Consider the following 69984-nt stretch of genomic DNA (forward strand, 5'->3'; position numbering starts at 1 on the left):
GTGCGACAGAGGTTTAAACTTAAAGATAAAGATAAGCTAAGAGTTAACCTAAAGCACCTAGTACACTATACGCTATTATAGATTGCATGCGTGGATAATATATACGAAATATATAAGAATCTAAAGGAAAAGAACCGGAAATACCCTATAAGGATATACTGGATAATAGATAAATAATAGTATAGGAATGCTAAGTATATATACGGCTAGTATCCAGCAGAAGTCCAAGAGAAAGAAGATTTAATACTTTAACCAGGAAGATTTCTTATAAAAGAATACTTAGATAGATAACAATGGTGGGAATGTCTAGAGAATACCTATTTATAGTATATTAAAGATAAGAAGCAAACTAGGCATTGGCTAAAGAGTAAGCTAAGTATAATAGGATTAAACAGCTAATAGTTAGGAAAAGTAGAGGCCTATAGGACCAGAGGGAACTAGTAGTAGAATCTTAGACCCTTAAAGGAATTTAAGGACGACACTTAAATTTACAAGTTAAATGGTAAGATTAATAGTTTAAGGCATTAATAGATAGTAGAGCAATAAGGAACTATATCTCGCTAGTAGCAGTTAAAAGAATAGGGTTACTATATAAATAAAAGGAGCGTCCTTACCTATTAGTAATAATTTTAGGAGATCTAATAGCCTATGGAGGACGTATTATTAATCTCGAAACAGGACCTATTTAGATAACTATTAAAGGAAGACAAATCGAGATGTCTTTTAATATCCTACTATTGGGAAGAGATAAGGCAGTACTAAGGATGCCTTAGTTACAGGAATATAATCTAAGGATCAATTGGATTACTAGTTAAGTTAATATTAGAGATACTTGACGCCGCAAAATGCGATAATAAGCCAAGATAGTATAGTACTAGGTTGGAGCAATATACGAAGAGACTAAGCGAGGCTTAAGTTATATACCAAAGAGATACTACAAGTATGGCAAGAAACTATGGTCACTAGAAAGTAAAAAGCTGTCAGAATATATAGCGTAGGACTATAAAATAGAATTAGAACTAGGAATAAGTCTAAGGTTCTTTTTAATCTATAAGCTTACTAAAAAAGAGGGTAGAGTATTAAAAGAGTTTATCTAAGAAAACCTATAAAAAGGATACATTAGACCATCGCAGTTATTAGTAGGATATCCAGTACTATTTATACTAAAAAAGAATGGCAGACTAAGGCTATATATTAACTACAGACAGTTAAACAGCATCACTTAGAAGGATAGGTATCCTTTACCCTTAATTAGCGAAATCTAAGATAGGATTAGTAACGCGTAAATCTTTACAAAGATAGATCTAAGATAGGCGTACTATTAGATTAGGATTAAGGAAGGCAACAAATAAAAGGCAGCCTTTAGGTTAAAGGAAAGACTATATAAACCACTAGTTATGTAATTTAGGCTTATAAACGCACTAGCAACGTTCTAAAAGCATATTAATAATATATTAAGAGAACACTTAGATAAATTTGTTATAGTATACCTTAACGATATTATTATCTACTTAATAAGTAAGGAAGAATATAGAGAACACGTTAAATGGGTTTTAAAGAGACTATAAGAAGAACAAATGCTAGTAGCAATTAAGAAATGCGAGTTCTTCACTAAGAAGACAGATTTTATTAGATTTATTATTAAACTAGGCCAACTCAGCATAGATCTAAAGAAGATTAAGGCTATAGTGAATTAGCAAGAACTAAAGAACGTCACGCAATTAAGATCATTCCTAGGGTTTTACAATTACTGTAGAAGGTTTATAGCGCAATAGTTAAAGAACATTAAACCATTCACGCAATTAACGAAGAAAGAAGAACTATAAATATAGGGAAAGGAACAACAGGAGCTATTTAAAAAGGTTAAAGAATTATTTACTTAGGAGCTAGTTCTTAAGATCTACTAACTAGAACTAAAAACGGTTATAAAAACGGTTATATTAGACTATATACTAGGGGCGTGCTTTATATAAAGGCATTAGGATAGATGGCACCTAGTAGCATATTATAGTTAAAAGATAACACCACTAGAACTAAACTATAACATCTATAATAAGGAGTTATTAGGTATAATTACAGCACTAAAGGAATGGAGAGTATTCTTATAAGGCATAGAAAAACCATTTATAGTTAAGACGGATTATAAGAACCTAATAGGGTTCTTAATAATAAAAGAACTCAATTAAAAATAGGTTAGATGGGCAGAGATGCTTACGGAATACCATTTTAAGATTTAGTATACTAAGGGTATAGAGAATGCATAAGCAGACGCTCTAAGTAGAAAGGCTAAACTATAAAATAATAAAAAGCCATTAGGGGCTTTGTTGCGAAAGGATATAGATAGATTAATTAGGTATAATTATCTAAAGATCGCAGCAATATAAGAAGAAAAGATCCACAAATTACTAGAGAGTAATTAGATATAAAAGATCCTAAACACATAAATAGAGGATCTAGACTTAGAGTAGTACAAAAATTGAGAAGTAATGTACGTACTAAGATCTATTGCAAAGGAGTTTATTAAGTTATTTTATAAAGGACCAACTTTAGGACACAACGGAGCTATAAGCTTAGTGTTAAGACTTTAAGAGGAGTACATTATTAATAGAATCTGGGGACTAGCCAGGCAAGTTATAAAAAAATATTTAGATTACTAAAGAAATAAACTAATAAGGTATAAGCCATATAGAGAGCTACAACCTATTAAAATACTAGAGAGACTATAGGAGGTTATATTATAAGACTTTATTATTAAGTTACTAAAGTTAAGAGATCCTATTACTAGATAAGATTATAACGCGATCTTAGTAATAATAGATAAGCTTATAAAGTAGGGATACTTTATAGTATACGCAGAAGAAATATTAGCGGAAGATATTACTAGAATCTATATTAAAGAAGTGTTTATAAGATATAGAGCACTAAGTAAGATTATATTGGATAGAGATCTAAGATTTATAGCAGTATTCTAGGAAGTGTTCTTAGTAGAGTAAGAAGTTTAAGCAGTAACTTTTACCGCATATTATCTATAGACAGACGGTTAAACGGAAAGATTAAATTAGATACTAGAACAGTATCTAAGGCATTATATTAATTATATACAGAATAATTAGGTATTACTATTACTAGTTATACAGTTTATATATAATATAACACCATAAGAAAAAATAGGCACGTTATTATTTAAGGCAAATTACGGATATAAGCTAAGGACCTTATTATCGCCACGTTAAGTAAAGAAGATAAGTAGTATAGCTAAGTAAAGAATAAAGAGTTTAATAAATCTTTATACAGACCTTACGGAAATAGCTAAAGTGGTATAACAAAGAATAAAAAAGTACTACGACGCTAAGAGATCTAAGGGACTAGATCTTAAGGAGGGAGATAAAGTATAGCTACTATATAAAATTTTCAAGAGTTAATAACTAAGTAAGAAGTTAGACCACGTCAGACTAGGACCTTTTAAAATTATATAGAAATTTTTATTAGTTATATTTAAGTTAAATCTATTAGCCAGAATAAAGATCTACCCTATATAGTATATCGCAATACTAGAGCCAGTATACGGGAATATTAAGCTATTAGTCTATAAGGCAGACACGTATAGAGGGCAAGAGGAAGACAAATAATAAGTTTTAAAGATCGTTAGTTATAAGGACATAGACGATAAAATATAGTATAAAGTAAAGTAGATAGGCTATGACGAGACTACCTAGGAGCTACTAGAGAACCTAAGGAACGCTATAGGAAAGGTACAGGAGTATTAAAAGAGAAAAGGTTAGGCAATATTAATAAAGGGGAATCGCTAAAGAATAAGTTACCTAAGGGGGACCTAGGAAGAGCGACTGCTAAACTACTTAAAGTTATTTCCTTCTCTGTTAGAAGAGAATCTGTTCTTTTATTACTAAGTTCCTATAGACCTTATTTTATAAGTTTCTACTCCTTAAAATAAACCTTCTCGCAAACTTTCTTAAGATAAATTAACTAAGCAGATACAGCAAGACGAGAATTAAGAGCCCGTTATTAAGTATTAGCAGCCTCTTTCTTAGTATTACGCGAATAATAAAGTTCCGCTAAGGCGACGGACAGCTTATTATTAAGCTTTATAGTAGTAAACTAAATATAAGACCCTATAATAAATTACCTAGGGAACTTAGAGACTATTAAGAATTATAGGACGCGTACACTTAGCGTTAGAAATTAAGCAGATATCGTAAGATAATTAAATATTTGCTTCAGTGCACTCTAAATAAAAAAAGGGTTGCTGAGATAAAGGACTCGCTAATATAATATAGACTAACCCCTCTTTCGCGTAACAAGAATACGGAGATAGTATTACTTTACTAAGCGACAGTATAGAGGAGACTATACGCGTACGATGAAGGGTTAAAGAAGAAGAAGGTGCTTTAGGTATTATAAGTAATAATATTAACTAAGTTAATTAGACGGATATTATACCTCTAGTAAACAATCTAAAGATACTAGGTATCTTTAAGGATAAAGATAAAGAGGAGGGAAATAGTATTATGGACGCCTTAAGTATAATATTACGACTACTTAAAGAAGAGTTAAAAGAGGCTAGTTGGTTAATATAGGCACGGTCTAGAATGGAACCCGTAGAACTATATAATGAGAAATGGTAAGCAAAGTCACGTGATATGATCTGTGTAATCTATGTAATCTATAAGATCTGTAATAGAGCGAATAGAGTAGATAGAGCAGATAGAGCAACGACTTTCTTAGGAGTACGGTTGTGTATTTAAGGACCCTTAGTCCCTACCTAGATAGTTCCTTCTTTATAGTAATTCTTAGAATACAATTAGAGTTAATCTATTAGGCAACTACTCTACTAGTTATTATTACGTTATTGACTTACTTATAATACCTATATACCTAGCCCATTAATAAGTCTACCGTAGTTCCTACTATAAGGCTCTATTATAAGTAATGGTTAATAGCTTTGGCTAAATATTTACTATTTTAGCAGTAATATTTAAGGTAAAACGTAGCGGTAGCCACTAGGCCGTTCGCAATAATTTTAGCAGTATTAGAATTGCCTTATAAAGCTTTAGAATATAACATTAGCCAATTATCTATAAAGGCGTTAGTTTGTTATTAATTAATAGTAGTAGAGTTTTAAGTAGAGCTTTAAAGGGGAGACCTGCTTATTTAAGGTAAAATATAGTAGTAACCACTAGGCCGTTTGCAATAGTTTTAGTAGCGTTAAAATCGCCCTATAAAGTTCTAGAATATAACATTAGCTAATTGTTTATAAAGGTATTAGTTCGTTATTAATTAATAGCTAAAAATTTAGTATAGCGCGTAAGTTTATATAAGAATTATATATAAATTAGCGCGAGGGACTAATAAATTTCCAAACCGTATACCAGACGACAACAACATAAGATGATTAATCTATTATGTAAGCAGCTCACAATTAGCTGATCGTCTGGGACCGAGATAATGATTCCGGTGGTTTCGCACAAATGTAGTTAGTCAGATTGCGGACCGATTAAAAATCCGCACCAACGGAATCACGTCTGAGCTTGCTGAGGTAATGGTCTGGTTACCTCAGTAAGCTTAGACCATAGAATTAATTAGCGGACATACGTATACCCGCAAGCGGATATCGCTAACCTTTTTTGTTAAAAAGTTGATTCTATAGTATAAGATATAGTGTTGTAATAGAAGAGTTGTCGCCTAATAAGAAACTTTAAGTTTATATATAAAGGACGCCTATAAGCTCTTAGACTCTCGGGGAGAAATGCCTCTCGGTGTAATATGATTAGTTCAAGACTTTACAAGACTAGGGTATAGTGATTTGATTGGCTCAGATCCTTGGCGTCACGCCGTGGCGGGATTTCTCCCTGGGGGTCTAATTTATGAGATAATATCTATCGCCATATCTGTCATTTCTTCCTGAAATAAAGCCTACATATTTAAGATCACATAACAATTCAATGCAGAGATACGACTGTGTATGGGTATATTCTGCGCATATGTAGGCATACTAAGTGTTGTCTTTATTACTAGTGCATCTCGAACACAAGTTCCCTCTTTAGGAGGTTAGGTATAAGACCTTAGCTAATTCGTAATCTATCTATCGCAGTCACGTAAGGGGATATTTTAATTTTTGTATAATTAGGAGGCGTAGGGCTATAAGGTCGCTCTAAGGCTAGTTCTTAATAATTTTGCTAGTTCCTAGCACTCAAATCTGCTAAGGATTTGCCCTAAAGCGGCCAGATGTCCTTAACCGCAAGCCTATAGCTATAAGACTATCTAACTATAGTAGTCGCATTAAGGCTGGCTTTTAGTGGTTTTACTAGTTCCTAGCACCTACTAAAGAATTGCCTTAAAGCGCTATCTATATATAATGCATACTAAGTATAAGGGATAGTAGGTAGGGAAAGCAAATTAGCTACGTAGTAACTGCGTTTAATATTCGCGAATATTATAGGAGGTCTTAGCATTATGCGTTACTAAAGTAGATGCTACTAAGCAATATATAGACGCTAGTATCTATCTATCGCAGTTACGTAAGGGGATATTTTAATTTTTGTATAATTAGGAGGTATAGGGCTATAAGGTTGCTCTAGGGCTAGTTTTTAGCAGTTTTACTAGTTCCTAGCACTTAAATCTACTAAGGATTTGCCCTAAAGCGGCTAAATATCCCTAAGTAAAGCTCCTACGCCTAATAAAACATTACCGCATTCTGCTATATTCTGCTAAATTCTATTACCTTATTACATTTTACTAAATTCTGCCATATTGTTGTATTCTGCTAAATTCTGCTATATTATTACATTTTACCAAATTCTGCTATATTGTCGCATTTTACTAAGTTCTGCTATATTATTGTATTCTGCTATATTCTATTAACCCTAAGTTATAAGCTAACTAATTAGGATTTTCTATGCCCGGTATAAAAAATTACTATTAGCTTGCTTACCACTAGTGCCTTAGCGGCCCTCTTAATATCTTAACCTACTATATAGTAATTCTTACGCTAAGAGTGGTATACTACGCTAAAAGTAAGAGTTAAGGTAATAGAGGTTAGTGGTTTTAGTCCTAATATATAGGCGAAAGGCTTCTAATAATTACTAACCTAGCTACTAAATTTACTAATATAAATACCCTAAATCTTTAGCGAACTAGGTAGCGCCTTAGTAGAAGAAATAGTTTAAGTAACTACTTAGGTTAATCCTAGCAGCTACTAAATAGGAGGAAAGGATCTTGCGAACCCCTAGAGAGGTAAAGGGTTTACTATTAAGACTAAATAAAGGAGAGTTAAGGGGTTAAGGGTCCCTATTAAATAGCTTTATTATAGTAGCAACTAGGTATAATAGGCCACCTACCGCCGTAATAGCGACGTTAACGCCCTAGTATTACTTATCGGCTTTGCTTTATTTAAGGCGGAATATTATCCTACTAGGCGTAAAGGTAATATCGTATTAAGTAGCCTTTTTTGCTAGGAAGGTTGTTTGGTTTTTAAGCTCTACTATAGTATATATAATCTTACCTATCTGTAGAAATTTAGCAAATGCGAGGGTAAATGCGGCATTAGTATTAATATCTGGTAGTAATAGGCCGTATATTACTACCTAGGCTAGAATATCCCTAGTAATAGGTTACTTATCCTTTTTTACTAAGGGAGAGATAGCAGCTACTTTAGCGAGTAATTGGTATACTATAGGATCCTTAAATACTATAATTAAGATACCGTAATTTACGTAGTATAAGTAAATTACGGAGATATAAGCTTATAAGGTTTCGGCCTTAAGCCTACCTATTTATAGCTAGGAGGTACTAAATACGTGGTAGGTAATCTATTCGCCTAGTTTACGCGGCTTAGCTAGGTAGGGGAAGACTCCTTTAAGTGCGTAGTATAACTCCTAGCTATTAACTACTAAGGAATAGTTCCTATAGGTTACTAATATAAGGCCGTTTTAGAGAAGGAGCGCGTAAAGGTTAGATAGCGCGTTAATATTATCTTTAAAGTTTATAGGCGGTTATAAGTAATCCGTTAGGTTTACAGCACCTATTAAAAACTTATTAGCTTTAGTAGTAATAAATTAAGGGCTTAGTATGGGTAGAATTAATAGATAGCCGCGGCCTAGAATTAAAATAGTATATTAGCTAAGCTATTTAAATTACCTAAGATTTACTTTGTGGATATTATAATATTATAAGCTATAGCAGCTAGCATAATCTTATAAAGTAATTCGTTTACTATACTATAGATAATAGTCTTTTTAATACTCTAGTAAACTATTATACTATTAATATAAATAGATAGCGCGCTATACTGCTAGTTAGTAGACTATAGATTAAATACGTAAGTAATAGTATATATCTCTTTTGGATTAATATAGTCTACTTATTAATTGGGCTTAGGTAATATACTAAACGCCTAAGATTAAGGGAGGTTAGCTATATACCACTACTAGTTATTCTTATATTTAAGTTCCTTAAAAAAATAAAAGCCGCTAAACCTAAACTAGGTAGAGGCGTTAGTAAAGAAATAAATATAGATACGCTTAATGTTGTTAAAGAATAATACCCTATTACTTATAATAAGTAGGTTAAGCTAAATATATAAGTTACTTTACAACTTAGTGCTAAATTGCTTAGGTTTATACTTATTTGCTAAAGTCTTTAGCTAAATAGTAATAAAGATTTAAAGGGATTTAGAGTAAGATTAACTAAGTTTAATTATATGGGCGTACTATATAAGGTAGCCCGTAAGCTACTAGGCTTAAAGGAACAATAATAAGCTATATTAGAGTATAGTAGTGACTTTTTTAATAGTATATAATTATTTCTATGGTAATAATCGCGTTTATATTTATATGGTATTAATAGTATATTCTAAAACTTTAATAATAGTTTCTATTATATCTTTAGAGCTATTTTAAGGGATACCTAGGGAGTTAGTAATAGAGATATAAGTCTAGGTAATAGCCGCTAAGTTATTTAGGTTAATAAGAATAAAGATAAAGTTATTTAGGTAGTATTTTACCTTATAAGGTAGTTATAAATAGAGTATCTAGTATAGGCTTTTCGCGAAGAGGTTAAATATAAGCGGCGTAGTTTAAAGACTAAAGGATAGGTAGTATTTTTAGTAGGTAACACCTTCCTAGGAGAAGCCTATTAATATTCTTACCCTATAAGATAGGGGGACTATATAAAACGCGTCTTTAATATCTCTTTTAAGTAATAAATATCTATAACCTATAGAAATAATATAAGCTTAAATAGCGGTAACTATAGTGTATACTAGTGCTCTATATTCTTTTAAGATTGCATTATTAACTAAAGATACTAGTAAAAAGGAAAGATTATAAATTTAGCGGTATCCTCTATCTAATTTTGGCACTAGGCTAAAAGGTAAAACTATAATAGGCCCTATTATAATTCTAATATATCCTTTTTTAAGGTTTAATATTATCTTTTTAGAGATAAAGTCGGCGTTATCTTAAGAAGAGTTATAGTTTCTATAAGATCTTAGGGTAAAAATAAACTTAGCTCCTATCTTATAGCTATAGGTTAAGATACCTATTAAGGTAGCTAGTAGATTGCCCAGGTAGTTAGATAAAAGGAAGTGCTATATTAAGATCCTTAGGGGTAATAGAGAGTAGTAGAGAGCCTTTACCTTTATAAAGGTAAAGAATAATAGTAATATATTAGGCCTAGGTCCTAGGCGTATAATTAAAGTTAGTATTATTATTAGGCTAGACCCTACTTTATAAGGTTTGCCTTACTATTCCTAGGCGTAAGCTTTAGATAATATAGTATAATCTTTATTATACTTTAAGTACTTATACGGGTATTTATAAGCTATATTATTATAGCCTTTACTATTAAACTTATAGTAGGTATTAGAGGTATAGGAGGTATTTAACCTAGGTTTCTTTAAGGCGGTAAAGCTAATAGCACTAGATATTATAAGGTATAGCGCTATATACTAGGCTAGTATTTACTAATTAGCGGGCTTTAGTTAGCTATTAGTTATTATAAAGGTATAATAGTTAAGTACTAAGTTAAGTATATAATCTACCTAGATATACTAAATTAATAAGGTATAAATTATATTTATTTAAAGAAGTATACTAGTAATAAGGTCCAGCGGGTATATATAGAGAGTGCTAGTAATAACTATATAGTTAGTAAAACCTTTAAACTAGACGCCTTTATTTATAAATAGCTTCCTATTTACCTTTACTTTCCTTATAACTAAAGTACTATTTTTAATTTATATTTTATTAGCAATCTTAATTTAAGTAGTATAAACTTAAAAATAGGCAAGGTTTACTAAATTAAAGGTACCCTTAAAAATATTTAGGTAATCCCTTTTTATAACACTAAGAAGGTAGAGTTTAAGCAACTTTATGCTAGGAGGGAGAGGCTTACTAAGGATATTAGCTATAGTAGCTGTTATAGTAACCTATAAGGCCGAAGTAGCTAAGCCTAACTATAATTAAGCTATTTAAGCTAGGTGGTATTTATACTAGCAAGCCTTCTCTACTAGGTAGGCTTTACGCTCTTCCTTATACTTTTAAATCTCCCTTTTATTTTAGGCTTATTCCCTTTACTCTTTAGTAATTTCGCATTTTTTTATAGCAGTAGCATATATATTAGCCTTAGACGGCATTATAGAACTAGTAGAGGAGGGTATAGCGGTTATAGATAATAGTATAGTTAAAGTAGGTTATCTAGATAGGTTTACTTATTAGAATTATATACGCGTATAAGTCTCCTAGTTAGTTATAAGCGGTAATAATATTATAAAATAATTCTTAAATAAATGGATAATAAATATATAATAAATATTAATAAGTTTAGCGATATTAAAAGCGAATTAGCTACGTAGTGACTGCGTTTGATATTCGCGAATATTGCGGGAGGTCTCAGCATTGTGCGTTACTAAGGTAGATGCTGCCAAGCAATATATAGACGCTAGTATCTAATCGCGAGGTGGCACCCCAAATGGCAAGCTCTTTGAAACAGCTTCGACCCGTTATTCAGCAGTGCCGGGAAGTTATCGAAGGATTTGTATCAGCCACCTCAGCCGCACGAAGCCATGATCCATTCAATTTAACAATCTAAAGTCGGGACACTTACTCCGCACCCCATACTTACAGAAGGGATATCCACCCCTCACATATGTTTCCATACTGTGCAAACAGTTGAATTAGGATTTTCAGAGCAAATTGAGTATTACGCTAACCAAAGTATCTACTTGTGGCTTGACTCATTCCATTCTTTGATCGTCTACTCCCAAGTGAGTCACACACCGAGGCCTGTCGCTGCCTGCAGATGCTGATGACGCATAGATAGGCATAAAAGCTGAGCTTCAACTGAACTCAGTCAGTAAAGATATCCAAAGAATTGGACTCTTCCTGCCCCACACTGCCAGCCAAGGCCTAACTGACCAGTCATTATCACGAGTCGATAAACTACAAGTCCACTATACCCTTGCCTCGTGTTTCAAAATGGAGTCCCCAGAGATATACGACCTTCTAATCCTCGTCGACGCTACCTATTCCATGAGCGATTACCTTGAGTCTTTACAGGGCTCATTGCCGAAGATTATCGCTTTATCGGAGCTCACTGATTGCTTCTCTCGAATCGGGTTACTAGCTTACCGAGACTATTGTGATAGCAAGCTACTTGAATGGTCAGGTTGGTTAAGCCATTCGACCTCAGGCGATGGCGAAAATCCACCTGATCTCATCTCAATCGCCAAATCGCTTGATCCTATCGGTGGCGGTGACTATCCAGAGGCTGTAAAGACCGGTTTGGCGAAAGCCTACCAAGAAATGAGACCGGAAGCAACTACGATTATCTTGCTCTATACTGACGCTCCTCCACATTCCCCTGCTAACGGTTCCATGACCGAGGAATGGTCCAACCTTGGGAAGGAGGAGAAAGCGCTTTCTGATGCGAGTTCCTATGGTGGATTCGGGCCTGAGTTTGCGGATTGGGTGTCCGCAAGTAAGATGCTGCATTCTGGAGATAAAAAGGCCCAAGTATTCTGCATCCTTGAGCCCTCCATGGCATGGCAGTATGTTGGACATTACAACTATCTCTCTACAATGACTCATGGGGCCTGTCTCTACCTGAAGGACTCGAAGCCACTCAGCATTTCAGAGGTCACTATGGAGGTTTTACTCGCCTGGATGGGAGCGGAGAAGCCAGGAGCATTAGGGTCGAATGCACTCGCTGCGGCACTATCTCGATATATCTCGGTTAAAAACATCAGGAGTGCCAAGAACGAAACAGATCCTGTTGCAGATCCATATTTTGCTGCCACTGGTACGGAAAAAGACGCAAAGCATCGTATTCAGACAAACATTACGGAAATCCAACTCAACCCGGAGATTCTGAAGAAGCATTTGCCCAAGAAGAAGACTCCAGTACAGGACTTTGCGAAGCGCTATGCTGCGGAAGATGCGTATAAGGCCACAGCCGTGAAACACCTCAAGAAGATAATCAATGACGACGTGTCCGCTGTGTCTCTGAATCCCGTTTTTGGGAGTTTATGGCGTGCGGCTTGCAATGACCGTACAAATGAAGCTCGTGATGGCCTTATTCAAGAGTTTGGCCTGCAAGTTGACCGCATCAAGAACGCCGATGAGAAAGCCCGGATGAAATCCTGGCTTGAAGAGTCCTACGACTACACTGCAGAAGTCATTGAGGCAATCGAATCTGTCCCTGAAGCCCTCCGTTTTCCTTGCGTACTCCTCGATCCGACCTTGGCGTTTGTTCAAGCCTTAGACAGTCAAGATCCGGAATTTGAGGAAGAAGATTCCCGCCCTATCACCGAATTTAGACGTGATGAGCTTCTCGAGATTGGTCGGTCCTGCGACTACAGAATTCTCCGACGCTTGGGACGAGTTCTGACGCGGCTTACATTTGTTAACTCAGCAAATGAGCTCCCAGCGCATATTGCAAACACTGCCGATGCTGACATTCCCAAGATTCCTATGGCGCTCGCCTCGAAGGAGTACGGACGGAAGTTCTGGAGAATGCTGCTGCACATTGTCGTTCCAGGAACAATGCTTGCTGCACGTCCTGCAGCTCTACTTGCAGCTCTCAGCATCCGGCTTGGGGTCCAGCCTCTTGAGAAAGCGGCAGATACCGAAATGCTCGGATGGAGAAATAGGTGGAATGATCTCGAGATTCCAGAAACTTGGAACATCAGCTGTTTGTCTCTCTTATTGGATGCTGATCAGGCCTACCGCAAGAGAGTCAAGGACGGGCAGGATATCAAGCCCTCTACTGCGGGTCTTCTGAAGGACGATGACAGGGCGCTCTTCGAGCGGCTTGTTGAGTATAAGATGCTGGAGCTCAACCTAAATACGACACTTACAGCTAAAGTTGGATGGACCCCTAACCAGACTGTCATCCCCATTGGCCCAGTTGTCACCTGTCGTTCCTGTAACTATCCTCGCTCCGTAACGATCATGGGCAAAAATGGCAAATGTGGGCACTGCATATTCGATACCTACGCATCCGCAAAACATCGCGAGGACTGCATCACCAGCAACGTATCGAAGGAAGACAACGAAACTACCAATGCCACCTGGGTCGAGTGTTTCGTCCGAACATGCCGCGCACAATACGTCGTCTACAACACCAATGCTCTCAATGTCCGCCCCAAATGTCATTACTGCCGCGTAGGCAATGTAGGTCCTGCCCCGACGCTCGAATGTACACAATGCCTCAACCGCATCATCTGGCCAAAAGAGTACCGCTCATCCTCGATGTCCGCTAGCTCCTTCAAATGCGCCGCCTGCAACGCAGGCCGCACCACCAACATCGAAGTCGAAACCACTGCACACAATCTCTCCGACGAAAACACAACAGCCTGGCTCCTCCGCAACACGGACCCCAAGCTCAAAGACGCCTTCACCGGCCGCTCCCTCTTCCACACCATCTCCAACAGCAGTGACCCAGTCACCTTCACCAGGCACATCACGCTCTTCCCGCTCCCCAACCCCTCCCTCACCCTCCACGGCAAGCCGATCCGCAACCCAACCGACCTCCTCGCGGCTCTCCAAACCTTCATCTCCCGCCGCCGCACCGAGTCGCTCCCCTGCTCCCTCTGCTTCTCCAGCTTCCGCAACACCGCCCTCCTCCCCGCCTGCCGCCGCACAGGCTGCGACCAGCGCATCTGCTCCGGCTGCCTGCGGAGCTGGTACGGCATCAACGGCGCCGGGCGCATCCTCAACACCGCCGCGCTGTACTGCCCGTTCTGCCGGCGCGCCCCCGCCGCCAAGACGCTCGCGAACTACGGCATGGGGGTCCACGCGCTGGGCGGCTTGCGGCAGGCGGTCGAGGAGCGCGGCGAGTGGGTGCATGCGTGGTGTGCGGAGTGCGGGCACGCGCGGCGGTATGTGGAGCGTGTTTGTGCGAGGGGCGCGCCGGCGGAGGTCAGGGCGTGGGTGTGCGAGGAGTGCACGGAGGCGAACGAGGCGGCTATTGCTGCTGTGCAGGGTGAGGAGGAGGAGTCTGAGGATGAGACCCCTGAGGCCGAAGCTGAAGCTGGGGTTCGAATCGGCGGGAATCGCGCGGGACGTGCGGCGCGGGCTGGATACTTTCGGCGCGTGCCGAAGCCACGGGAGCTGAAGATGAAGAAGTGTCCTGGGTGTGGGACGCCGACGCAGAAGACGGGCGGCTGCAATCATATTAGTTGTCCGGTGAGGGGTTGTGGGAAGCATTGGTGCTGGGAGTGTGAGGGTGTGTTTGGCCCGTTTAGGATCTATGACCATATGGAGAGCGCACATGGGGGTTTTTATGGAGCAGGTGATGGGCTTGAGTTCGAGGAAGAGGAGTGAGAGATGGATATAGGTATAAGAAGGCGATTGGTATAAAAAGGGAGCTAGTGTTGAACCAGAAGGTAATAGTGTGGCTTTTTTTTTGGTTGGCTTTGTGAGGTTTTGGGTAGGTTCCTTAAGTTGGAGCGTTTGAAGTATTTTAATACTACGTTGGACCTTGGCGCGTCTGAAAGGGGGGAGAGATGTTTTTATAGCTCGCATGTAACCTTCTATTGAAAAGGCTTATATTGGACTATTTTTTATTTTGTTTCTCGGAATCGCGATAAACAGATATAAGTTTTATATTTCGAACTTTAAAACACCTTAACCTCCTTCAGGACCAAGTTCAGTACCCTGCAATCCGCACTTTTCCTCCTTTTTCCCTAATACAATAATCGCATCAGTCACCAGTATAGATTCCGTTTGAAACAACTCTGGAACAGTAAGAGATGGCTCGAATCTTAATGCACTGTAACTGTCTCAATGCATCAATTTGAGTACTATATAATCAACACTTTTGTCCTTTCTTTCCTAATCCATATTTTCCCTTCCTCTCTCCTAAGTGCAACTGCACTTAATTGACAGCGTAATTTTAGCCTGTCCTAAAATATCCTCTGGCAAACTCGACTATGCGACTCACACATTTCCTTTTTCTTTCTTTAGGCGGTAGTGGAGCTGGATTGCTAGTGTGGGCTAGCCTATACCAACAAATATATCGTGGCGAGCAATAGGCTAATTTGGCTATGAAAATCAACACTCTTGCGTTCCAATTTCAGATTGCGGTAATGCTGTCAAATCACACCTGCGGTTTTGGTCCGATATGGTTCCGGATTATGAGAGACAGCGAGAGTCTTGAGGTACTGGCGCTATGAATGGTCGACCTTAGGAGTGGCGAGCACCATGCAACCAACACTTTTGGTCTCAATTTCTCAAATATGCAGTGGTATCGGGCTACCAGCGTGCTTTTGGCCTGCCCCAAAGACTCTGGAGTACCGAGGCATGGCTGGAATCTTAATGCGCTGTAGCTCTCTTCAAGGCGTCACCTTGATGACTACCCATTTCCAGTTCTCAGTGTATTCTGATCTCGCCCCATTTAAACCCTTCGAAATCTAATGCCTCGCCGTCCATAATACCGTGGACGTAGGCGCTTCCTACAAGAGTGTAGTCTCCCTCGGGACGCTCGCGGACGACAAAGGGACAGGTGGCTCCGGCAAAGATACAAATATAATCGCCAGAATGCGCCTGGGGAGGTATCCAGGCAAGATAACCGTTCGCAGTCCGACAAAGGTTACTGCACGCGGAGGTGCTAAATGCAGTGTCGCGATAAGCGTGTTGTGCGCCTCGTATGGTGTCGCCTCCTTCTAATCTGGTCGGGTTGGTCATAAAATCGCTGAGCTTTGGATCTAAGTAATGAGACTTGAAACCTTCCGCTGCTCTCATTCCCCCGGGTGTAGTAGAGAATAAATCGCATACGAGGAGTCTCCACCAACATGAAAATATATCCTCTCTAGTGGGATAACAGTCTGTTTGCAGAACGTATTGTTGACATTCCTGGTACCACCAAACTGATTCTTCAAAGATTTGATATTTCCAAGAAAGGCAATGGGACACTTTGTCGAAGATATGTCCGCCGAGGCACAGAATCTTCTGATTTAATCCAGTGAATGAAATTTGAGACCTAGCCTGGCCGCTTGCCCTATAGGTCTTGATGGAGGAAAACATTTGCACATATGCTGCCTTAAGACCCGAATAGTCTGGCACCCAGGATGGACTGGAGGTTGAAATGGGAGCAGATGGAAATGAAGACACTAGACCCAACAATTCGAATGGATCCGTATTGCGAGATAGCAAATCTCTGGTCGCTAGCTCGAACACTTCACTCGCTTCTAGTGCATAGTCAACTTTAAGACTAGAGGCTTCGTCCTCGTTCAGTAAGCCACGAAGTGCGTAGATTTTGTCTATTGGTTCGCTCGACGCCAGCCGATAGGTTACGCAGAGAAGTTCGTAGAGAGTAGGTTGTCTGTTTTCGAAGTGACGACCTCGGGAAACTTGCATATTACCTAATATGGGGCACCGAGCCCTCACGATGGGGTTATGACTACTCATGCTTACAACCTTCCCTTTAGAGTCTGTAATCGTGTTCCTGAGGACTGCTTGTGCAGTAGCAGGTAATGTGACCCAAGTAGTCTCGTATTCCCCACAGATGACGAGAGGATCGTGAGCAACAACAAGCTCTTGAAGGACCCAGATTCGTTCAAACCAGGTACATTTGAAGATGTCACCCACTGCGATCCACACATTCCGTTGGAACCTGTGCGAATGTATTACCCTACCAATTCTTTTAACTTCGCCTTCAGTAATCTGAACTCTGGACCTAACGATTCCCTGGGCAATCTTGAACACGTCAAAGGCGAGCCGATCGGACTCCACGCTCTCTCTAAGCCAGATGAGAACTGATCTTGCTTGAGCGAAGACAAACTTCATGCTCTGAACCTGCTGATTCCGCTCAGGGATATCAGCCTGGTTGATGCAAAGCGCGTCTGCCCATAGTCTTCGTTGAAGGTTACGGTCAGAGGCCTCTTGGGAGTCATTTCTTTCGGGACTGCGTCGAAAGCGTAGCAATGCACTATGCAGGTTCGTCCTTATCATGACCTTTTGTCCATCGATGAAGATTTCTTGGCTAGGTTCGTCGGTGCCCCAGACGTATGAGATAGCATCATATTCGGGTTTTTCGCTCAGCTTCACAGGTACGAGGCTGCACTGTATCGGCTCCTGGCGCTCGCCAGGTTCCAGGATAAGGATCCTGATGCTATCGTCGTAGGCGAGAGGCTGGTAGGTGTATTGCGACATGTCTGGTAATGAAATAGAGGCGATAAAGAGGTAATTTGAACATTCATCAACGATTGAAGGCGACTTGGTTTTGGAGTCCGAGCCTGAATGGATTTGAAAAGGCAACTGAGGCCGTGCCCAGAGAGGGCTAGCGTGCACGAGTCTCTCCCCTTCAGAAATAGTTTATTTTATACAGATTCTTTCTACATCATATGGTGAGCGTCAATTAATACGCAGCCGGAGCAGGGTAAAGTACTGCTGCGAAGCTTCATTTAATTGGATAAAAGATTGTAGCATCATAAACAGGGTGTTTGTTGTACGGAGAAGCCTCCAACATACTAACCGTATGATGTGTGAAGGATCTGTAGCTTTAGAACTCTTACCTGATTAGCAGCGGCTCCCCAACCGTGTTTTGCCCTTTTTTCGCAATATAATGGCTGACGCTAACCATGTAATATGGAAGACCCTGTACGTCGTCCTCTCAGCTCCAGACCAGCGACCCGCCCCAACAAGGGATGCCGGGCACCAGACACGACATCAACTCGCAAACCCATCGTCTGGCGAGTCTAACACCGACATCCGTATCTGATGCTGTGCTTTGGAAGTAGTGGAAGTAGCGGAAGTGGCTTGGTGGCGTCGAGCCGGGCTCAGTTACGGCCACATCCCGAAGCATTTCGCTAAGCTTAATCGCACTCTCCTCGCAGCCCGCCTCACCAGTTAAAAAAAGGCACAAAAGAGCAGGAACCAAGGATCAAAAGAGAAAAATGGGCATTCCATTCATGGGTATTATCTAAGCAGGCCTCAGCCGCTCTACTCCCCCAACCCCATCCCCTTTTCCCCTTTTCCCCAAAAACCAATCGAAAAAGGAAAATCTACACCCAGCCGCTCAGATCTTCTCCTCCTTCGCCGACACAACGCTAATCCTCCCTTCCACATCCTCGAGCTGCGCCCGCGTGCCTATATGCCCCGTCGGCAGCATATTCAGCTTATCCTCATCGCGATCGAGGCTCCGATACTGGAACCAGAAGATGCAGCCGGCGACGAAGGCAATCACGGCCATGGAGCCGTAGTTCCAGACGAGCAGCGGATCCGTGGACAGCGGGACGAAGGCCTCGCCGATGGCGGCGGAGATGGCGGTCATGAAGAGCGCGAAGGCCGCGACGAGGGAGCGCATGTTCTTGGGCGCTTTCGAGAAGCCGTATTCGAGTGAGGTGATGGAGGCGAAGATTTCCGAGAGCGCGATTAGCACGTAGGCGCCGGTTTGCGACCAGACGTTGATAGGGGAGGAGCAGTCGGAGCCGCCAGCGTACATGCCGCAGGTGGAGGTTTTGTAGCTGTGGAGGGGGTTGTTAGTTTGGGGGGTTGTCTGGAGGAAGCGAGGGAAAAAGGGGGGTTAGGAACGTACATATAGTGTTGGACGACGGCGGCCCAGATCATGGCTGCGCTGCCGGTGAAGAAACCGGCGGCGATCCTCTTGATGGGGGTGAAGCGGATTCCCTTCCTGCGCAGAGCGGGGTAGATGAGGAGATCGCAGATGGGGATGAGGATGATCAGCGCGAAGGGATCCAAGTTGGCGAGAACGTCGTTGGGAATGCCGTGCAGCGACATGGTGGCGGCTTGCGAGGTCAGGTTGTTATTGATCTGGTTGTAGGTGATCCAGTAGAGTGGGTACCAGAGGAACACGCTGCAGGCGTGCCAGCCACGGCGGACTTCGTCAACCCAGGCGTCGTCGAAGGTCATCCATGATGGCTTGCTCGGGCCGACCCTGGAGGGTTTGACGGCATCCCAGAAGGTGCCGTCGTTCATGTGCTTGTAAGTAGCAACTGGGTTCAAGTGCCAGCGGCCCTTGGTAGCTTTGAGGAGAAGCTTGACGGCAGGTCCGAGAACGCTGCCCTCGGGAGCGCGGCGAGCGTAGTATTTGCGGCAGAAGAAGAGGACTGGGAATGTGGTGCAGAAGCAGACGGTGGGGATGAGGTAAGAGAGGTAGAAACCGACGTAACGCTCCGCATACGACATTCCGAGCTGTCCAGTCAAGGCACCGACGTTAATGAAAAGGTAGAACCAGTTGTAGACTCTGGCTGTGGTGACAGCAGGGTCGACAATGACGCGTTCTCCACTCTTCAAAGTCCTGATCTGCATGCTCTCGCGGGGGATCTGCTCAGCCACAAGAGGAGAGATGTTGGGCTTGAAACCTCCGGTTCCGACGCCCATGATGATCAGACCGACGATGAAAGCGGCCAGAGAGTTGTGAGGATGAGCAATGAGCGAAGGAGCGGCAGAAGCAGTGAGGATGACATGGCCGACGACAGCAATGATGACTGAGTAAACGATGGTCTTGTACCGACCAAGGTAGGTGTCGGCAACGTAGGCACCGAAGAGTGGTATAACGTAGACCCAGAACTGGTTGAAGGTAGTGAGACCAGTCGAAGCCTGCTGGCCTAGGCCTAGAGCACCAGGCTGAGCATCGGCTGCGCCTGGGTCAACGGCTTTACCAGTGGCGGTACCGGGGTTTGGCTGCTGGATGAAATTGACGAATACCTGGTCTTATTAGCGGATATTCTTCGCATTTGCGAATAGTCGGATTCACTCACCTGAGTGGTGCCGTAGTAGGACATACGCTCGACGAGCTCGACGAAGGCGATGGTGTATGCCCTCCACGGAATGTGGTCAGCAACACGTCGAAGAGTCTTCAGCTCGTCCTCGGTGGGGAGGCTGTCGTCGACATAATCGGCCTGGTGAGTAGCAGCGCCCTCGTAAATTGGCGGAGGCTCTATAACGTGAGCAGAAGCATCGAGCTTGCGTTCAGGGTCCCCAGAGCCAACAGCGAGAGCGGGGTCGTGTTTCGCACCCGTGTACTGATAAGATGGTGGTTAGCCATGTTTTGTTTGGCCGTGCACGATGGCTTGACAGGGAGTACTCACAGCGTCGGTGATGTCGCCAGGCATGACGGGCAGACAATTGAATCAACTCTTAAGCGGGTGAGGTTGTGGCGAAAGAGGGGCGGCTTGGCCTGGAGGGTAAAGCATGGTTATGGGGCTCCAGTGAATTAATATAGACCTGGCAGGACCTGGCATAGTGAAGTCGATACAAGCCTCGGTCGCCCTGTCACAACGCGAAAAGGTCTTATCAGAGGCAAAGCGACTAAATTGGAAGGTAACAGAAGATCTCTTGGTCTGCTCTCAGCATTCAGCCATAGACCCGGTGGCTGGATCTTTGCAACCAGACGGCGGCGACGAAACAATTTCAAGCAGTTCAAGCATCGCTCGGCGACTCCCTCCCGGTCCATATACTTGATAGGGGAAGGTGGGCTGAAGCGAGGATGGCCCTGGTCTTAGCCAAGCAATGCCACCTTGTCAGCCAGGAGAGTTTCTGCAACTCCACCGGCTGCGCTTGCAATGGTTGCCCAAAGATTCGACCTACTGAAGACGGTAAAGCTGATCGTCGGCGCCAGCCGCTCGGATGGCCCGACCATAGCACCCACTTTGGGGAGGAACGCGCTTTGAGACGGCTGTGATGTTTTTGGGGCTTATGGGGGCTGAGGGCGATGCTCACACAATCAGTGCCTAAGCTCTCGGCGTGGAAGAGAAGGAAAAAAATTTGCGATATGGGGATAGGCGTATGGGTGTGTCGGCGTGTTGCAGTCGTGGTAGGACAATACCATGGGACGGCAAATCAAGATATTCGATCACGTCAGGACCTGAACCGCGGGGTGACAGCGCACTAATTTGCTGCCACTGTGAGTCCGACCTATCGGAATCCGCACTCTACAGGGTTCTCCAACCTCTCGACGCATTCCGAAGACCCCGTCAGCGCATCATCTACGCACCATCTCGATGATTAGCCCAATTGCACCACCATCACATCATGGCCTGCATTGATTCATCCTCCAGGACCGTCATCAAATAATGCGATCGCCGCAATCAGCTGTAATCTTCTAGCCAATACAATTAATACAATCCGTGATATCTCAACTCTGCCTTAGCCGACATGTCCATGCGAAGCCGTTGTGGCAGTATATGTTTGATCTCGGTTTTGGCGCTTTTAGTCTTCTTCGATTTCCGTCCCATGTCCATTAGCCCCCCTCCCCCTTCGACGCTTCGAAACTTCTTCTCCACAATCGCTTACTATCGCCACCATGGCCAATCCCTCGTCAGATAAGGCAGGTGCTCCCTGTCACACTTTTCTCCCGTGCCTGTCCTGCCTCGCTGGCAGCCTTGGACAGTTGATAGCCTGAAATAGCCGCTGCAATACACTTCCACACAATCCTACGCCTTCTTCGTGTGTTCTTCGCGCCTTCGAGAACCTATCCCCTGAATGGACGAGCCGAGGCGACTGCACCTAGCCGATCTACTCTCATTCGCCCTAGTTTCAATTTTCACCGCCTTCACCAATAGGAACCTCTTTGCCTCTAACGGCATCCGCGACTGACTTCCGCTATCTTTCGTCTTTGAAATAACGAAAACGGCGACGGAGGAAACGGGCAATGCCTCAGACTAGGAAAGTCGTTTAACCGTCCTGTACGTAACCTCAACCTCCGGAACGGCTGCACGGAGTAAAATATTCTAAAGGCTTTTCTTAGTACTCTTCTGCTATCATTTTGAATACTAATCACCACGATCGCGTCCGTAGAAGATTTGATAACTAGGCGCCCATGCTGGCGCCTCGGCCACCTATCTTACTAGTGCAACCTCCTCCGCACACTAGACGTCCAGTCCGAGCTCCCAAAACAGTATGTTGACCGAAACCATCGGTTAACGCCATTCCAGCAACTAGGGTTTATCCTTTTGGCTAGAATTCCTGAGGATGCTATCTATCGCGATGCCATATTTACGCACTAATCAACACAGGTCTTCACAGCACCTTCCTAGAGGGTCTACCATATCTTTGGTATTGTCTGTTCTCGCTCTCCCCGTAGTCCGCTCACTCTTATCCCGGTAGAGGACGCAAAACACTAGCGTGGGGCCACTTTCAGGGGAGGCTACAGCTCATACTGAAGATTCCATCAGAGGTAAATGCTGGAGAAACCTACTGTACAGAGGAATGAACGGCGGAGTCGTCTGAGTTAAACCTTTTTTTTTTCCTATATACCGGATTGAGGATCGATTCTTGACCCCGCATCTGCTTGAGACTCGCATTCCCTGACTATTACAGCTTCGGCCCTCGCCCGCTCTCCTCGATGATTTGACTATTAAGGAAGATATGAATATGACTTGCAAAAAGCTCAGCGTACTGATATAAGAACCCATGTCCAGCCAGTCCCTTAATCCTATCCATCAGAATCCAGCTATGATAGGTAGACACCAACAGATCGTTGTCACTGTTCGTGACCAGCACCGGCATCTTCAACTCACCCAGCCGATTGTACGAGTTATTTGGATTCCCATACACCAATCTTTCAGCGCCACACTCTGCCGCTTACCCTTCCAAGTTAAGAAACGGCGAGCGATCATGAGCACGTTCGTGAATCCTCTCCCATGAGGCTTGGGCGGCCGCCCGTCCCCCGTTGGTCTGGTAGCAGAAACTTTCCGCAATAGACTTCTCGATATCCTCCGGTGCGTTAGATGAGGACAGGAAAGCAAGCGGCCCAGGATGCGTGGAGTTTGTATCCATCGTTGGCCCTTGGCTTGCTCTCGTCCCGGCGAGGATCAACTTCCGAACCAGCCATGGTGCTGTAAGAGCTACCACTTGCACGCAGCACCCACCCATTGAGAAACCGAGCAGATCGATCTGCTTGATCCCGAGCGCCTCTACAAACGTAATTACACTGTCCGCCCAGCCCTGGTATGTCGGAGGTATCTCGCCGCTACTCTTCACGACGCCGGCATTGTCGAAAATAATAACTGGCCTTCGAGCAGCGAGTGCGTTAATGAGCGCTGGGTCCCAGAAGTCCATTGAGGCTCGGAAATGGATGTGCATAACGAGAGGTGTGCCGGACGAAGGACCGAGAGTTCGATAAGCATAGCGGACGCCGCTGGCGTCAATAGACTGGGTCGCCGCCGTCTGCTGAGTTGCCATTCTGATGGACTAACGTACTAAATACTGTCTGAAAAGAAAATAGTATGTTATGACCTCTAAGGTCTGTTGAACGGGAGAAGATAGTCGAAATTGTTGGCAGTAGGGGGACTTACTTACAGGACATAGTATTATATATGCAGATACTTATAACGACTTATGAATTTATACTTTTAAGACTAAAACTAAGCTTTACTAACTGTTGGTATGCTTTAACAACGTGCAGAATATATATATTACAATGATATGTACTATGCGGTGTTGTTAGTGGATTGTTGTTTTCCTACTTGCGACGCGCGTTATATACTAGCGTCTATATATTGCTTGGCAGCATCTACCTCAGCAACGCACAATGCTGAGACCTCCCGCAATATTCGCGAATATCAAACGCAGTCACTACGTGGCTAATTCGCTTTTAATATCGCTAAACTTATTAATATTTATTATATATTTATTATCCATTTATTTAAGAATTATTTTATAACGCTATTACCGCTTATAACTAACTAGGAGACTTATACGTATATATAATTTTAATAAGTAAATCTACCTAGACGACCTACCTTAACTATACCATCGTTTATAACCGCTATACCCTCCTTTACTAGTTCTATAATGCCATCTAAGGCTAATATACGTGCTGCTGCCGTAAAAGAGCGCGAAATTACTAAAGAGTAAAGGGAATAAGCCTAAGATAAAAGGGAGATTTAGAAGTATAAAGAAGAGCGTAAAGCCCGCCTAGTAAAGGAGGCTTACTAGTATAAATACTACCTGGCTTAAATAGCTTAATTATAGTTAGGCTTAGCCGCTTTAGCCTTATAGGCTACTATAACAGCTACTATAGCTAATATTCTTAGTAAGCCTCTCCCTCTTAGTATAAAGTTGCTTAAATTCTGCCTTCCTAGCGTTATAAAAAGGGATTACCTAAACATTTTTAAGGGTACCTTTAATTTAGTAAACCTCGCCTATCTTTAAGTCTATACTATTTAAATTAAAATTACTAATAAAATATAGATTAAGAATAGTACTTTAGTTATAAGGAAGGTAAAGGTAAATAGGAAGCTATTTATAGATAAAGGTGTTTAGTTTAAAGGTTTTACTAACTATATAGTTATTACTAGCACCCTCTATATATGCCCGCTAGACCTTATTACTAGCATACTTCTTTAGATAAATATAATTTATACCTTATTAACCTAGTATATCTAGGTAGGTTATATACTTAACTTAGCACTTAACTATTATACCTTTATAATAACTAATAGCTAACTAAAGCCTACTAATTAGTAAATGCTAGCCTAGTATATAGCGCCATACCTTATAATATCTAGTGCTATTAGCTTTACCGCCTTAAAGAGACCTAGGTTAAATATCTCCTATACCTCTAATACTTACTATAGGTTTAATAGTAGAGGCTATAATAATATAGCTTGTAAATACCTATATAAGTGCTTAAAGTATAGTAAAGATTATACTATATTATCTAAAGCTTATACCTAAGAATAGTAAGGCAAACCTTATAAAATAGGGTTTAGCCTAATAATAATACTAACTTTAATTATACGCCTAGGACCTAGGCCTAATATATTACTATTATTTTCTACCTTTATAAAGGTAAAGGCTCTCTACTACTCTTTATTACCCCTAAGGATCTTAATATAGCACTCCCTTCTATCTAACTACTTAGGTAATCTACTAGCCACCTTAGTAGGTATCTTAACCTATAGCTATAAAATAGGAGCTAAATTTATCTCTACCCTAAGATTTTATAGGAACTATAACTTCTTTTAGGATAACGCCGACCTTATTTCTAAGAAGATAATATTAGACCTTAAAAAAGGATATATTAGAATTATAATAGGGCCTATTATAGTCTTACCTCTTAGCCTAATACTAAAATCGGATAGAGGATACTGCTAAATTTATAATCTCTCCTTTTTACTAGCATTTTTAGTTAATAATATAATCCTAAAAGAATATAAAGCACTAGTATACACTATAATTACTACTATTTAAGCCTATATTATTTCTATAGGTTATAGATATCTACTACTTAAAAGAGATATTAAAGACGCGTTCTATATAGTCCCCCTATCTTATAGGGTAAGAATATTAATAGGCTTCTCCTAGGAAGGTATTACCTACTAAAAATACTACCTATCCTTTAGTCTTTAAACTACGCCGCTTATATTTAACCTCTTCGCGAAAGGCCTATATTAAATACTCTATTTATAACTGCCTTATAAAGTAAAATACTACCTAGATAACTTTATCTTTATCCTTACTAACTTAAATAACTTAGCGGCTGTTACCTAGACTTATATCTCTATTACTAACTCCTTAGGTATCCCTTAAAATAGCTCCAAAGATATAGTAGGAACTATTATTAAAGTTTTAGGATATACTATTAACACTATATAAATATAAACGTGATTATTACTATAGAAATAATTACGTACTATTAAGAAAGTCACTACTATACTCTAATACGGCTTATTATTGTTTCTTTAAGCCTAGTAGCTTATAGGCTACCTTATATAGTATACCTACGTAATTAAACTTAGTTAATTTTACTTTAGATCCCTTTAGATTTTTATTACTACTTAGCTAGAGACTTTAGTAAATAAGTATAAACCTAGGTAATTTAGTACTAAGTTATAAAGTAACTTATATATCTAGCTTAACCTACTTACTATAAGTAATAGGGTATTATTCTTTAACAACGTTAAGCGTACTTATATTTATCTTTTTACTAACGCCTCTACCTAGTTTAGGTTTAGCAGCTTTTACTTTTTTAAGGAACTTAAATATAAGGATAACTAGTAGTGGTATATAGCTAACCTCCCTTAATTTTAGGCGTTTAGTATATTGCCTAAGCCTAGTTAATAAGTAGACTATATTAATCTAAAAGAGATATATACTATTACTTATATATTTAATCTATAGTCTACTAACTAGCAGTATAATGCGCTATCTATTTACACTAATAGTATAGTAGTTTACTAGGGTATTAAGAAGACTATTATCCGTAATATAGCAAATAAATTACTCTATAAGATTATGCTAGCTACTATAGCTTATAATATTATAATATCCGCAAAGTAGATTCTAGGTAATTTAAATAGCTTAGCTAATACACTATCTTAATTTTAGGCCGCGGCTATTTATTAGTTCTGCCCATACTAGGCCCTTAATTTATTACTATTAAAGCTAATAAGTTTTTAATAGGTGCCGTAAACCTAATGGACTACTTATAACCGCCTATAAACTTTAAAGATAATATTAACGCGCTATCTAACCTCTATGCGCTCCTTCTCTAAAATAGCCTTACGCTAGTAACCCGTAGGAACTATTTCTTAGTAGTTAATAGCTAGGAGTTATACTGCGCACTTAAAAAAGTCTCTCCCTACCTAGCTAAGCTGCGTAAATTAGGCGAATAGATTGCCCGCTATGCGTTTAGTACCTCCTAGCCATAAATAGGTAGGCTTAAGGCCGAAACCTTATAAGCCTACGTCTCTATAATTTACTTATACCACGTAGATTATAGCATCTTAATTATAGTATTTAAGGATCCTATAGTATACCGATTACTTACTAAAGCAGCCACTATCTTTCCCTTAATAAAAAAGGATAAGCAACCCATTACTAGGGATATTTTAGCTTAGGTAGTAATATACGGCCTATCGCTACTAGATATTAACACTAATACCGCATTTACCCTTATATTTACTAGATTTCTATAAATAGGCGAGATTATATATATTATGGCGGAGCTTAAAAACCAAACAACCTTCCTAGCAAAAAAGGCTACTTAATATAATATTACCTTTACGCCTGGTGGGATAATATTCTGCCTTAAATAGAGTAAAGCTAATAAGTAATACTAGAGTGTTAACGTCGCTATTGCGGTGGTAGGCGGCCTATTATACCTAGTTACTACTATAATAAAGCTGTTTAATAGGGACCCTTAACCCCTTAACTCTCCCTTATTTAGTCTTAATAGTAAACCCTTTGCCTCTTTAGGGGTTTATAAAATCCTTTTCTCCTATCTAGTAGCTGCTAGAATTAACCTAAGTAGTTACTTAAACTATTTCTTCCGCTAGGGCGCTACCCAGTTCGCTAAAGATTTAGGGTATTTATATTAGTAAATTTAGTAGCTAGGTTAATAGTTATTAGAAGCCTTTCGCCTATATATTAAAACTAAAACCACTAACCTCCATTGCCTTAACTCTTACTTTTAGCGTAGTATACCACTTTTAGCGTAAGGATTACTATATAGTAGGTTAAGATATTAAGAGGGCCGCTAAGGCGCTAGTAGTAAGCAAGCTAATAGCAATTTTCTATACTAGGTATAGAAAATCCTAATTAGTTAGCTTATAACTTAGGGTTAGTAAAATATGGTAGAATATAATAATATAGCAGAACTTAGCAGAATGCAATAATATGGCAGAATTTGGCAGAATGCGATAATATAGCAGAATTTAGCAGAATGCAATAATATAGTAGAATTTGGCAGAATGCGATAAGGTGGTAGAATTTAGCAGAATATAGCAGAATACGGTAATGTCTTATTAGGCGCAAGAGCTTCGCTTAGGGACATCTAGCCGCTTTAGGGCAAATCCTTAGCAGATTTAAGTGCTAGGAACTAGTAAAACTGCTAAAAACTAGCCCTAGAGCGACCTTATAGCCCTACGCCTCCTAATTATATAAAAATTAAAATATCCCCTTATATAACTGCGATAGATAGATACTAGCGTCTATATATTGCTTAGTAGCATCTACCTTAGTAACGTATAATACTAAAACCTCCCGTAATATTCGCGAATATTAAACATAGTTACTATATAGCTAATTCGCTTTCCCTACCCGCTATCCCTTATACTTAGTATATATTATATATAGATAGCGCTTTAAGGTAATTCTTTAGTAGGTGCTAGGAACTAGCAAAACCACTAAGAGCCAGCCTTAATGCGACCACTATAGTTAGATAGTCTTATAGCTATAGGCTTACAGTTAGGGACATCTGGCCGCTTTAGGGCAAATCCTTAGCAGATTTAAGTGCTAGGAACTAGCAAAACTATTAAGAACTAGCCCTAGAGCGACCTTATAGCCCTACGCCTCCCAATTATATAAAAATTAAAATATCCCCTTACGTGACTGCGATAGATAGATATATATATTGGGCGCGTCCTACTATATTCTGCCATGTTCTGCCACCTCGCTATTAGCTCGCTTACCACTAGCGTATTAGCCGTATCCTGCTATATTCTACCATATTCTGCTATTACACTATTAGTTCGCTTACCACTAGCGCGTTAGCCGTCCTCGCGATATGTCTAACGCTTCTAGCTATACTAGGAGTACCTTAGAAAATACAAAGAACTAGTAGGCTACAACTATATAGTCCGAGAAATCTATATACGCACTTCTCCTCCCTTCCTTCCCTACCCTATGCCTTTAAATTAACGCTATTATCGGTAGAATATTTTACCTATTCTACCGTCTCTAACTTAATTTAGTTTGTATTAATAAGTCGCTTAAGGGCTAATAATGGTTTGCTTTTAGTTATAGCGTCCATAGGGTTACTGTCTCCGTTAATCCACTTAACTTTAGCTATTTTATATCTTTCGTATAACTGGCGTAGGCATATAATATCAATTATAAGTCTCTTCTCCTATATTGTTCCTAGCTTAATAAGGTATTTATAAATTAACTTAGAATTAGTGTAAAAGATAAGCGGTAGGCTAATGTTAAGTTATAGTTTAACTATGGCCTTAATTGCAGCGCTAATATTAAAACTATAGGCTATAGCGTATAATTTGGAGGCTAGTACGCTTTTAGTAACTCTCTTACACTTAATTAAGGACCAGTAGATGATGTTTGCCTTATTTAATAAGTCTACTAGTACTAGGATATATCTAATTTGTAATAAGAGGTCCTTATTATTTATAAATAAGGAATTAGTGAATATAAGCAGTTAAAGTGTCTCTATATTAAGTTTAACAAAGCTTAAACCTCTTATTAAGTTTTTAATTTGCTACTAAATTCTCTTATTAAGTAGTTTTGTGTTTTTCTTATTAGGGTTAATTACCTAGGTAGTATAGGATAAATTAAAAGAAGCTTTAGGCTGGTATATGGACGCAATATAAGCTCCTCTTACTTATTAGGCGACGTATTAGTCCTTAGGTATAAGTGCTGTATAAATAGTACCTCTAGAGCTAGTTATTATAATAGCTTCCTTAATATTAATAAGGGTTAGGTTTTAGCATTGGCGCTCCTATATAAGTATAATTATATAGTCCTATTGTTAAATAATGCCTCCATTAAACTTAATTGGGTACTCTAGTGTAAGGTACTCGCGTTCCTTAGTTGGAAACTTTATTTTCTTAATTTTTTCTTATTCTAAAGCTGTAAAAACCGAATTAGTTAAGAAGAGGGTATTATTAGTCTAAAGGCCAACTATTCCAAAGCTTGTAGAATTATTAAGGTGGAGTAAGCAGGGGTTATAAGTAAATTGGTTTATATTCAACTCCTTGGTATAGTAGTTATAATAGGTCTTAAACCAATAATTACCTACTTTTAGGATGCCGTATAAAGGTCTAACGACCTTAAGGATTATACCTTATAAGACTCTAAGTGCTATACTAAGTTTAAGAGGTGCTCGGATATAGAAGTTTTAATTTAGTTTTATAATTAACTAAATGTAGGCTTATAAGATGTCTCGTAAGTAAAGGTGTATATTATTAGTCTAAGTTATAGCTATAATATAGAGAATAAGGCGTTGGCTGACTTGTTAAATTATAGGTAATTAGGTTAGTATAAGGTCTTTTTCTAGGTCGTTATAGACCTATATAACTAGTCTTAATTTCTTAAAGGCCTTATTAATACCGGGATTCTTAATTTTATTAACAAATCTAGAGTTAAATACTCTGTTGCCTTAAGGTACGTCCTTAATATTAACTAATTTAAAGACTCCTTTCTTAAGTAGTCCTTTAACCTCTTTCTATCGTAAGGCTATAAACTAACTATTAGTCTTATTCTTATCTTGTAAGTATATAGATATATTTACAGTATTAACTATAATAGGATACTTACGTGGTCTGCCTTATTCTTACTTAACTGGTTAAGGTTCCTAAGGTAGTTCCACAATTAACTAAGGTAGTTCGTTCTTGTTATTAGGTTATACATCCTCTATATCTCTAGGTTCTTATAAGTATAGTTTTACAACTATACTACAAAAGTTGACAGGGCCGTAGGGGAGTTGTATAGTATAGGTCTTATTGTTAATACTAAGTAGATTATAGGGACCTAACTAGAAACTAGGCTAGCCTATAGGTCCTTCTCTCTATACTAGTATAAGTGAGTTAAGTAGTAGGTCGTGAATTGCGGTTATTTTAGGGCTATTATATATATTAAGAGCATCTGCTACTTAACATTTGGCTCTAATCTTCTTAACTTCTTCTATGGCTTTCCTAAGGGCTATAGCTTGTTATGCAACTATAGGGTTAGGTATATTGGATTCCACTATGCGCGGGTAAGCTTTAAATACTAGTAAGGTAGGTATAAGGTCGTTAGGGCCTACTAAATTATTAATCGCCTTAAAAGCCATTTATAGAGCTATATCTTTATTAATGTCTAGTAGTTTTATAGTAATAATATAGTATATACGGCGAAGGGGACCGTAATAGCGTTCTACTATTTTAATTAAGTTATAGGCTTTAACGGGTACGCTTTTTATAATTGTTCCAAATGTTATAGCGTACTGCTTAAATTCCTTACTTATAAAGTTCTTACCTGTATTATATGTAATTATATTAGGAGGTCCCAAATATATATTAATCCAGCACATTCGTAGTATATCCTATATGTGTTTGGCGCTAATGCTTTATAGCCATCTACTAGCTTAAAATCGTGTTCCTTTATTAACGATGTATAGAAGGGGTGCGCCGTTAATATACATAATATTAACCACGATTAAGTAGTTAAAATTAATATTATTATGTATTATAAATCTGAATCTGCTAGGTAATTTTCCGTATTTTTAATAATAATAGTAGTAGCGTGTAAGATAGTCTAAGGTCTTACTGTTAACGTTATATCCTAAGCGCTTAAGTACTCGCGTAAGGCGCTCAACTAAAGGGTGGCTAAAACGGCGATGTAGTCGTTTTAGTTCTATATTGGTTAAGTAGTAAGGGTTTTACTTAAATAACTTAGTTAAATAAGTGTTGGAATGTATATTGCGCGGTCGCGTGTATCTGATTAGTCACCCTTATGGTGACTCATCAGCCCCCTACTTAAGCACTGCGATCCTTACGATCCTCTGCTTTTGATACCTATTTGCAACACCATCAGAACAAGAGTATACTCTTAATAGGTCACCCCCCTGTGAAACCGACAATAAGTATATAGGGATATATTCTAAAGTAGGAAAGGGTGGCCAAAACGACATACGACTAGTACTGTACTGTGAGATATAACTAGCAAGTTCTTTAAGTTGTTAAAATATACTTATAGGTAGTCTATATCTGCTAAGTAAAGTAAAAATGGGGTATTAACCTTAATAATATAAAACTCGATTGTGCTAATGGGGGTAGTTACTTTAGCTAATTTAATTAATAAGGTTAATCTAATACCAAATTATACATTAACTATGCCTTGCGTAGTTATATCGAGTTATATATTGGTATTAAGTCTTTAAAATACTAAGAACTAACTATATCCTGCTGTAGAGCGTTTAGAGGCTCCTGTATTAATTATAATACCTAGAAAGCGGTCTATAGTATAGTAGGATGTAGTTATATTATAAGTAAATAGGTCTTCGTTAGTTATAAGAGGTGTTTATATAAAAGAAGTTACGCTATCTATAGTTATAACTAAATAACTAAAGGCCTTGTTTACTAGGTCAGCAGCTATAAGAATTGCTTCCTATTGCTTAACTTAACTAAAGAATATATAGAAGTGATTAATGTGTAACTGATTATTCTGGTTAACTGTCTTAGTACTTATATTAATAGTTAGTGTATAAAAGACTTTTTTAAGCTCTTCTTCTAAGTTAATACTATTATTGTCCTTATAGTCGGCGATGTATTAATTAAGGCGTTAAGTAAAGCAATTATTAAACTTGTTAAACTTGTCCTTATTAATACTTCTAAACTAAGCCTTCGCCTCTTCTTATTCTTTTTTACTATACTTCCATAAGCAATAGTCCTCCTTATTATATATAAAGTAATGTGGTTTGTGTTAAGAAGGGAATTAAAGTTAATTATAATTACGATTTTAGTTATAGTTGTCTCTCCTTCTAAGGTATTGGCGGTCTGTATAATAGGCTTAAACTTATTCTAAGTTCTGCTTTTTATAAGCCGTAATTAAGGATTATAGTTTATTAATAAGGGGGCCTAGTTTATCTAGTAGATCTAATACAGCAATTTAATATACGGGAATCCCCTAATAAGATATAATAAGCTTATTATAGAGAAATGGGACTCCTTATAGTTCTAAATTTAGTCTATACTATAGTTAAGAGAGTTTAGTAACTAGTATCTAAAGACATTAACTAGTTAATTTATCCGCATTCTTTTATATAACTATCTATAGTAATATTAAATTCCATTTATTAAGGCTTTTGCGTTTAGAACTAGGTCCTCTAAAAAAGCTATAAAGTAACTTATAAGCGTCCTTAAACGTAAGTGTAGTAAGTCTAGTATTATAATAGTAATCTAGAGCTAGGCCTTATAGCATAAGTAGGAGAGCCTTAAGGTAGGTATTGGGTGGAACGTTTGCTCTGTTATAGATATTGTAGAAGATTGTTAACTTAAAGTTAAAGTTTCTACTAGTACCACTGTATTTCTAGTTATCCGTGTATAACTTAGCTGCATTCGCTAGTTCCTTTTTATACCCTAGTATAGAAGTAGGTGCTATAGCAACGGGTATAGTGGTAGTAGGTATCGTGGCCTACAGAGGTAGAAGTAGTAGACTTAGAGGCGGAGTTGTTTAAGATATTAGTGGAGTCGTTATAGGTATACTTTTAGGTATTAATTAAGGTATAAGGGTTTGTGTAGTCTTATATTTTAAGCCGCGTATAAATACGTTAGTAAGTATATTGGACTTAAAGGTGCTATTAAATTGCTCCTTATAGGCTTTATTAAATTCTTCTTAGCTTTATTTATATTAAGTTTCTTTAAGTAATATATTAGCTAAAACTTGTGCAAGCTTAGTACGTTTATCATTCTTATATATATACACCCCTCCTTTATAAAGAAGGAGGAAAAGATTCTTAAGGGTTTTAGTGCTAGCTTAAGAGAATATATCCATAATAAACTCTTTAAAGTCTTCTTAAAAGTAGTCCCATAAAGCGCTGTTAATAGAGTTATTATTATTATATTCCTATGTCTTAAACTAAATATAGTCTGTAATATTATCGTTAGTTATAGTTTATATATTAATTCTATTCTTCTATTGCTCTACCTTTACCTTCTAGTTTATAGGTATAGCCATCTTATCTAGTTATAAAGAGGTTATTAATAGAGGGTGTTAGTATTTGTAGAGAGAGAGTGTTTATAGTATTCGTAAGGAGGGAGAAAGGGTAGTTAACACAAGTTATTAAAAACTTAACTTTTAATAAGGTAGGAAGTAATATCCTTCCAAATCTAAAGTATATTATTTAATTCTTAGCAGTAATAAGGGTCTATAGGCGACGGCAAGCTATTAAGCTTCCAGATTATTTTTAGTACTCTCTTTAACTAAAATAAGGCCGTTATAAGGTGGAGCGTTAGACGTCTTCTAAACTAATATATATTTCCTAATCTATACGCGCTCACTAATTAGTGTTAGTATGCTTTAATAATATATAGAATATATATATTACAATAATATATACTATGCGGTGTTGTTAGTAAATTATTATTTTCCTACTTGTGACGCGCGTTACATATATATATTAGGCGCGTCCTGCCATATTCTGCCATGTTCTACCACCTCGCCATTAGCTCGCTTACCACTAGCGTATTAGCCGTGTCCTGCCATATTCTACCATATTCTGCTATTGCACTATTGGTTCGCTTACCACTAGCGCGTTGGCCGTCCTCGCGATATGTCCAACGCTTCTAGCTACACTAACATTTACCTTCTTCTTAAGACTATGAAATAGGAAGGAAAAGTAATGTCTTGTATCGGCCAATAGTTAAACCGCAACCCTATCCCTTAACCCGCTGAAATTCGTCCATGCGTTATCGATAAGAATCAGCCAATTAAATCAACGCAATCAACTTTTCGCGTAGTTTGGATTCGACGTTCTGCACGGACCACTTACTCCGTGGACGCCAGCGGGTTAAGGGATAAAGGCTACTAAGTGTAATAAGCCTCCGCTATAAAATGATTTACTACTAGCTTTACAAGAGAAGTGTTACGGACCTGATAACCGGAATGTTAGAACTAATAAGAGAGCTAGTGGAAGCACGGATCTTGATGGATCCTGTGGAACCATGTGATCGTAATTGTAGATTCACATTTGATTATTGTGCCCCGCTGCTTGGCCCTGGCCCTGCCGGGCCGCCTTACCAAAGTTAGTTAAGCGCAAACAAGGGCCTAAGCGCTGGAGAGGCGGGAACTTTTCAGCTGGTCGGAATGTCACGTGTGTCGCTTTTCCACTACGTGTGGACGAGAAATAAAGCTGTTAGGCTGTACAACCATCATTTGGCTGTAAAACAACAATAGAGAGGCTAAGTGCTGGCTCATGTCTAGAAGGTCCCCTTCATGTAGCGCACTCTCCATCTATGGGCAATACTCTCTCACAGCGCGTAGCTCGCGTGTCTCTGTAGGTTGCTCTCAGCCTTCCCCTTAGAGCAGCTCATGCGCAAGACGGATCTAACGGCTAACTTATGGTGTTTCCATGTTCGAAGTCGCCGGTGTCGACGATACGCACTCTAGCGTACCCTATTCCGCTCCCAACTATCAGCCTGCCTTAGCTCTATAGTTGCGTTCCCGATTACCTACCAACATGTCGGCCGAAGATCTTCTAGACCATTTTAAGCTAGAGGCGGAAGTCTTCCCAGAACACACGTTGCATTTCACATATAAGAAGAATCGAGCCCGCGGTGGGCAAGAGAAGATTAAGAAACAATGGAACCGAATGGAAAGCATCGGCGAAGGAACTTTTGGCAAGGTCTGGCGGGAACTGCATTACCAACTAGGTGGAAATCAAGAGGTTAGAGCTGTGAAGGTCATTGAAAAACAGCGGATAAAAGCATACAAAGTTGATTTTAAGAAAGAGCTGTTGGCCTTAGCAAAGTTCTCTAAGAATGAGGTGCTCGAAGTCCCTGCCAAGGATCTATGCACTTTGCTACTAGGCTGATGCTGACTCGAACTAGTATCAACAGGCGGAGGTATTTGTCTCGTTCTTCGGCTGGTTCGAGAACGATCGCAGTATATTCCTTGCGATGGAGTATTTCAGAAACGGCGACTTGGCTCGGCACATCCCGACTATCTCTACTGAGGATGAAGTGAGACAGATTGCGACAGATTTGCTCGATGGATTAAGGATAATGCATGCTGAGGGGTTTGCTCATCGCGACCTCAAACCTCAGGTATGTCCTAATAATCCTTACTAAAGTTTAGTTACTTCCGTTATAAAGTAAATGGCACGATATATAATACTGAAATACTAACGGCGTTTTATTCTATAAAGAACATCTTTGTTGTCCAAAAGCCGCCACAGTCAGAGAGATGGTGGGTTAAGATCGGTGACTTTGGAATCTCAAAGAGAGTTCAGAACGAAGACACCGCTTTACGCACCCAAACTGGCACTCCACACTTTCAAGCTCCAGAAATCCGAGGTTTTATCGACGAGGACGACGAAAGCTCTGGCTATAGTAATGCGGTGGATATGTGGTCGCTAGGTTGTGTTGTCTACTATATATCTGCTCGAAAAGTACCGTTCTTAAGGCTTTCTGCTATTCGCAAATTTTGCCAGGGGGCTTTACCATTTCCCAAAGAGTCACTTTATCCCAGAATAAGCGAAACCGGCATCGAGTTTATAAAGCGCTTGCTAGTCCCTCAACCAACCCAACGTGTGTCTGCTAAAAACGCGCTGAAAGATCCTTGGATTATGAACAATTATGTGACAGATCCGCGTAACCCCGAACCGACTACCTCGCGAGAACCGCTAGCTGTTAGATCCAATGAGGCGACCGCCATCCCTAGGTCTATTAGGTACAGTGGTTCTAACCGGAACTACAATCGATATAATGGGAGCAGATCTGATCAAGGTTTCACCCCACAACACCAGCATCCTTATTATCCACGAGATCCATCTGGTGCACTGAGTGGGTCCCCACAACGTGTGCCTCCAAAGACGCTGCAGGCTTTAGACGCACCGTCAACTTCGTCATTCCATTTAGATCCCGAGCCCTCAGCTAGCTGGAGCACCCAAGACCAAGTTTCAGCCAACAGGTCGCTTAGCTCTACGGACCGGCTTACTGGAAGGGCAACCCCTGCATCTAAGGCAGTAATCCGGTTATCAACACCTGAACCGGGGATTCCGATGTACCGGAAGACGGCAAGGAAGCTTAAGGGCCATAGCGGTCGGGTCTGGGGTGTGGCATTTTCGCCCGACGGCAAACTGGTCGCGTCCGCATCGGCTGACAAGACGGTCAGGCTCTGGGACTCGGCCACAGGGGCGGCCCGCGGCACGCTCGAGGGCCATAGCGGTTGGGTCAGAGTCGTGGCATTCTCGCCCGACGGCACGCTGGTTGCGTCCGCATCGGATGACGAGACGGTCAGGCTCTGGGACTCGGCCACGGGGGCGTCCCGCAGCATGCTCAAGGGCCATAGCAGTTGGGTCCAGGGCGTGGCATTCTCACCCGACGGCAAGCTGGTCGCGTCCGCATCGGGAGACAGGACGGTCAGGCTCTGGGACTCGGCCACGGGGGCGTCCCGCAGCACGCTCAAGGGCCATAGCAGTTGGGTCAGGGGCGTGGCATTCTCGCCCAACGGCAAGCTGGTCGCGTCCGCATCGGATGACAAGACGGTCAGGCTCTGGGACTCGGCCACGGGGGCGTCCCGCGGCACGCTCGAGGGCCATAGCGATACGGTCTGGGCGTAGCATTCTCGCCCAACGGCAAGCTGGTCGCGTCCGCATCGGATGACAAGACGGTCAGGCTCTGGGACTCGGCCACGGGGGCGGCTCCCGCAGGCACGCTCGAGGGCCATAGCGATACGGTCTGGGGCGTAGCATTCTCGCCCAACGGCAAGCTGGTCGCGTCCGCATCGGATGACAGGACGGTTAGGCTCTGGGCATCGGCCACGGGGGCGGCCCGCGGCACGCTCGAGGGCCATAGCAGTGGGGTCGGGGGCGTGGCATTCTCGCCCGACGGCAAGCTGGTCGCGTCCGCATCGAGAGACAAAACGGTCAGGCTCTGGGACTTGACCACGGAGTTGCCTCTCGCGAAGGGGAAGGCTGTTCGAAAGTATATTAGAAAACTCTTTGAGTAAAAAAATAACTGTATCCTCCTTCCCCACCTACCTCCTTTATCGTCCACGTTCTTATATATGCTAATGTTACTATTAGTTTTTATAATCCATGCTTTGAAATCGACTTTGCTTTGAAGTCAACTTCGCTTTGAAGTCGTGTTAGGCCTAGGTATGAAAACGCTGCTGTCTTGGATCTAGTCAAGACCATGAGTTCTTATTGAGATTCTAGATGTCATTAATCTGTATGCTGGAAGATCTCTAGCACTAGCGCCACCCAGGTACGCTAGCTGCCGACCCGCTCAGGCCACACTCTTATGCTCCCTTTTGTGCCCGCTCTTGACCTTTGTAGGTCAGCGTAAATAATATAGTGCAGTAAGCGCTTGATGGGCGTGTTGTATGCTTTAAGCACCCAACCTATATGATATACAGGGCCTGGCCTCGACAAAAGAAGAATCGCCCCGTCGCTGGCCAACCCAAGGCTATATCGATACATACAGAAGCGCCGAAGCCGGTATCCCAGAATCTACCAACTACCCCAGCTTTACCAAATCAGGCAACAATTCATCCAAAGAGACAAAGCGCCCAAGAAGAGCCTGCCGGCAAAAGCAAACTCGCTTTGTTAATTCGACCTGCCTGGCGCAGAATCTGTTCTGTGCTGCTTCGTCACATTACTGATGTCGCAAGCGCTTTTTACCCAATGGAATTTCTCTTCACATTTAACCCCTTTCGGCGTATCTAGTTTTATTACCACACGACGGGCCAAATGATGTTCCACGCCGGCTTGTACATGTCTTCGACGCATCTTGGACTCCTTCAGAGTGTTACGGAAAGCGAAGAAGCAGCAGCGCAGATGGTGCTGACCATCAGGATGACTAGTGAGAGGCTGAATTGAGAGGTTCAGGTTGATGATAATCTGATCAGCGCTGCGAACCGTCTAGCCATGGGAGAGGTGAGTCGTCTTCGGTCTAATTTATCATAATCTTACTGGACCCTTTATGGTGTCATGAATATTCACTTGGAACTAATGAGCCTTACGGAAAGGGCACTGCTGGGCCATTCTGATAAGTGGCAAATGCACATGAAAGGCGTGCAGCGAATGCTAGAAATGAAGGGGAGAATCGACGGAGTCAGCATGGGCCTATGAATGAAGCTCTTCCGGCAAGCAGTCGAGACCGTCCATGCCATTTCTTCTACCTCCCCATAAGCCTCCATACCTAAACCCCCCCCCCCCGTGTTCCCAGCTGCGACACCGTCGGCGCCGTAGCCTTCCTGCAACCGCCCAACCTCTAAATCCCCACCTACCCGCTCCTCTCCTTCGAATCCCTGACCCCGGTCCTCCCGCCCACGGTTTTCAACCCCTCAACCTTCGACCCCTTACCCACCTCACCACCAACTCCATCCACCCCGCCATCGCCGCCACCCTCTCCGACCTCTCCCTCTTCTCCCGCACCGCCGCCCACGCCCTAACAACCCCCACCACAACTTCCGACCCCCTCGCCTTCATCACTGCCTCAAGCGGGATCCAGCAGTCGCTCCTCCGGACCCCGGCCTCCCCCACCCCGACTTCATCACCAGCCCCCCCCCCCCCCCCCCCCCCCCCCCCCCCCCCCCCCCCCCCCCCCCCCCCCCCCCCCCCCCCCCCCCCCCCCCCCCCCCCCCCCCCCCCCCCGGCCCCTTAGCCCCCAAACCCGCCCCCCTGGACCCCCCCCCCCCCCCCAGCTCCGCCTCGCCGCCCTGCTGTACATGAAACTCCTCCGCGAATTCCCGCTCACCCCGACGATTCCGAGCACCTTGCTCGCCGCCCCTCCTCGCTGAGCTGGCCGGAAGCGGGAAGGGCCATTTCCGGTGCCATTTGCAGCTTCGCCTCTGGAGTCGGGCTCATCGGCGGCGACGGCAACAGCAGCTTCAGTGCCGGTGTCAGGTTCAATGCCAGTATCAGCGGCTATGCCAAGTTCAGGCTCGGGCCCAGAAGCAGCAGCAGTAGTAGCGGCGGCGACGGTAGTGAATTCAGCACTACCAGCCCCGCCAGCCCCGCCGGCCCCGCTCCTCGCATCTCCCGATCCGCCTGCCCCCGCGGCCGCTGCCGTGCTGGGTGGAGAGACGCAGACGCAGACGGAGATGCAGGCGCAGACGCGCCGCGCGTTCTTCGTCCGCAGCTGGTGCGTGTGGCGTGTGGGCTTGGGGTGCGCAGCTTGGCGGATGTCGAGGCGGCGATGCGGGAGGGGGTGTGCCGTGGGTGGAGGGCGTGCATAAGGAGGGGGGAGGAGGGTGTGGAGGGAGGTGGAGGTCGCGAGGGGGTGCTTGAGGGGTGAGGCGTCTTGGTTGGCTGCGAGGTTAGGACGGGAGGGATGGCTGGGTTGGGGGAGGGGATGGGTTTAGCTGGTTCGTCCTGGGTCAGGGCTTAGAGATAGATATGGAGAGAGTGGTGGCCGGACGGTTGTTATAGGTTACATAGCAATATCTACACCAGAATCGAAATCCGGACCATCAGACGCGTAAGTCCCCCCCTAGTCCCAGTCTTCGCCACAGTTCAAGGCATAGCTCCCGCAAGGCCCTGACTCTGCGCCTAGAAACCGCTCTGCAAAAGCGACCCGCCATTCTACAACTTTTTCTCGGAATCGTAGCAGTAAATGCTGAGCAGGAGCGTCCACACGCCTCTTGAGCAGCAGAATAAGAGCATGAAAACCCAGCTTGAGAGTCTAGCCGTGGCCTTTAGCAAAGGATCCCAGAGAACTGCACTGCGCTGTATATGCGCGCCTGTCAGCGCATCAATCATAAATCTCATGCTGGATAATGCTCACACCGCGCGCAGCAAGCAAGCTACCGCCAGGCCCTGCTCTCAGCATATCATCCCATCCATCCCATACCATCCCGCCCCTAAGCGCCATCAGAAACGCCTTTCTCACCAATCATAAATCATAATCCGCGCTCCCTAACCCCCCGCCACATCAATGATTCCACACGCTCCCACCCCCACCAAACCCTCCTCCTCCCACAGCCAAGCCCAACCCGCCACCACCCCTAAGCCCACCAAGCCCACCAAATTCCCTCCCCATCCCCACCCCCAATCCCATTCGCATACCAAGCCCTAGCCCCGCAAACCCGCCCCCAAACCCGCCGCGCAACCCCAGCTCCCCCGCGACGCCGGCAAACTGGTACCGCGGATCCCGCCCGAAGCGCGGGGGCGGGGCGCCGCAGTCGTCGCCGAAGAAAGTCTCGTTGCCGCACAGAGCTCTGTCGATGGCGTACGGGGGCGGGGGCGCGAAGTGACGGGAGTAGAAGTTGCGGGGGCGGGCGCTGCCGCCGCTCTCGTCGGCATAGAGGCGCAGGTTCTCGTAGAGGGGGACAAGCAGGCGGTTGGTGATCGAGTTGGAGTTAGTGCCGGAGTTAGAGCCAGAGGTGGTGTTGGCGTTGCCGCCGCCGCCGCGGATGCGCGCGTTCGCGGCTGCGGTGCTCATGATGCTGTGGTAGAAGGCTTCTTGCCGCGCTGGCTGCTGTCCATTGGTCCACCACATCTCAAGCTTCTCCGGCTCGGCGAGGCGTGGGGCGAGGGGCGTGGTTGGGGCATGGGCAGTTGGTATCGTATCGGCGAAGAAAGGGCCGGTGAAATTTTGGGGCGTGGGCGCTTGCTGTGCGAGTCCTGGAGCGATTTCGGGGACGTGGGACGGCCGGATGGTGTCCGGCTCGCTAAATTTTAGGTTTGTCGTCGTGGCGGTGGCATTAGTGAGGGTGGGAGAGTCTGAGGATGTATGGGGAGGATGGGGGTTGAGAAAATTTGTGTGGTTGTAAGGCGGTGCATTAGCGTTCAGTGTAGATGTCTGACTGGCCTGGGCCGGGAGAGGGGGAGGTTCAAACCCTGGTGGGAAGGCTGGAGCAAAATTGTAGGTTGGAACAATCCTTGCTGTCAAGTCTGGGATGGCTACACGGTTTGCTGTTGTAATTCCAGCGCGGCTTCCCGCTAAGTTACCAAATTCATATAGTCTCTCTTTCAACCTCTCACGCTTAAATATGTGTTCTGGTGACAATTCCTGTTCTTGACCGAATGTTTTACAATTCTGAGATGATCCCTCTAGACTGCCTGCTGCATCTTCACCGACACAAATCTCCTGCAGAGCAGCTTGACGTTCTTGTGGCCAGAGATCTTGACGGATACGCTCTTGTTCTTGTCGAGCAAAGAACTCCTTACGCGCTTCATCACCAGCAGGCGTTTGTGGGGAATCGGGCCTCCATTGATTGGTAGTTCTCGAAGGGAACTCAAAATTGAAATCCATTCTAGCTAAGCGTGACGGCACAGCTGAGCCTCGGTTTGGAGGAGTCGTCATAGCTGCACTAGCGGGCATACTCGATTGAAACTGATTTGATGTAATGAATGGATCATCAGCAAGAATATCCATGTTACTGAGCAAAGATGGTGCAGTCGGTGGCCATTGACTGAGTCGAGCTTCCCGGGCTACAGCTAGATTTCCGAGGGTTGGAAAGCGACCACCAGGCGCAGGCCCCGAGGCGCTTGACAGTGAGCCAAAGTTGTCGGACTCGGCGAGAGTAGGACGGCGCGATGAATCGATCGGCGCTCTCACACGAGGCATCATAAACCCTACCTCACTGAACCGTTCACTGGGTTGTTGCTTCTCAAGACTAGATTTCATCATGATCATTCCACGCTGTTCGGCAATAGCCTTGAAGTAGGCTAGAGTGTTTTGTGGTATGCTCATACCAATAGCCTGTCCTCTTAGTCTATCCGAAGCCAACTGTCCCTCGACTTTGCGACGGATATGCGAGAATTGACCTATGTTGCTCCACTGGAAAGACGCGGCAGACCACTGATGTGCCGACACGTCTCTGTTGGGATGCCCAATGAATGTTACCTCACCGTCTATTGTCCCCATGACTTGCTGTAGGTAAATAGGATCAGGCAGTCGTCTACCAAAAAATTGAATCGTTTCATCGTCGGTGCCAGTTCGCGTGTTCTTGGGGCTGATGTCATCTCCGTGATCTTGCTGAAACATGGTTAAAGGAGGAAGAGCTTGGGCGATACTGAAGCCATGGTTAAAGGAGGAAGAGCTTGGGCGATACTGAAGCCATGGTTAAAGGAGGAAGAGCTTGGGCGATACTGAAGCGGTCGGAGGCAACTATTTGATGATGCTGAATTGGGTGGTTGTGGATGTCAGTCTGCAGCTTCGGCAGACTGAAGACGGAAGACCTGTCAGTCGATGAACCTGCTCCAGGTTGCGGAAGGACATTTTGGGCATAGTGGTCTGAGGTTAAAGGCTGAACGGTATCCTGCTCAGCCTGCGGCAAATCTTCCTCGCTCTGCTTGTCATCGTCAAAATCACTCAAATGCAATGGCCTCCACGCCTTATTTCCCTTATTGCGGTTGGCTTTGAATTTGATCAGGCCAGCCAAAGGAACTGGACCAGAAGTAGGAGGTTCCTGCCCATCGTAAAGCTCACGACTGTTAGCCCTACGCGCCATGTCCGCAAAAGTTTGGCCGGAAGATGTGGGGGCTGCAGGTCTCTGTGCCTTGTTATAAGTGGGCGGCCGATGGCTTGTCTCGTCGAAGGGTGCTAGATATTGAAGGGAGGTAGATCGGTAAGTGGGGGTGTCGTCTTTGTAGTCAGCATTGTCTGTGAATTCGGTTTCCTCTGGGACGATCTGAATGTGTGAATAGGGCGTGATGGGTTTCGCTTGGCCTGGGGCGCCAACAGGAAGGCGGCCTTTTGCTGTAGAGGCAGCAGCACGGCGCGCTAGGGTTGCGTCAGAGAACAGTTCTGATACAACACAGTGCCTGGCTGAGGTGTCTCCGGTAGGTTTGAGGTGAAGGAAAACGAGAGAATGAACTCACTGCGCCTGCTGCGTGTTCTAGGTCTAGAAGCCAGTTTGAATGGCTCTGCTGAATCAAAAAGACAAAGGCAGAAAGATATCCGAGCCGCACCTAACCTATTGTTCCATCTCCACAAAGCGCAATTGAGACAGAGTGCATTGAGTCTAAATAGAGAGTGGTCGTCGTTGGAGTGTGAAGTGTGAAGCGAAGGAAGCGAACGATGACGGATTTGGCAAAGAAACGACGGACGAAGCAGCAATTCACTTGACATGCTTCAACGGCAAAAAGCACGACTGCGCCCACTGAATTCAAAGAAGTCCAAAACTTTGCGCCTGCCATGCAGCGATCCCAACCTCTTTATCTGCTAATCGTCCCCATCGGCACCGTGCAGATGTAGTGTACATGCGATGCAGACGGGAAGATGCAGCACATAAAACCCCTGTGGATTGGCTCCGTCGATGAGCTTAGCATGCATGCAAACGCCTTTCAGGCACTGCAAGGCTGCTTATACAGGCCATCAACAACATCCGACTCTCGCCCACCGATGCCTCGTTCCTGAAGGATAGATCTCCCATCACAACTAAGGTTAGTCGAATACTTACGCCAGCCCCCTAAGTTCGACCAAGACAGTCATAGAAAGCCATTGAACCGCGAACACGCAGGAGCGGTATAAGACACTCCCTAATGCTAGCGCCTGGAATCAAGGCCTTAGAATATCCCACCCTTATCCATCCAGTACGGTGTTTTAGACCATCTCTTGAAGCGCTCCAGAAGCACTCGCGACACCACAAAGTTCGCATGCGTCCGCCCATCTAGAAGCAGATTGCCATGCTTGCCGTTCTCCTCTCAGCAAAGCAGTGTGGGGCGCCTTAGCACATTTCGCAGGCTCTAATTTGAATCGCCCGCACCTCTCAGAATGGAGTTACGATGGCCTGAACATCCCACAACTGTCCCTTACCGCTTTCGTTCGAAAAGGCAGCAGTTTCCCCGTCGTCACCACAACACACCAAAGGCTACGAGGCGCGGTAAAAGTATAGCATGCGTTGCCAGAGTTGCTAGACTAGGCACTACTACTAGTTGGCATTTTTGGTCAGCCCGGTTCCGATGTCAAGAGGTGAAGGTCTAAAGGACTGGATAGATGCTGTTGCTAATCCACTACGCTACGGTAAGGCTCCCAGAGACATCGTAACTACGCCTTTTTTTTGGCGATTTATCTCTTTGAGATGTTGAGATGGAACGTTGTATGCTTTCATCACGATTTGTGATCTGTCATTTTTTTGTGAAAACACTTTTGAGGCTGGTTTATTGTCCGAATAAAGGCTTTTGAGATGTGGTGGGAGGGGAGGGGAAGAGAGCCAGTCACTCAAGGCGTGTACCTGGAAAATGCAAGCAAAGGTCTGGAAGGCATGGTGAAGATGATGAGCAACGGGAGTTGTTGAGCCGGAAGGTCGGAACTTTTCGTTGGCCGCCAAGAACTTCAATACAGGGATGTATCATGCTCCTCCGCCCACCACCTTCACCTGCAAGCTGCATCGTGAGCATGCGTGGCATGTTCGATATGGTTCGACTGCAGCCTCTTTTTAATATGGCGCGATTGCCCGAGGAAAACGATAAATATGCTCACTCTGCTGCATTCCAAGCTTCAATGCGATATAATTCCCCTCTAACGGCTACTCTACCTTCTCCCGCGTCTGCTATATCCTCCCCCCTATGAATATCGCCCCACCAGCCATTACACATACCCAATGGAACGAGAGGAAAGCCCCAATGATGCATCTCCTCCCCGCACCCCACGCCCGCCGCGTAACACGAAAGCGGAATGTTCCATATGCAGTAATCTGGATATCCGGATCTTAAGAAAGTCGCGTTGGCGACATCATAGACTTACCCTAGGCGAGAGAAAATGGAGTTTTAATGTCTTAGCATCCGACATAGAATCCCAAGTAGCCACCTGCAAATACTGTGCTCTTCTCTTTAAGGGCCTGACCAAATTTCAAGATGATAGCGACCTAGAGGAGTGGAAGATGCTGGATGAAGATCAACGTTGGATCTTGATTGCAGGAAAAGATAACGGCATCTTAGAATTTAGTTGCGATAAACTTAATTTACAATTCTATACCAGAGGTAAGTCCGTCTCAATTATGATTGGTCTATAGCCCAAGCCCATCGATGTCGCTCCGTGACAATCGGGGTCCTGCTTTATGACAGTTTGCTTGTTCTTGATATGCCGATAGAGTATTCCATAATAGGTACTCAAAACGCCTATGAGGAGCTATCCTTTATTGTCTCGTAATAAGAGTGATTACCTAACGGCTGAGTAGGTATACCAACCCCATGGCACACTTCCGGGAAGCTAGGATATATTCACGAAGATCCTTTATCCAACCAGAGCATCCAAGTCCTTCTAACATGGATCCAGGAATGTACCGGCCAGCATTCACGGTGCGCCATGACATCGTCCGCCCGCCTACCTAGCCGTGTGATTAACGTCGGTCCCGCCGATGGAAGTAAACAGCCGTTCCTCTACAATAGTAGAGGCGAGACTAGGAAATACGCTACCTTAAGTCATTGCTGGGGGGAGAATCAGCCTATGACAACAACCAGAGCTACCCTCAGACAGAGGGAAGCAGGTATTGACTTTTGGGAACTGCCTAAGACATTCCAAGACGCCATCTTTACCACTCGTCGCCTAGGCTTAACCTATCTCTGGATCGACGCGCTATGCATCATCCAAGACGATAAGACGGACTGGCAAAAGGAATCTGCGAAAATGGCTTCTATCTACCGGGGGTCTCATATAACTATCTCTGCCACAACAGCTCCCGACAGTGTTAGTGGCTTCTTAGCATTCAGGACGAATGAAGGTGACACTGAGCTCCAATTCGTCGGAGAGAACGGCATCCAGCACCCGGTCTTCGCGCGGAAATACGTCCACGGACCCCACATACCATACACCCGGCCTTCGTCCACATACGGCGCCGCTCAACTCAACGGCGACGAATTCCCCGTCTTCAAGCGCGCATGNTGCTACTCCGAGCGGCGACTTGCCACACGGGTGCTGCACTTCCTCGGCAAGGAAATGGTATTCGAATGCGCGACGAGCGCGCGCTGCGAATGCATGGCGCTGGACGAGCGGCCGAACGGCGTCAAGCGCGACTTCGCGACCATGGTCGAGCACAGCGACCAGCCGTACGCGAAGGACCTGTGGAAGAAGCTGGTCATGGAGTACACGCGGGCGGGGATGGCGCTGTCCAAGGACGCGCTGCCCGCGCTGTCCGGCATCGCGAAGCTCATGCGCGCCCCGCCCATGGGGAACTACTTCGCCGGCCTGTGGACCGGCCACCTGCACGAGCTGCTGCTGTGGCAGTCCGCCCCCGGCCAGGACTGCCACCGCGCCACGCACTACCAGGCGCCGACGTTCTCGTGGGCGTCGCGGCTCGGCCCTGCGTCCTATGTCCAGTGGGACACGACGCAGAAGCTGTACTTTGTGACCTTCCTCGAAGCGAGCGCGGTGCTGAAGACCGTGGATCCGGACGGGGAAGTCACGAATGGCTGGATTCGGCTGAAGGGTCGGCTGACGCCCGCGGTGCTGAACTGCTACTACGACCACTCGAATAACCTTACCTGCTTGATTGAGGCGAGAGGGGGCATTACGCAGTTCGAGCCGGATGCCGTTGAGGATGTGGATGACGCGACTGGTAAGATAGTATACTGTCTGCCTATCGTGTCGAACCCGCCGAAATACGCTGGAGGCGATGTAGGCCGTATCTGGACTCTAGTTCTTCGGCAGGCAAAGAAGGTTCCGAACGCTTTTAAAAGAATTGGTATTACAAGTGACATCTACATGAGAAACCTCGATAGGTATTCTCCCGAGGTGGCAATTACTATTGTATGAGAAGGATTCGCTGCTGAGATAATGAGATTGAGAAGATAATGCTCGTTTATACACTTTATGATGTGCATTTTCCGTTAAGTTTTGCTCTGAATGTTGAATGCTGTTTGGATTTATGGTATTGAGTGTAGGGTAGTGTTTCGAGTCTTTGCAGTCACATGTAGTTTATGCTTTCTGTAGTTGCAAGTCTTGCTTTATGTTGCAGTTACTATCTAATAAGTCTTTGCGATGCGTGTTTAAAAGGGTTCGAAGTTTTAATGTGTGGATATCTGTAAATACACTATTAATTGCAAGAGAACTTTTGGAGACTTTACTGGGCCATCCCTTCTTTTGAATATGGAAAGACTTTGGATAAGAGAACAGGATGCTGTCTGTATCAACCAATCCTCCCCAGCCTTTCAGATAATGTTATGAACCATTTAAAACCCACATACATGTTTTTAAACATACTGCAGGTATGCTATACTATTGCCCTCAAAGTAATCTATGTATATTTGAGTTGATTGAAGAACATTAAAGCTTTAGTATTATATAGAAAATATTACTAGAGTTCACATAGAGTAATGCTCTAAACCTTATTCTCTACACCTATAAACAACCGCAACAAGTACGACGATTGGCTAGCCCGAGCAGGTTCCCTGAGGACGCTCAATATACTGACCCGATCTCATATTGGCAAGCTAAAGTGAATAGGACTCTATATCCACGACTTGCTCGCATGGCTCTTAATTTAATGACCACTCCACCAATGTCGTTAAACCCCGAACGTATATTTAGCCTTACTAGCTTACTCCTTACTGCTAATCGCGCACGACAATAATCTAATATAATTAGAGCTTCAATAGCGCTAGGGTCATGGGATAGGGAAGGCGTTATTAATATAGTAGATAGGCAGTTAAAGCGGCCGGTAAAGAAAGAGATAATATTGATAAGCGGGAAGGTAAGTCAATACTATACCAAGACTCGTAATAGACCTATATTAAGAGCCAGGGAGGATAGTAGGAAATAATTTAGGCGTCGCTAGGTAGGTCGTCCTACATTAGCTCTATGCTAAGAACTCGTAATAGTCACTAACTACTGCACCAGTTATACTCGGCTGAGCCAGTTACCAAGACTTTAGTATTGATTTAATTAATTAAATTAACTAAGCCCTTTGCTCACAAAGCTTTCAATTCAATCAATTTAAAGCCTCAGTTGAGCTGAGTTCATTGATTTGCAACCCTGCTGATTAGTGCAACCATTCAAGGTGAGAATGTGTAGATCCTATTTGAGGCGTTTTGACTTGCAAATATTATGCCGTCAACCAACTTCAATCACAGGCCCTTCTTACTCAAATCCTTGCTTTTTCATTTGTACCAGAAGAAGTGTGCTGGGAATGTGGTGACCTTATGATTAAGCTAGTTCTGAAAGTGGTCTCTTCTTCTCGATCTTGCATGGCAGATTATGGTCGCACCGATACCGGCGGAAGCATGTTTTCCTAGACCGATTAATAGAACCAGACTCAATCGTGAAGTGACGTGGGTTCAGGCATGTCCAATTGCCGCAGAGATGACTCAACTCCCAACTCTCTTTGATAATCATTTTCTTATGGGAATTTCTTAACCTCCCCTCGACAAGTAACGCGATGATTCCGAAGTTGAATGAAATTTGGTGGCCCCTCGTAGAGGTGCGGAAATAGACACTTTTGGAGATTCGACCTCCTCTTGCCGATGGAAGCTTCGAATGAGGGCAAAGCCAGCAAGCATCATTTTCACGATCTGGAATCGTATCCCAGTATCCACGAACCCAGCGTTTCAGCTTCTCGGTTTCCGAGTGTGATAATCTGTAAAGAGCATGATGCTTGCGCCATCTCAGGTACTCATCCGGAGACAAGGATCGTTTTGCCATGACGAGGCCTTAGAATTGAGGTCGAAACTGTGATAAGAAATCTTCATATCGGGTAAGTGAGATTTGTGCAAATGTTTTAGGGTTTCCGAATTGTAGGTCAAGCTATTAGATGCATTCTACTCACCGAAAGGAATAGGAAAACTCAGACTACGACTACCGTGGCACAGTCGTTGACGAGTTGACTCCGTGAGTTGAAGGCGAAAAGCTTGAGGATGGACGAGATCTCGCAGTCTTAGATGACTCTGTATAAATTGAGGGAGTGGGCCTTGCCACTTGATTAATTGTAGAAAAAAATGAAACTGAGGCTTAAAAAAAAAGGCGTGGACCGAAATAATCTTGCTCCAAGTTGAGGCCTGTAGATGAAAGGCGGAAACGGGCGTTAGATTGGCGAAAGAGGAAGGCCTTTATATAGATAATGCTAGCCCGAATATATAACTGACGAGGGTGTTTCTTGATGAGTACTCGGATCAGCGCGAAGTCTATTTCAAGAAATTTTGTGTATTTGCAGAGTTTAGTGAGTGAGATATGATCACGAGTCAGTTGAAGCTCGAGGAGCTTGCTTAATTGAACTGGTGAGAAAAGTGAGTTGAAGTGGGATCAAAGTGACGATGGTATCAAAGCTCTCTCTAGCTTAGCAGAGGAGCGTAGGCATAGAGTGGAGAGTGAAGTAAGAAAGTAAAAGACAAGAGTTAGAAGATTAGAAGGGCTCAGTATGAAGAGATGTTAGAGGTGACCTTGAACATAACCAAGATGAGGATGATTGAAAATGAATAGAAGATAAAAGCGCCGCTGGTGACTGAAGATAAGGCTGATTGACTAAGGAAAAAAGGGTTGTGCCATCCGTGAGCAGTGAGTGCTCGCAGTTGCAGCGTTCCAAAGTTTGGAGACAGTGGGTCTAGACTGATAGAAGAAATTTAGGAATGATTTAGAGATGATAGTCCTCTCTTCGAACAATGGTCTGGATACAGATACTTTGAGGGAGCATATGCCGGAAGTCAGTTGGTGGCTAGCGTCTTAAACAAAGTGAACTGGAGTATGGAAATGAAGCTTAAGGTGTCGAGGCTGGCGAACATCTGTGAACTGCAATGATATTCTCCGTCCGTGATTCTACATGCCCTTCAGCTATCCTCCGAATGAGGATCGTTGAGAAATTTGTAGTATATTTTCCGCTAAGGCTTCAGGGTAGATTCCTACGGACATGCCTACCAGATAGGGACTTGCTTTTGTACGTCATGCTGGATGCTCTTGAAGCTGTTTAAGGTGCCTGTTCCCCGACGACACTTGAGTGGAAGGGGCCTTTCTCTCCCACGCATATTCGAATTCTCACTCAATGTTTTACATACAGGCTTTGCATAAGTTACTGTAAGCAGTATAACAGGCTCCTGAACTAGTCAATTCAAATAAGTCTGCAAATATTGATTGAGGTCTCGCTGCACGGTCCTAGGTAGCGGATGACATCGAAATAAAATTGGTCAGCGCGGGAGAGGCTTGGAAATCCTGGAGGTCGGCGTTTGAGCGTCGGAGCGCACCGACCAGGGGGGATGATGACAGATGAAACGCTCGCTAAAGGGAAGCTGGTCGTAAACAAAGCCGACGCGATAATGTAACATTCGGGCGGACTTTAAGGGGCCGATATGCATGGCGTAATCTTAGGTACACCTCTCACTTTAGAGAGTAGTGCGTATATATATAACACGTGCTACCCCCAAGTAAGACACTCTTAGCCTAGCATGTAACTATATTAACAATTATTTATTAGGGGGTATTATTTAAAGATAAAGAGTGTCTCGCTTGGGTGGGGGGTGGCATATTATTTAATCACTTGATAAAAGAGCTATTAATACTTATAAAAGTAGATGAAAATTAATAAAGTGGGGATTTGACAACCGGAGGGGAACATTCCCCGCATTCGGCTCATTCCGTTCCTATAATTCCTTGTCTGGAATCTTTTTCCTTCACACGGCTATAATGGCAATTGCGGAGTTGCTTCTCGCTGCTTTGGCGGCAACCGGAACGGCAACTACTCTATATGTCTCTTCGTACGCTGGCTCAGTAACTACTCTTTCATTGACCAAAAGCTACTCCAGCTATGGCTTGACGAACACATCCTCCAGCTATGGCTTGACGAACACATCATCCAACCAAGATTGTGGTTTAAGTCCATCATGGCTGGAGCTTGACAAGGCCAATGGTATTCTCTACTGCATTGATGAAGGCCTCACCACTCCCAATGGCTCTATCAATACACTCAAAACGTCTGCTAACGGAGTTTTGACACCAATTGAACACCATGACACCATCGCCGGACCTGTCAGTAGCATATTCTACAATACTGGAAAAGAAAGCGCGATTACGCTGGCTCATTAGTGAGTAGTTTTCTTACGATCTTATACCTATTCTCGTAGTTCTAGATGTCATATTCATGTTGAATCTGCTACGTTCTTTTTGGACGAAATTTTCAACGGTCATCTGTTATTCAGAAATACGTTTCGGGGTTTCACTTTGCGTTTTGGGGGGGGGGGGGTGGAAGATCAAAAGCATACTCACCTCTAAGAACAGCAACGGCGGCGCCATCTCCACCTGGCACACAACTGCCGCTGGCCAAGTCAGCTTCATTGAGGACATAATCTTCTCAATGGCACAACCCGGCCCGGTACCTACCCGCCAAGATGCTCCGCATGAGCACGAGGCTATTTTGGACCCAACAGGCCGGTACCTGCTCTTCCCAGATCTTGGAGCCGACCTTGTCCATGTGTATTCCTTCGACCCTTCAACCTCATTCCTTATAAACCATGATCCGTTAGTAGCCGATCCTGGTTCCGGGCCCCGTCATGCCGTGTTCTGGTCGCCGGAGAAGTCATACGCACGTAAGGACAAGCTGTATTTCTTCCTCATTCAAGAGCTATCGAACACTATCACTAGCTACGCGGTGACGTATCAAACTGCTGGTGGGCTGGCATTCAAGAAAGTGCAAACTATCAACACGTTTGGCGACAAGACCGTTCCAATAGGCGCTGCCGCTGCAGAGATCATCAAGACCCCAGACAATGGGTTCATCATCTCATCTAACCGCAACGACACCTCTTTCCTCATCGAAAACCCCGACCCGAAGAACAGCACAAAGATTACGTCTGACTCCCTTGCGGTTTGGGCACCTGCGGCAGATGGCACGCTGCACTTCATTCAATTGGCACCAGCAGGTGGCTCTCACCCTCGTCAATTTAGCATTAACAAAGTTGGCGATCTGGTTTCTGTGGGACTGCAGATGAGCTCAACGGTAGTGGTCTGGAAAAGGGATCTGGAGACGGGGGAGCTAGGAGATTTGGTGGCGAGTGTGGGAGTCCCAGGGCAGATTACCTGTGTTGTTTGGGATGAATGATATGTGGGAGGGATATCTTCGCAGGTAAAATGGCGCATGTAGTTTGTGACTTCAAAACATTACCCATAAAGGGACTTTGCGCCCTGCACGTGCTGTCATCCTTACAGCAGAAATGTGCAAGGGCATAAAAAAATGGGTCTTGCTCAAACGAGCAGCTTATAGAAAGTAACCTAGATATCTGCCAATGGTGAGATTAAATTTATGTCTTAAGTCTATCCCAGACTCTAAAAACGCCTTGCTATATCACTTTATAATAACGTTTGAACAGCCTCCCACGCTTTTAATATCTCTAATTCTTTAACCTCTCACCCTCCCATTTCGACTGCTCCACAGCCCACCTAACCGCATCATACACATCACCTACCTCCATCCTCGGCCGCCATGCTGGATCCTGCCCCTCCTGATGGACTCCCGTCCGCACTAACACACTAACCCAGTCCGTCCCCGCCGGACTATCATACGTATTTGCGCCGCGAATATCACTCTCGGGGTTATCCCCAATCATATACACGGTCCTCAACCCCCCTCCCTCCCTTCCCCCCAGCAAACCCCTCCGATGCGCCACAAGCCTCTTCTCCGCAAACTCATACGTCATACGAAATGGCTTCCCAATCACCGTCTTCTGCAGTTGGACTCCCATACGCGGTCCCCCCGTCAGCGCCGCCCAGACGCCCTCCAGCGCCTCGCGGAAGCCGCCCTGGCCCAGCCGCGGCAGATGGTACTTGGCCGCCCAGATGAGGTCCGGGTTGCTAAAGAAGAGGGCCGGCTGGCCGTCCTGCTGGTAGCCGCGGTTCGGGAGGTCGGGGCTGTTGTNCATGGGCGAGAGGGTCCCGAGGATGCCGCGGTGCGACAGCAGCACGTCGGTCAGGATCTGGATGTCCAGGCCCCAGTCGCGCGGGTCGTTGTACACGAACACGGCGTCGATTTTGAGGGAGCTGGACGGGCTGTCGGCGCTGATGGGGTTGGGGAGCGGGCGTGAGAAGGGCGTGTAGTAGGGCAGGAATTGCTGCGAGAAGGGCCAGGTCTCCGGATGGGCGGTTAGGATGTCACCGGGGGTGATCACGGTGCGGTAGCCGTATCTGGGTGTGCGTGGATTAGTGCCTTGTCGTGGTGTTGGACGCGTTGAGAGCATCGGAGCTGCTGGCGTCTGTGTACCTTTCTGCAACCTCCCTGCATTTGTCCCCGTCTCCGCCTACGACTAGCACAGTCTTGTCTTTGTATTCGTCTAGGCCTGCAAATGGTGTGTGGCTCTGCACGAACATGCTTGCATCCAGCGGCACCTTTAGCTTCTTGCTCAATTCCTCAACTCGCTCTGACTCGTGTTTCCCGCCGCCATTGGTGAGGAGAATGAAGGGGATACGTTGGGACTGGAGGTAGGAAAGGGCTTTATGCGCGCGCGGGAGCGGGTCGGAGCTGCGGGCGAGGACGCCATCGATGCTGGAGGACGTGAGTTGGTATGGAGGGTTCGGGAAGGAGGTCTCACGTACTCGAATGCGAATGCGAAATCGGGGGTGTGTTGGGAGGCGGAGGTTGTTTGGAGGGAGCGGCGGGGAAGTCTAGGGTGGTTGTTGCATGTTAGGTGCGCGTAAGCTCGTGGAATAGCAGCTCTTGAGTGTGATGCAAGCCGTATTAAATTTGAAATTGGTGGTTGAGCTGCCATTGCTAACGAAGAAGAGTGGTTCCGAAGGTCTGACGAATCGTGGGGTGCACCTAGTTCCAGGGCTCGAAAAGTAAATCAGATGTCAGTGGCTGTCAATCTAACCTGAGCACAGGCACTAAGCCTTCCACTCTTAGCATACCTCTATACTGTACATCTCTACAGAATTAAAGAACCAAATTATTTTATTTTCGCATTCCCCTGGGGAGCGTAGTCTCTTATGCGCATCCCTACCGCGACACGACCCATTTAGCTATACTCCATATAAGCAGCCCGTTTGCCTCTGTCGACGATGGCAAACGCTAGCCCCTCCGGCACAAACGCCTCTGGTTCTCCTTCCACTCCGAATAACTCCGATGCTCCTCCCCAGGACGAATTTCCGGCTCGACCAGCTATCAAAAGAGCTAGGCCACAGTTGAGCTGCACACCATGTCGACAGGGTAAACTTAAATGCAATCGAGTTCATCCAGTATGCGATCAGTGTATAAAGCGTTCGCGGGAGGCAGCATGTCTCTATGTCCCTCCGCCACCACGGAATAAACAAACTCAGAATATGAGAGGTCGAATCAGGAACCTAGAAAGTTTGGTGGTGAACTTAATGAACCAGAAGTCGTCCTCGAGTCAAGTCAGTTATTCAAGATCAGAGCCCAGCACGGCCTCCCAGAAAGAAGGGGATGAATCCCCTGCTGCCAGAAGTGCTCCCCCAACTGGGCCCAGGCAGGAAGATGTGAACGAGGATTCCTTCGGTCGGCTTCGGATTAGCAATACCGGTAACGAGACGAGTTATGTGGGTGTTTCTCACTGGAGCGCCATTCTGAAGGAGATAGAAGAAGTCGGGAAATATTTTGATGAGAAGGATGCAGAGGCAGAGGAACCTGTCGAGGAAACTTGGGACACAATCAATCAAAGATCTACAATAACATTTGGAATCCCAAAGCCGGTCTCTAAAGCAGTACTTTTGGCAGAGATGCCGCCCAAAGAAGAAGTGGATCGGATTCTTCCTCTATGGTTTAACTCATCTGATCCCCTTCTTTATATCATGCATGCTCCCACATTCCAAGACGAATACAGGCAATTCTGGAAAGACCCTACCCACACGCCAGTTATGTGGATCGCTCTGCTTTACGGAGCCATGGCTCTCGGTATTATTCTTGGCCCGCGGAATCCGGGGTTCACTGTTTATCCCCAAACTGCAACTCCATTTGATGCAGCCGAAGATTCTTCTGCTCTTTCATACGAAGCAGTCGACAGGTATCAAACCTTGGCCTCTTCCGCTATGGCTCTTGCAGATATCGCAAAACCTCAGCCTTATACTCTTGAAGCTGCGATGATCTATGGGGAATGTGAATTCTTGAGAAAAAACGACCATCATGTGAAGCTTTGGCTTATGATTGGCATCATAATCCGGGTGGCACTGAGGATGGGATATCACCGCGATGCTAGGCATTTCGACAATATCACTCCTTTTCAGGGAGAGATGCGCAGGCGAGCCTGGCATCTACTTTATCAGATAGATGTCCTGGTTTCATTCGCCATTGGTCTCCCGAGTATGATTCGAAGAATCGAAAGCGATACTCAGCCACCCCATAATCTTCTGGATACCGATTTCTCTGTCCACTGTACTGAGCTTCCTAAGGAGAGGCCGTTCTCCGAGATTACTCCAGGCTCATATACTATTGCTAAGAGTAGGGTATGCGCAATATTCGCCGAAGCCGCTGAACTGTCTCAACTAGTTGTTCCGCCAATTCATGCAGATATTTTGGCAGCGGACCAACGGTTACAAGAAGCTTATGCAGCGATACCCGACGGTCTTCGTGTGCGTTCCATGGAACTGTCTATCACGGATCCTCCTGTTATTATTATGGCTCGATTTAACCTCGAATTACTATACCAAAAGACTCGCACAGTCTTGCATAGAAAATATCTCGTAGTCGGACAAACGGATCCACGATTCGCAGAGTCTCGAAAAATATGTGTCGACGCAGCGATGCACACTCTTCGCCATCAAGATGTGATCTTTCATGCCTGTCAGCCAGGCGGCCAACTACACAAAGTTTGGTGGTATATGTCTTCTCTTACAACCTACGACTTCCTTCTGGCTACAATGGTTGTTTGTTTTGAGCTCAATTATATTCGTGTCGAGGAAGCATCGCCTGAATTTAAAGGTCCTCCTTGTCCCTTCGTCCCGGAAATGATCCGGCTTTTGAAAAATACCTTTGACATTTGGTCAAACCATCCAAACCGCCTTTCAGAGTCTTCCAAGGCTGCAAAGATCCTTGGGGCTATGTTGAACAAGCTTGCAGGGCCAATTAACTCGGACAAAGATGCTGCTGGAAATGGGGTCCAAGAAAGTACGTTTCATGTCGCAAATCTTACCTTAGTTTTATCATTTCTCCAATATACTCACCTCACCGCAGACAATACAACTCTCCCTCCTGATACCGACATCTTATATGCAAATCAATTTCCTACTTGGGGTCCTCTAGGTGATTCGGTGGATGCTGCCGCTTATCAGATAACCGATTTGTCCCAGGATATCGATTGGGTAAGTTCTTATCTTCAAATTAATGAGATCTGTTTATGTCTGATGTGCAAGCAGACCATGTGGGATAGCCATTTTCTAGGACAAGCAAATAGTTTACCGGAACAGACGTGGCTTCCCAACTCCAATGCCAACATGGACGGACTACTGGATTTTGACGACCCAACGAACATTATCAGCATAAACTACTACAACTCGATTAATTAAACTTAGTCTGCGCATTATATTACAAGCCCTCTACCTTGTCTACCAAAATCCACACAGGATGTCTCTAGCCCTATCAGCTTAAGGTTCTACATATATTGCCGTGTCTCCGCTTCACAACATTCGAGGAATCGCTTTGAGATTCCGGTACCTCCTTCCGCCCCGGTCTTCAAACTCTCCCGCATATGAGGCGGGATTACTCCCTTTCTACCTCAGGGGATGAAAACCCCGCCGTTATCCGCAGCGGTGGCGTCTGAAAATCCCGCATGCAGTTCGGTGTACGCGCCGAACTGTAGAGGCTTGAAGACTGTGCCTACCACTTCCGTTAGGAAATGGGTCTTAGTGATTCTCGGACGACATTTTCACTATCATTGGACGTTTTATAGCGGAAATGTGTCTTTGGAGTTCTGCTCTCATCATACCAGGATGGAGACTCTGTTGACGTTAGTCGTGAATATGTTTCATTCCGCATGCGTACTTACGACGCTAAGAATCCCATCGTTCCCCGACTTCTTCGCGGATTCTGCTGCTAGGAATACATCACCTGACTTTGACACCATGTAGTTGTTCATTACCTTCAGCACTGATGGATTATCCACCTCATTAAAGTTAATGCCGCCCTTGGGCGTAAGCAAACTGATCATGGAACTGAATCATACTATTCGGACAGTCTTGTGCGAGCTCTTCGTCATTCCCTCTGCTGCTGCGGTGCGACGAAGGATGGGCTCAAGCAGGGCGCTGAGGAGAAAGGGTCCTAGACAGTTCGTGCCCATCTCGAGGTCATGGCCCTAAACAAGCGTTAGTGCCATAACTTATGTTTCAAGCTCACTCGAGTTCATTCAAGAACTTGCATGCTTTGTCCGGCTCCCAGCTGGTGGTATCATGACTCCGGCATTGTGCACCAGCACGTGCAACTTCTTCTCCAAAAACCCCGTTACAGCCGGCTTCACGGTTTCCAAATCTGCTAAGCCGATTACGAAAGCCTCCAATCTGCCTTTGGAGGATGGGTTAGCTGCTTGGATGGCTTTGATACCCGTATCGACGCAAGTTGGCGAACGAGCAGCGACATAGACAGCGTGGTTTTCAATAAGCGAAATTCTAGCCAATAAAATATTGGCAATAGTTTGGATAAAAAATTATTATAATAGAAATATACTTATTTTAAAATAAAGGTTATATAAATTATTGGCATAGATTGGCAGTTTTATAATATATTCTCGCGTATAGAAGTATAAAATGTCTTAGTACGCGCTGCTATGGCGGACTGAATATATTGTGGTTTGCAAAAGTGTTGCGAAAATCAAATTAAGCGAGCCACGCACACACAACATCGACTTTTGGTGAGTTTACCATACAAATCGTATGCCTGCCACGCCTGCACGTATTAGTTTTACTTCCAAAATAGTGAGGTTTTATATTTATATTATATCATCTATCTAGGTCAATTTTTAAGTGTTGTAGGCGCCATGGTAGCCTATAAGAGCCTCCGGAAACGAGCCGCTAGTTAATCTATATAAGGTTCTCAACCAATCAAGCGGAATATTATTACTTAACCTGTTTATGTGGGCCTACGTACAGTTCTAGCGCGCTACCCGCCTCCGTAGCCCGAGGACGTTGAGGAAGAAGAAGAGGAGGAGGAGGAGGAGGAGGTAGCGGAGGAAGAGGTAGAGTTAGAGTCGCAGGAGTCGGATGAGGACTTAGATGAGGAAGACGATGAGGATAAGAATGCAGAGCTAGTTGATCCAACTATTAAGCGGGAGCCTTATAAGCCTCCGGAGGAAGAGAAAGGCTTTTAAACAGCTAGTGGGCGTATAGTTCGTCCAACTAGAGGAGCTATAGAAGCTCTTGCAGCTGCTAGAGTCGCCTAATCTACTAAGGCCACTAAAGTCTCTAAGTTAAATTAACGTACTTAGAAGCCTGCTAGGCGTTTAAGCCAGAACAGTTTGAATCTAAAGTTAACATCTAGGAAGAAGCCCAAAGCTATTAAGCCTTTAAGGCCTCCGCTAAGACGTAAAAATACACCCGATTAAGTTATTAGCGTAGATTTAAGCTCGCTAACTCCCTTAGAGCCCAATATAGTATGGATATACTATATAGCAATTTAGAAAGCTCACGTAGCAGAGGTAGATCTTACTTTAACTTCCGCGCAGCGTATTATAGGTGAAGAGCTTCTTACCAAAATTAACTACTGGGTTAATAAAGTTAAAGCCAATTATCTAAGCAGATCCTTTAAGGATAAGTACTCTATTAGGGCGGCCGCTTCCTATAATCGTATAATGGCTCGCAATATTGTCCTATAAGATATCTACACCAAAGTACACGTCTATAAGCTTAATAATATTATAAGGACCTAGCATATAAATAAGAAGAAAGGACTACGCATAGAAGTAGTAGTTATATTAACTAAGACGCCTCTACCTGCTCTAAAATACACCTCTCCTTATACTTTTAGTATTACCTTACTGGCCAGTACGCAGATGAGCGCGTATCTGTTAAATATTCTTAACCTAGGTGCATCTAATATACCTAAAAAGAAGAAGGGCAATATAAGTACAACTGTTGCCTAACGTCTTGCCTTACCTAAAAGCATCTTAGCAGAGGTCCTTTTAGGTAATCTAGCTCCTTTAGTAGCCTTCTAATAGCCTTGCACCGTAAAAATATACACTAATAGTGGGGGGACCTGCTAGGTAAATGGGAACCCAGAGCTTTCTTATTTTTACCACCCGGTTAATTACCTTGCGATAAGGGCGTGGGGCAATTAAATTAAGGATGGTAAAGCTACCAAGGAAGAACCTCCTGCTGCTATTACCGTTTGTCTTTTAGTTAAGAATGGAGCTATAGGGGGGGTAGGGAGAGGGGGGGGGTAGCGGGCGCATGGCCTAGGAGGATATTTTTAATTAGGAGTCAATTATAGCTATTATCCTACCTAAGGCTAATATGCCCCCCCCCCTATAGGACCCCCCCCTAACTACTATACTAATACCGGAGGATAACAGAACTTATTTTAAACACCTTAGCAACCACCTTAACCACCTCTAGTAGCTCCGGCTTTAATAGGTACCCTACTACCGCTAGCGCCGCTAACTAGTCCTATTACTAGTAACTCCGATTCTAAGGAAAGGCTTCGCGAATTCTTTAACTGGGTAAGAAAACGGCCTAGCTGGATAATACTAAAGCTTTAAACTGAACTAGAATCTATTCTTAATATACTTATTAAGAACTTCTATAACTTAGAGGCCTTGCGTATAGGGATAAGCGAGTAGGTATAGGAGGAGAAGTTAGGCCTCGCAGCAGGTCTCCTACTGCGACTAAGGCGTGAACTTAAGACATTTCGAGTAATATAAAAGGGATAGTAAGTTATTGATTTCTATATACCTAGTACCAAATTATAAAAGATTGCGTCCCTAACTAGTTCTCTACTAGGTAGCCAGCCCGCCGAAAGTATTCTTCTACTAAGCGACGTAACCCTATACACTATATACCAAACTATAGGAATATACCAAAGCTTTAATAGTCCTTAATTATATTAGAGTTTAATTAAATCCACGCTTTTAGATCGTGAAAAGAAAGCTTAATTAGGTTAAACTCTAGGCAATAGAGAGGAAGATATTTAATATAGATTTGGGCGGCCGTATAGAGGTTTATAAATTCCTATATCTACTAGTTAGAATATATAGCTCTACTATATACGCGATCATTTTCTTACCTAGCTTTTATATATTAAAGCGTTATCTAATACTAAGATTATATAGCTAGGAATATAATATAATAGAACTATAGATTTAATCTAGGCGTTAAATATTTTAGTAGTTATTAAGCCCTGCCAGATAAGAGTCCTAGGGAGGTAGCTGTTAACTATATAGGTAGGAAGAATACTCCAACGTTCTAACCGCTTAATTAATGTAGTATTAATCGCAGGAATGTTTACGGGGCTTTAGCCGAACTTCCTATACCTATCACATATTAGGGGGGCTAATTTGGCGCGGTTACGACCCGGGTTAATATAAGGTTAGGGCCACCTCTACTAATAACGCACCTAAACCCCGTATAAGGTCGCGCAGCGACCGCCCCTAAGTACCCTCGCGCGTAATTTTAGGCGAAAAGGTATATAATTTAAGTTTGATCAGTACTTCTGGGGGGTCGCGTAATGTTGCTCTGAATTTAATATACTTGCACTGTAGTGACTAAGACGCCTTGATATAGGACTATACTCTAATAACCGAGACGTCTCAATATAGGACTATACTACGGTCACTACAGTCCTATATTGAGGCGTCTCGGTTACTATAGTGCAGTCGTATATTAAGGCGTCTTAGTTACTAGTATAGTTGTATATTAAGGCGTCTTGGTTACTATAGTAAAATAACTATTTAGATATTCTTATAAAGCCAATCTAAAGAATGCTAGCCTTATAGCTGTTCTAGCTAGTTAATAGCCTATTTCTTATCTCTTACCGTACCGTCTTCTACGCGCTATTTTATATCCTCAATTATCCTACAGCGACGGCTATAGAATATAGCCTCGCCGTTAACCCGCCAGCGCGCCCCCCTAGCAGCGATTAAGAGCTTTAATTAACGGCCTACCTACTAGCCCTAAAGTCCACTTAGCCTAGAGCTAAAACACCAAATTACCGCCCTAAAGTATCTTATATTTCCTTAACGGCGCCTATAGGTTAAGGATAAATAGGAGAGGTTAAGTGTTAGCTTGCGGTAGCTGCGGTAGGGGTATAATAGAAGCTTATAGTAGCTGCTATAGGGGTATAGTAGACGTTATGGTAGATGGCTAAGTAGGCTCTACGGTAGTATATAGTTAAGGACCTCTTAGTATCTCCCTAGGGGTTAGATATACAAAAGAGGGTTTATCTAAAGACGGAATCTAGCCGTTAACATATTTAGGAACGGACGTGGGTATAAGTATAGGTATAGGTACTAGTAAAGGTAAGGGTACAAAGCCGTCTAAAGACGGATATATGGACTCCATAAGCCCTATTTAGATACCCGTCTTTCCTTACTGGATCTATATAGGTATAAATAATACTAATAGCCTTTTTATCTCGCTAAGGCGTTCTAAGATTGTCTGTACGCGTAATTGAACCCCCTTTATCTCTAAAATCGCGGCCTTATATCTTAGTTTAGCTACGGCCTTATAGGCGGGCTAGTATTTCCGTATTATTATCTTATTTAGCGTAACTACGCTAGCTAACGAGCTTTTTACCTATGTGGCGAACCTCTAGTACTCCTTATAGCTAAAGAGGGAGTCTTTTTATAGGGGGTAGAGCGGGAACTACTTATATAGGATTACTAAGTTCTGTAATAGGATTACCCTAAGCATATAGAGGAGGCGTAGAAATCCTAAGCCTATAAGGTTAAGCCGTATAACCTTATTATTAGCCCTTTTTAGGTGGTAGGTCTTTATGCGTTTTAGCTAAACATTAGTCTCAGGCTATATCTTTAAGCAGAGGGCCTCTTCTAGCACCTCTTGCGCGCGGGGAAAAAAGTAGCCCTTTTCTTTCTTTAGGAAGCTGGTAATTGACCGCATAAATACACGGGGTAGATAGCTAAGGTAGGCTCCCGTTATTATATTTATATTCTAACATCCAGCTTATTTAATTTAGGTCTCCTTAACGCCGCTAAGCTTAGTATACTAAACGCTCTACTTATAGGCGCTATAGGTCTTCTCCTTTGAGTGAATTCCTACCCCCTAAAATATCTTCTTATTCTATTCAAACTGCGTATAATAGCTTAACGGCTGTTACGGTACTTTAATACTACTAGGGAAGACGTATAGGCCGTAGTAGTCCTCTAGCTACTGAAAGGATAGGAAGCTCTTAGCGCTATCTTTACCCTAGCGGTTAAAGAAGTAAAAGGCTATTATAGAGAGAGGGTAGAAGATAGGGTTAGTATTGCGCATATAGCCTATATACTTAACCTTGCCGTATTAATTCTACTTCCCCTATATTATTAATATAATTATATACGGCGCCGGCTTATCTAGTTTAGGCCCTTTGTTCTCTAGTTTAATAAAAACAAAGTTAGTAAGCTAAACGTCCCGTTTACTTTTACCTTAGGTAATAGTAGTATGGCCTAAGGAACGGGTTAGAAAATGGTAGAAAATGGTAGCTATATAGACCGGATATAAACCTAATAAATACTTAGCCGCAGTTTAAAGGTAAGACTTAACTAAACCTGGTATCTTAGAGCCCGTCTCCTAGTACTAAGTAATTGCCCTTTTAAGCCCTTTAACGTTATAGCCGCTAATAATTATAAATAGGCCTTAATTAATAAAGTTAACGCGTTAAATCTAGTTTTTATTACAGCGGACGCTATCTAGTACCGCTAAGAGCTTCGCCCCCTATAGTAATTGTGAGGCCTTACCTTCCGATTGCTATATATAAAGCTCAATAATAGCGGAGACGTAGCTATTTATAACTAAGTATTGGACTGTTTTATTAAATAGAGCGTCTAAGGCCTCCTCGTCCCATATCTCTCCTTCTTCCTTTATAGCTTCCTCCCCTATAGCTACGGCTGCCGCTATAGCTACCTTTCCCTCTTTACCTGCTTGCTATCTTTCTATATTTCTTTCCATTTTAACTTGCGTTTTTAATAACTAGCGGCCCGTAATTTTTAGTTAATAACTTACTACTCTAAAAATAGGTAAAGCTTATCTTCTGTTACCTAGGCGCTGTCTATATTACCTCCTAGTTTTATATACTAGTCTTCCTACTCTTTCTACTTCGGCTTATACGCCCTTATTATATTCTTTAAGCGCTAAGCCTTATAAATATCATATAGCCGCGCTATTTAGGCCTTAAATTCGCTTTAGAGGCTATAGAAGGAGGCTAAGGGGGCTTTATTTAACCGTAAAGTAGACTATAAAATAAGAAGATTCCTAAAAGACTCTATATCCGCAAAAGGTAAGGGAAAGACGTATAAACACGGTATAGGTAAATAAAGTCACCAAACGCGTAAATATTAAAGGAGAAGAAGATAAGGGCTCTATATTATATAATTAGAATTATAGTAAGCCTTTCTATATAAAATTAGAAGCTTTATATAAGTTAGCGCGAGTATAAGAATAGGAGAGGGTTGGAAAATAGATTGTCGAGGTAATAGTAAGGTCGAAGGCGCGCTAAGGCCCTCTATATTAACCTAGTACTAACCTAGGCCTTAAAAACGCATCCGAAAAGTAAGGGCTACTACTAAAGGGGGGGGCGATATTTAGACGATATATCGCGGACCTTAGGGGGTTGTATATAACCTAAGGTTATACCAAGCTTAACCCAGACCTCCAATACCTATCATATATTAGGGGGGCTAATTTGGCGCAGTTACGACCCGGGTTAATACAAGGTTAGGACTACCCCTACTAATAACGCACCCGAACCCCATATAAGGTCGCGCAACGACCGCCCCCAAGTACCCTCGCGCGCGATTTTGGGCGAAAAGGTATATAATTTAAGTTTGATCGGTACTTCTAGGGGGTCGCGTAATGTTGCTCTAAATTTAATATACTTATACTATAGTAACCGAGACGCCTTAATATAGGACTATACTCTAGTAACCGAGATGTCTTAATATAGGACTATACTACGGTTACTATAGTCCTATATTAAGGCGTCTCGGTTACTATAATGCAGTCATATATTAAGGCGTCTTAGTCACTAGTACAGTTATATATTAAGGCGTCTTAGTTACTATAGTAAAATAACTATTTAGATATTCTTATAAAGCTAATCTAAAGAATGCCAGCCTCGTAGCTGTTCTAGCTAGTTAATAGCCTATCTTTTATCTCTTACTATACCGTCTTCTACGCGCCGTCTTATATCCTCAATTATCCTATAGCGACGGCTATAGAATATAGCCTTACCGTTAACCCGCTAGTATACCCCCCTAGTAGCAATTAAGAGCTTTAATTAACGGCCTACCTACTAGCCCTAAAGTCTACTTAGCCTAGAGCTAGAACACTAAATTACCGCCCTAAAGTATCTTATATTTCCTTAGCAGCGCCTATAGGTTAAGGATAAATAGGAGAGGTTAAGCGTTAGCTTGCAGCAGCTGTGGTAGGGGTATAGTAGAAGCTTGCGGCAGCTGCTATAGGGGTATAGTAGACGTTATAGTAGACGGCTAAGCAGGCTCTATAGTAGTATATAGTTAAGGACCTCTTAGTATCTCCCTAGGGGTCGGATATACAAAAGAGGGTTTATCTAAAGACGGAATCTAGCCGTTAACGCGTTTAGGAACAAACGCGGGTATAGGTATAGGTATAGGTATTAATAAAGGTAAGGGTACGGGGCCGTTTAAAGACGGATATACGAACTCCGTAGGCCCTATTTAGATACCTATCTTCCCTTACTAAATCTATATAGGTATAAATAATGCTAATAGCCTTTCTATCTCGCTAAGGCGTTCTAAAATCGTCTGCACGCGTAATTGAACCCCCTTTATCTCTAAGATTGCGGCCTTATATCTTAGCTTAGCTACGGCCTTATAGGCAGGCTAGTATTTCCACATTATTATTTTATCTGGTATAACTACGCTAGCTAGCGAGCTTTTTACCCGCGTGGCGAACCTCTAGTACTCCTTATAGCTAAAGAGGGAGTCCTTCTATAAGGGGTAGAGTGGGAACTGCTTATATAGGATTACTAAGTCCTATAATAGGATTACCCTAAGTACATAAAGGAGGCGTAGAAATCCTAAGCCCGCAAGGTTAAGCCATACAACCTTATTATCGGCCCTCTTTGGGTAGTAGGTCTCCATACGTTTTAGCCAGACGTTAGTCTTAGGCCATATCTTTAAGCAGAGGGCCTCCTCTAGCACCTCTTACACACAGGGGAGAAAGTAGCCCTTTCCTTCCTTTAGGAAGCTGGTAATTAACTATATAAATACACAGGGTAGATAGCTAAGGTAGGCTCCTATTATCGCGTCTATATTCTAACATCCGGCCTATCTAATTTAAATCTCCTTAACGCCGCTAAGCTTAGTATACCAGACGCTCTACTTACAGGCGCTATAGGTCTTCTCCTTTAAGTAAATTCCTACCCCCTAGAATATCTTCTTATTCTATTTAAACTGCGTATAATAGCTTAACGGCTGTTGTGGTACTTTAATGCTACTAGGAAAGATATATAGGCCATAGTAGTCCTTTAGCTGCTAAAAGGATGGGAAGTTCTTAGCGCCGTCTTTACCCTAGCGGTTAAAGAAGTAGAAGGCTATTATAGAGAGAGGGTAGAAAATAGGGTTAGTATTGCGCATATAGCCTATATACTTAACCTTGCTGTATTAATTCTGCTTCCCCTATATTATTGATATAATTATATACGGCGCTAGCTTATTTAGTTTAGGCCCTTCGTTCTCTAGTTTAATAAGGATAAGGTTAGTAAGCTAAACATCCTATCTACTTTTACCCTAGGTAATAGTAGTATAGCCTAAGGAATAAGTTAGAAAACGGTAAAAAACGGTAGCTATATAGACTGGATATAAACCTAATAAATGCTTAGCCGCAGTTTAAAGGTAAGACTTAACTAAACCCAGTATCTTAGAGCCCGTCTCCTAGTACTAAGTAATTACCCTTTTAAGCCCTTTAATATCATAGCCGCTAGTAATTATAAATAGGCCTTAATTGATAAAGTTGACGCGTTAAATCCGGTCCTTATCGCGGCAGACGCTATCTAGTACCGCTAAGAGCTTCGCCCCCTACAGTAACTATAAGGCCTTACCTTCTAATTGCTATATATAAAGCTTAGTAATAGCGGAGACGTAGCTATTTATAACTAAGTATTGGATTATCTCGTTAAATAAAGCGTCTAAGGCCTTCTCATCCTATATCTCTCCTTCTTCCTTTATAGCTTCCTCCCCTATAGCTATAGCTGCTGCTATAGCTGCCTTTCCCTCTTTGCCCACTTGCCATCTTTCCACATCTCTTTCCGTTTTGACTTGCGTTTTTGATAGCCAGCGGCCTGTAATTCTTAGTTAATAACTTACTACTTTAAAAATAGGCAAAGCTTATCTTCTATTACCTAGGCGCCGTCCGTATTGCCTCCTAGTCTTCCTACTCTTTCTGCTTCGGCTTATACGCCCTTATTATATTCTTTAAGCGCTAGGCCTTATAAATATTATATAGCCGCGCTATCTAGGCCTTGAATTCGCTCTGGAGGCTATAGAAGGAGGCTAGGGGGGCTTTGTTCGACTGTAAAGTGGACTATAGGGTAAGAAGATTCCTAAAAGACTCTATATCTGTAAGAGGTAAGGGAGAGACGTATAAGCGCGGCGTAGGTAAATAAAGTCACTGAACGCGTAAATATTAAAGGAGAAGAAGATAAGGGCTCTATATTATACAATTAGAATTATAGTAGGCCTTTCTATATAAAATCAGAAGCTCCACGCGAGCTAGCGCGGGTATAAGAATAGAAGAGGGTTAGAAAATGGATTATTGAGGCAACGGTGAGGTCAAAGGCGCGCTAAGGCCCTCTATATTAACCCAGTACTAACCTAGGCCTCAAAAACGCGTCCGAAAAGTAGGGGCCACCACCAAAAGGGGGGGGTGATATTTGGACGATATGTCGCGGACCTTGGGGGGTCGTGCGTAACCCGAGGTTATGCCAAGCCTAACCCGGACCTCCGATACCTAGTCCTCTCATTGGCGCCTAATTCGTTAATAAATATAAGGCGATTAACGTCCTATATACATTGGCGTCCTTTCCATACAGCACGTAGGTCCTTAGAGCGCTCCTACGCTCTCCTTTGTACTACCTTTCTACTCCACCTATTACATTAGAGAGTTCGCCAAATTAATGAGAAGGATGCTATAATATTATAATCGTCCTATCCCTTAACCCGCCGGCGTCCATCTAGTAGGTGGTCCGTGCGGAACACCAGAATCAAAACTACGCGTATAGCCTATATGTATTTGATCAATACATTACCATCAACCATGCCTTCCCATCGTACTTCTAATGATATAGACCTTGTTCAGCCGACTCAATATAATGTTCGGCCAAATCGCGTAGCCAAAAAACCACCCCCGGAGCCATGGGAGCTGCCCGATTTCGAGCCTTTGCATATTGACGATTTCGACAACTATGGCACCCCAAATCTACCTCCTACCCTTGATCGAGGCGATCCATTTGCTATATTCGGTCAATTCTTTACGGATGAGATCGTAGATAAGCTAGTGGAGTGGACGAATAAATATGCAGAGCTACACCCGTCAGACGGCGAAAGGCTGCGGGCACGCCCATGGCAGCCAACATACAAGGAAGAACTCTGGGCGTATTTTGGTGTGCTTATTCATATAGGCCTTACACACAAATCGTCCATTGAGGACTACTGGGGCTCTTTAGACACTACTGGCTCGGAGCATATTGTCAAAAAATATATAAGCCGGGTACGATTTGAACAGCTTGATCGTTACTTTCGGTGCACAGAACCATGGCCGGACAACGATCCTACACCACGATCCACATTTGACAGAGTTGATAAGCTTGCTGAACACATTCGGCTTACCTGCAGGAAGCTCTACAGCCCTGGCACGCACCTCGCTGTCAACGAGACGATTGAACGCTTCATGGGCCGCGCTCCTAAAATCGTTAATATTCCTTCCAAACCAACGCCCGAAGGCTTTAAAATATGGGTCCTGGCGAATGAGGGCTATATACTTAATTGGCTCTGGCACGCGAGAGGTAACAAGGCAGGCCCAGTTGATCTGGATGAGACATTTACTGAGGAAGGCTTTTCGAAGACGCAGGCAGTAGTGCTCGATCTACTTACTCAGCGCGATGCAGAGTCAAATGAGGCCCTTTATCCTCCAGGAAAGCACGTTGTTTGGCTTAATAATCTGTTTATAAGCGTTAAGCTTCTTACACGACTTCAAGGGCTTGGTATTGGAGGAGCAGGAACCGTCTGAACTACTAAAACAGAGCAGGAGAAGAAGGGAGGAGAGGAGGGTGATATATTGGTAAATGCAGGTGGTAGGAAAAAGGTTAAGGTTGCTGCAGAGCAAATCGACCAGAGGCTCGCCGACCTTAAATTAACTCATGCAGCTCAAATAGAATGGGGTACACTATATGCAGTGACTTCCAAAGACGGTCAGGTTATGGAGTTTGCCTGGAAGGACGCTAATGTAGTGCTTTTTATAAGTACAGTCGACGACGGTAAGTACTGTCTTATTTTGCGCCTTCTATACTAATAACGTCATACATCGCTAGGTCAATCAACGAAAGAAACTGCCCGAAAACGTCCTCCCCTTACCCAAACTGGCGCCCGAATAACTCGCAAAGTCTTCGGCGATGAGGTAGTTAAGACTCTACGCATTCCTACCTTTATATTTTACTACAATCTGTATATGGGCGGCGTGGATATTGCTGATCAACTGCGGTCATATTTCAACACTCAGAGGACGCATAGGAAGACGTGGAAACCTCTGTTTCACTTCCTACTAGATACAGTCCTTGGTAACTCCTACCTACTGTCCTCCTACCG

At 43.6% G+C, this 69984-nt stretch overlaps 12 protein-coding genes across 12 annotated transcripts; 5 read left to right on the plus strand and 7 right to left on the minus strand.

Annotated features, from left to right (window-relative positions):
* Positions 1-11250: 11250 nt before the first annotated feature.
* K441DRAFT_619656 (uncharacterized protein) lies at positions 11251-14840 on the plus strand (the record flags this gene model as incomplete). Its single annotated transcript, XM_067645882.1, has 2 exons — positions 11251-11281; positions 11334-14840. Exon 2 carries the CDS (start codon positions 11493-11495, stop codon positions 14838-14840), a length of 3348 nt encoding a protein of 1115 aa, XP_067498800.1. The 5' UTR covers positions 11251-11281; positions 11334-11492.
* Positions 14841-15887: 1047 nt separating this feature from the next.
* On the minus strand, positions 15888-17721 carry K441DRAFT_699864 (uncharacterized protein; the record flags this gene model as incomplete). Its single annotated transcript, XM_067653200.1, has 1 exon — positions 15888-17721. The coding sequence occupies exon 1, from the start codon at positions 17667-17669 to the stop codon at positions 15888-15890; it is 1782 nt and encodes a 593-aa protein (XP_067498801.1). The 5' UTR covers positions 17670-17721.
* A 412-nt stretch (positions 17722-18133) lies between these two features.
* On the minus strand, positions 18134-20895 carry K441DRAFT_645050 (MFS peptide transporter-like protein Ptr2). Its single transcript, XM_067646779.1, has 4 exons — positions 20570-20895; positions 20240-20503; positions 19054-20186; positions 18134-18982 (listed from the first exon to the last, which is right to left on the minus strand). The coding sequence occupies exons 1-4, from the start codon at positions 20591-20593 to the stop codon at positions 18535-18537; spliced, it is 1869 nt and encodes a 622-aa protein (XP_067498802.1). The 5' UTR covers positions 20594-20895; the 3' UTR covers positions 18134-18534.
* Positions 20896-22630: 1735 nt separating this feature from the next.
* K441DRAFT_667692 (alpha/beta-hydrolase) lies at positions 22631-23920 on the minus strand. Its single transcript, XM_067649888.1, has one exon. The coding sequence runs from the start codon at positions 23661-23663 to the stop codon at positions 23064-23066; it is 600 nt and encodes a 199-aa protein (XP_067498803.1). The 5' UTR covers positions 23664-23920; the 3' UTR covers positions 22631-23063.
* An 11400-nt stretch (positions 23921-35320) lies between these two features.
* K441DRAFT_699867 (WD40 repeat-like protein) lies at positions 35321-38801 on the plus strand (the record flags this gene model as incomplete). The annotated part of the gene is made up of 7 exons (XM_067653201.1): positions 35321-35472; positions 35558-35961; positions 36026-36241; positions 36343-37683; positions 37740-38122; positions 38389-38404; positions 38556-38801. Exons 2-7 carry the CDS (start codon positions 35656-35658, stop codon positions 38799-38801), a joined length of 2508 nt encoding a protein of 835 aa, XP_067498804.1. The 5' UTR covers positions 35321-35472; positions 35558-35655.
* Positions 38802-39424: 623 nt separating this feature from the next.
* K441DRAFT_681139 (uncharacterized protein) lies at positions 39425-44218 on the minus strand (the record flags this gene model as incomplete). Its single annotated transcript, XM_067651435.1, has 5 exons — positions 39425-39589; positions 39899-40452; positions 41209-43160; positions 43327-43870; positions 44197-44218. The coding sequence occupies 5 exons, from the start codon at positions 44216-44218 to the stop codon at positions 39425-39427; spliced, it is 3237 nt and encodes a 1078-aa protein (XP_067498805.1).
* Positions 44219-45614: 1396 nt separating this feature from the next.
* On the plus strand, positions 45615-48155 carry K441DRAFT_667695 (HET-domain-containing protein). Its single transcript, XM_067649889.1, has 2 exons — positions 45615-46071; positions 46269-48155. The coding sequence occupies exons 1-2, from the start codon at positions 45693-45695 to the stop codon at positions 47840-47842; spliced, it is 1953 nt and encodes a 650-aa protein (XP_067498806.1). The 5' UTR covers positions 45615-45692; the 3' UTR covers positions 47843-48155.
* Positions 48156-49208: 1053 nt separating this feature from the next.
* Positions 49209-49726, minus strand: K441DRAFT_699870 (uncharacterized protein; the record flags this gene model as incomplete). The annotated part of the gene is made up of 1 exon (XM_067653202.1): positions 49209-49726. One exon carries the CDS (start codon positions 49724-49726, stop codon positions 49232-49234), a length of 495 nt encoding a protein of 164 aa, XP_067498807.1. The 3' UTR covers positions 49209-49231.
* A 1968-nt stretch (positions 49727-51694) lies between these two features.
* Positions 51695-53105, plus strand: K441DRAFT_584480 (putative isomerase YbhE; the record flags this gene model as incomplete). The annotated part of the gene is made up of 2 exons (XM_067644550.1): positions 51695-52092; positions 52286-53105. 2 exons carry the CDS (start codon positions 51695-51697, stop codon positions 53103-53105), a joined length of 1218 nt encoding a protein of 405 aa, XP_067498808.1.
* A 173-nt stretch (positions 53106-53278) lies between these two features.
* Positions 53279-54628, minus strand: K441DRAFT_667698 (uncharacterized protein). The gene is made up of 2 exons (XM_067649890.1): positions 54593-54628; positions 53279-54542 (listed from the first exon to the last, which is right to left on the minus strand). Exon 2 carries the CDS (start codon positions 54235-54237, stop codon positions 53395-53397), a length of 843 nt encoding a protein of 280 aa, XP_067498809.1. The 5' UTR covers positions 54238-54542; positions 54593-54628; the 3' UTR covers positions 53279-53394.
* Positions 54629-55054: 426 nt separating this feature from the next.
* On the plus strand, positions 55055-57511 carry K441DRAFT_584306 (uncharacterized protein; the record flags this gene model as incomplete). Its single annotated transcript, XM_067644542.1, has 3 exons — positions 55055-57113; positions 57180-57307; positions 57362-57511. The coding sequence occupies 3 exons, from the start codon at positions 55055-55057 to the stop codon at positions 57509-57511; spliced, it is 2337 nt and encodes a 778-aa protein (XP_067498810.1).
* K441DRAFT_735357 (uncharacterized protein) lies at positions 57362-58614 on the minus strand. Its single transcript, XM_067654295.1, has 4 exons — positions 58356-58614; positions 57991-58296; positions 57886-57943; positions 57362-57827 (listed from the first exon to the last, which is right to left on the minus strand). Exons 2-4 carry the CDS (start codon positions 58150-58152, stop codon positions 57721-57723), a joined length of 327 nt encoding a protein of 108 aa, XP_067498811.1. The 5' UTR covers positions 58153-58296; positions 58356-58614; the 3' UTR covers positions 57362-57720.
* Positions 58615-69984: the final 11370 nt, after the last annotated feature.

The sequence above is a fragment of the Cenococcum geophilum genome (genome assembly GCF_001692895.1).
Source record: "Cenococcum geophilum 1.58 unplaced genomic scaffold K441scaffold_57, whole genome shotgun sequence".
Lineage (NCBI taxonomy): Eukaryota > Fungi > Ascomycota > Dothideomycetes > Gloniales > Gloniaceae > Cenococcum > Cenococcum geophilum.

Bases quoted from the DNA above. Each gene is read 5' to 3' on its own strand.
- K441DRAFT_735357 (XM_067654295.1), bottom strand. From the start codon at position 58,152: ATGATCAGTTTGCTTACGCCCAAGGGCGGCATTAACTTTAATGAGGTG. The intron at 57,944-57,990 runs GTAAGTACGCAT...TAACGTCAACAG, and splicing joins ACGATGGGATTCTTAGCGTC to AGTCTCCATCCTGGTATGAT. The intron at 57,828-57,885 runs GTCCAATGATAG...TCCTAACGGAAG, and splicing joins ACACATTTCCGCTATAAAAC to TGGTAGGCACAGTCTTCAAG.
- K441DRAFT_667692 (XM_067649888.1), bottom strand. From the start codon at position 23,663: ATGGCAACTCAGCAGACGGCGGCGACCCAGTCTATTGACGCCAGCGGC.
- K441DRAFT_645050 (XM_067646779.1), bottom strand. From the start codon at position 20,593: ATGCCTGGCGACATCACCGACGCT. The intron at 20,504-20,569 runs GTGAGTACTCCC...CCATCTTATCAG, and splicing joins CTGGCGACATCACCGACGCT to TACACGGGTGCGAAACACGA. The intron at 20,187-20,239 runs GTGAGTGAATCC...TAATAAGACCAG, and splicing joins CCTACTACGGCACCACTCAG to GTATTCGTCAATTTCATCCA.